Source organism: Sphaeramia orbicularis, unplaced genomic scaffold (genome assembly GCF_902148855.1).
Source record: "Sphaeramia orbicularis unplaced genomic scaffold, fSphaOr1.1, whole genome shotgun sequence".
Lineage (NCBI taxonomy): Eukaryota > Metazoa > Chordata > Actinopteri > Kurtiformes > Apogonidae > Sphaeramia > Sphaeramia orbicularis.
In genome coordinates this window covers 1-64651 of record NW_021941730.1, presented here as the reverse complement: position 1 = coordinate 64651, position 64651 = coordinate 1, and the positions used below count along the sequence as shown (strand labels likewise).

The 64651-nt window shown below is 44.7% G+C and overlaps 1 protein-coding gene across 1 annotated transcript; it reads left to right on the top strand.

Moving 5' to 3' along the window:
- Positions 1-4182: 4182 nt before the first annotated feature.
- On the top strand, positions 4183-43677 carry LOC115416893 (uncharacterized). Its single transcript, XM_030130766.1, is given in 11 exon segments — positions 4183-4332; positions 9034-9159; positions 17633-17745; positions 20267-20383; positions 20543-20703; positions 20972-21041; positions 21248-21365; positions 22563-22624; positions 22955-23125; positions 40521-40616; positions 40618-43677. Coding segments are annotated over 11 exon segments (4227 nt in total). The 5' UTR covers positions 4183-4199.
- Positions 43678-64651: the final 20974 nt, after the last annotated feature.

Genomic DNA, 64651 nt, shown 5'->3' with positions numbered 1-64651 from the left:
TTAACCCTTACAGACCCAAACGTCCACCTTTAACCCTTACAGACCCAAACGTCCACCTTTAACCCTTACAGACCCAAACACACACCTTTAACCCTTACAGACCCAAACGTCCACCTTTAACCCTTACAGACCCAAACGTCCACCTTTAACCCTTACAGACCCAAACACACACCTTTAACCCTTACAGACCCAAACACACACCTTTAACCCTTACAGACCCAAACGTCCACCTTTAACCCTTACAGACCCAAACGTCCTCCTTTAACCCTTACAGACCCAAACACACACCTTTAACCCTTACAGACCCAAACGTCCACCTTTAACCCTTACAGACCCAAACACACACCTTTAACCCTTACAGACCCAAACGTCCACCTTTAACCCTTACAGACCCAAATGTCCACCTTTAACCCTTACAGACCCAAACGTCCACCTTTAACCCTTACAGACCCAAACACACACCTTTAACCCTTACAGACCCAAACGTCCACCTTTAACCCTTACAGACCCAAACGTCCACCTTTAACCCTTACAGACCCAAACACCACCTTTAACCCTTACAGACCCAAACGTCCACCTTTAACCCTTACAGACCCAAACACACACCTTTAACCCTTACAGACCCAAACACACACCTTTAACCCTTACAGACCCAAACGTCCACCTTTAACCCTTAAAGACCCAAACGTCCACCTTTAACCCTTACAGACCCAAACGTCCACCTTTAACCCTTACAGACCCAAACACACACCTTTAACCCTTACAGACCCAAACACACACCTTTAACCCTTACAGACCCAAACGTCCACCTTTAACCCTTACAGACCCAAACACACACCTTTAACCCTTACAGACCCAAACACACACCTTTAACCCTTACAGACCCAAACATCCAGCTTTAACCCTTACAGACCCAAACGTCCACCTTTACCCCTTACAGACCCAAACACACACCTTTAACCCTTACAGACCCAAACGTCCACCTTTAACCCTTACAGACCCAAACACACACCTTTAACCCTTACAGACCCAAACGTCCACCTTTAACCCTTACAGACCCAAATGTCCACCTTTAACCCTTAAAGACCCAAACGTCCACCTTTAACCCTTAAAGACCCAAACGTCCACCTTTAACCCTTACAGACCCAAACACACACCTTTAACCCTTACAGACCCAAACACACACCTTTAACCCTTACAGACCCAAACACACACCTTTAACCCTTACAGACCCAAACACACACCTTTAACCCTTACAGACCCAAATGTCCACCTTTAACCCTTACAGACCCAAATGTCCACCTTTAACCCTTACAGACCCAAACACACACCTTTAACCCTTACAGACCCAAACACACACCTTTAACCCTTACAGACCCAAACGTCCACCTTTAACCCTTACAGACCCAAACACACACCTTTAACCCTTACAGACCCAAACACACACCTTTAACCCTTACAGACCCAAACACACACCTTTAACCCTTAAAGACCCAAACGTCCACCTTTAACCCTTACAGACCCAAACGTCCACCTTTAACCCTTACAGACCCAAACATCCACCTTTAACCCTTACAGACCCAAACACACACCTTTAACCCTTACAGACCCAAACACACACTTTTAACCCTTACAGACCCAAACGTCCACCTTTAACCCTTACAGACCCAAATGTCCACCTATAACCCTTACAGACCCAAACGTCCACCTTTAACCCTTACAGACCCAAACGTCCACCTTTAACCCTTACAGACCCAAACGTCCACCTTTAACCCTTACAGACCCAAACGTCCACCTTTAACCCTTACAGACCCAAACACACACCTTTAACCCTTACAGACCCAAACGTCCACCTTTAACCCTTACAGACCCAAACACACACCTTTAACCCTTACAGACCCAAACGTCCACCTTTAACCCTTACAGACCCAAATGTCCACCTTTAACCCTTAAAGACCCAAACGTCCACCTTTAACCCTTAAAGACCCAAACGTCCACCTTTAACCCTTACAGACCCAAACACACACCTTTAACCCTTACAGACCCAAACACACACCTTTAACCCTTACAGACCCAAACACACACCTTTAACCCTTACAGACCCAAACACACACCTTTAACCCTTACAGACCCAAATGTCCACCTTTAACCCTTACAGACCCAAATGTCCACCTTTAACCCTTACAGACCCAAACACACACCTTTAACCCTTACAGACCCAAACACACACCTTTAACCCTTACAGACCCAAACACACACCTTTAACCCTTACAGACCCAAACACACACCTTTAACCCTTAAAGACCCAAACGTCCACCTTTAACCCTTACAGACCCAAACGTCCACCTTTAACCCTTACAGACCCAAACACACACCTTTAACCCTTACAGACCCAAACCACACCTTTAACCCTTACAGACCCAAACGTCCACCCTTTAACCCTTACAGACCCAAACGTCCTCCTTTAACCCTTACAGACCCCAAACACCCCCTTAACCCTTACAGACCCAAACTGTCCACTCTTAACCCTTACAGACCCAAACACCACACCTTTAACCCTTACAGACCCAAACGTCCACCTTTAACCCTACAGACCCAAAATGTCCACCTTTAACCCCTACAGACCCAAACGTCCACCTTAACCCTTACAGACCCAAACACACACCTTTAACCCTACAGACCCAAACGTCCACCTTTAACCCTTACAGACCCAACGTCCACCTTTAACCCTTACAGACCCAAACACACCTTTAACCCTTACAGACCAAACGTTCCACCTTTAACCCTTACAGACCAAACACACACCTTTAACCCTTACAGACAAAACACACACCTTTAACCCTTACAGACCCAAACGTCCACCTTTAACCCTTAAAGACCAAACGTCCACCTTTAACCCTTACAGACCCAAACGTCCACCTTTAACCCTTACAGACCCAAACACACACCTTTAACCCTTACAGACCCAAACACACACCTTTAACCCTTACAGACCCAAACGTCCACCTTTAACCCTTACAGACCCAAACGTCCACCTTTAACCCTTACAGACCCAAACACACACCTTTAACCCTTACAGACCCAAACACACACCTTTAACCCTTACAGACCCAAACATCCAGCTTTAACCCTTACAGACCCAAACGTCCACCTTTAACCCTTACAGACCCAAACACACACCTTTAACCCTTACAGACCCAAACGTCCACCTTTAACCCTTACAGACCCAAACACACACCTTTAACCCTTACAGACCCAAACGTCCACCTTTAACCCTTACAGACCCAAATGTCCACCTTTAACCCTTAAAGACCCAAACGTCCACCTTTAACCCTTAAAGACCCAAACGTCCACCTTTAACCCTTACAGACCCAAACACACACCTTTAACCCTTACAGACCCAAACACACACCTTTAACCCTTACAGACCCAAACACACACCTTTAACCCTTACAGACCCAAATGTCCACCTTTAACCCTTACAGACCCAAACGTCCACCTTTAACCCTTACAGACCCAAACACACACCTTTAACCCTTACAGACCAAACACACACCTTTAACCCTTACAGACCAAACACACACCTTTAACCCTTACAGACCCAAACGTCCACCTTTAACCCTTACAGACCCAAACACACACCTTTAACCCTTACAGACCCAAACACACACCTTTAACCCTTACAGACCCAAACACACACCTTTAACCCTTACAGACCCAAACGTCCACCTTTAACCCTTACAGACCCAAACACACACTTTAACCCTTACAGACCCAAACGTCCACCTTTAACCCTTACAGACCCAAACGTCCACCTTTAACCCTTACAGACCCAAACGTCCACCTTTAACCCTTACAGACCCAAACGTCCACCTTTAACCCTTACAGACCCAAACGTCCACCTTTAACCCTTACAGACCCAAACGTCCACCTTTAACCCTTACAGACCCAAACGTCCACCTTTAACCCTTACAGACCCAAACGTCCACCTTTAACCCTTACAGACCCAAACGTCCACCTTTAACCCTTACAGACCCAAACATCCACCTTTAACCCTTACAGACCCAAACGTCCACCTTTAACCCTTACAGACCCAAACGTCCACCTTTAACCCTTAAACCCTTAAAGACCTCTTCTGTCCTCTATCTCCATCTCACTGTGGGTTCTGTCGGTTCCAGGTGGTGTCCAGTCGGGCAGACATGGCCATCGGCTCCCTGACCATCAACGAGGAGAGGTCGGAGGTCGTGGAATTCTCCGTCCCGTTCGTGGAAACCGGCATTAGCGTCATGGTTTCACGGAGTAATGGAACTGTGTCACCATCAGCATTTCTGGGTGAGTGTGGGTCCGCTCTGACCTTTGACCTCTGCTCTGACCTTTGACCTTCGCTCTGACCTTTGACTTCGGCTCTGACCTTTGACCTACTTTCTGACCCTTGACCTAGACTCTGACCTTTGACCTCCGCTCTGACCTTTGACTTCCTCAGATTTTTGACCTCCGCTCTGACCTTTGACCTCTGCTCAGAACTTTGACTTCCGCTGACCTTTGACTTCTGCTCAGACCTTTGACCTACACTCAGACTTTGACCTCCGCTCTGACCTTTGACCTCCGCTCTGACCTTTGACCTCCTCTCTTATGTGCTTCTGTCTCCCACTCGTCAGTCTGTGGGTTTTTCATCTCACAGTAACGCTGCCATCCCAGGTTTAATCCAGTCTAATTCAGATGAGCTGCTGCACTGATGCATGCTGGGAAGGTTTTCTGCTTTAAATAAAACATACATTTCCATATCAGCTTCTGCTCAGATAAAGGCTTCACATTTACAAATCTGAACAGAGTAAATCCACTAAGAATAAGGAGGAGGAGGAGGAGGAAGAAAAGGAGGAAGAGGAGGAGGCGAAAGAAGAGGAGGGGGAGGAGGAGGAGGAGAAGGAAGAGGAGGGGGAGGAAGAGGAGGAGGAGGAGAAGGAAGAGGAGGAGGAAGAAAAGGAGGAAGAGGAGGAGGAGGAGAAGGAAGAGGAGGAGGAGGAAGAGGAGGAGGAGGAAGAGGAGGAAGAGGAGGAGGAAGAAAAGGAGGAAGAGGAGGAAGAGGAGGAGAAAGAAGAGGAGGAGGAAGAAAAGGCGGAAGAGGAGGAGAAGAAGAGGAGGGGGAGGAAGAGGAGGAGGAGGAGAAGGAAGAGGACGAGGAAGAAAAGGAGGAAGAGGAGGAGAAAGAAGAGGAGGAGGAGGAGGAAGAGGAGGAGGAGGAGAAGGAAGAGGAGGAGAAGGAAGAGGAGGGGAGGAAGAGGAGCAGAAGGAAGAGGGGGAGGAGGAGAACGAGGAGGAGGAGGAGAAGGAAGAGGAGGGGGAGGAAGAGTAGGAGAAGGAAGAGGAGGAGGAAGAAAAGGAGGAAGAGGAGGAGGAGAAGGAAGAGGACGAGGAAGAAAAGGAGGAAGAGGAGGAGAAAGAAGAGGAGGAGGAGGAGGAAGAGGAGGAGGAGGAGAAGGAAGAGGAGGAGAAGGAAGAGGAGGGGGAGGAAGAGGAGGAGAAGGAAGAGGGGGAGGAGGAGAACGAGGAGGAGGAGGAGAAGGAAGAGGAGGGGGGAGGAGGAGAAGGAAGAGGACGAGGAAGAAAAGGAGGAAGAGGAGGAGAAAGAAGAGGAGGAGGAGGAGGAAGAGGAGGAGGAGGAGAAGGAAGAGGAGGAGAAGGAAGAGGAGGGGGAGGAAGAGGAGGAGAAGGAAGAGGGGGAGGAGGAGAACGAGGAGGGAGGAGGAGAAGGAAGAGGAGGGGGGAGGAGGAGAAGGAAGAGGACGAGGAAGAAAAGGAGGAAGAGGAGGAGAAAGAAGAGGAGGAGGAGGAGGAAAGGAGGAGGAGGAGAAGGAAGAGGAGGAGAAGGAAGAGGAGGGGGAGGAAGAGGAGGAGGAGGAAGAGGAGGAGAAGGAAGAGGAGGGGGAGGAAGAGGAGGAGAAGGAAGAGGGGGAGGAGGAGAACGAGGAAGAGGAGGAGAAGGAAGAGGGGGGAGGAGGAGAACGAGGAGGAGGAGGAGAAGGAAGAGGACGAGGAAGAAAAGGAGGAAGAGGAGGAGAAAGAAGAGGAGGAGGAGGAGGAAGAGGAGGGGGAGGAAGAGGAGGAGAAGGAAGAGGGGGAGGAGGAGAACGAGGAGGAGGAGGAGAAGGAAGAGGACGGGGGCAGGAGAGTAGGAGAAGGAAGAGGAGGAGGAGGAAAAGGAGAAGAGGAGGAGGAGAAGGAAGAGGACGAGGAAGAAAAGGAGGAAGAGGAGGAGAAAGAAGAGGAGGAGGAGGAGGAAGAGGAGGAGGAGGAGAAGGAAGAGGAGGAGAAGAAGAGGAGGGGGAGGAAGAGGAGGAGAAGGAAGAGGGGGAGGAGGAGAACGAGGAGGAGGAGGAGAAGGAAGAGGACGAGGAAGAAAAGGAGGAAGAGGAGGAGAAAGAAGAGGAGGAGGAGGAGAGGAGGAGGAGGAGAAGGAAGAGGAGGGGGAGGAAGAGGAGGAGAAGGAAGAGGGGGAGGAGGAGAAGGAGAAGGAAGAGGGGGAGGAGGAGGACGAGGAGGAGGAGGAGAAGGAAGAGGAGGGGGGAGGAGGAGAAGGAAGAGGACGAGGAAGAAAAGGAGGAAGAGGAGGAGAAAGAAGAGGAGGAGGAGGAGGAAGAGAGGAGGAGGAGGAGAGAGGAAGGAAGAGGAGGGGGAGGAAGAGGAGGAGAAGGAAGAGGGGGAGGAGGAGAACGAGGAGGAGGAGGAGAAGGAAGAGGAGGGGAGGAAGAGGAGGAGAAGGAAGAGGAGGAGGAAGAACAGGAGGAAGAGGAGGAGGAGGAGGAGGGGAAGGTGTTCACCCCTTCAGTGCCGGTGCTCGTACCTGTACGTCCCAGATGGGCTTTAAACCCCCCACACTTAGATGTGCTGATAAACCCAGATGGGCTTCAGCTGCAGATAAACCACTGACTGAGGACAGAAGACCTGTTAGAACTGAGGGAGGACACTGGAACAGCCTCTGCTCCTCCTCCTCCTGCTCCTCCTGCTCCTCCTCTTCCTTCTCAGAAAAGTAAATAAATCCTCCTCCTCCTCTCGGTGTTTATGGAGCAGCTCGTAATTATTTACACACTCAGAGAGTCGATGACAATGAACCAGAGATGGAGACAACTAAAGACGTCCACGTCCAACATGTCCACGTCCAACATGTCCACATCCAACATGTCCACATCCAACATGTCCACGTCCAACATGTCCACATCCAACATGTCCACGTCCAACATGTCCACAGTCAACATGTCCACGTCCAACATGTCCACGTCCAACATGTCCACAGTCAACATGTCCACGTCCAACATGTCCACGTCCAACATGTCCACAGTCAACACGTCCAACATGTCCACGTCCAACATGTCCACAGTCAACACGTCCAACATGTCCATGTCCAACATGTCCACAGTCAACATGTCCAACATGTCCACGTCCAACATGTCCACGTCCAACATGTCCACAGTCAACATGTCCACGTCCAACATGTCCACGTCCAACATGTCCACAGTCAACACGTCCAACATGTCCATGTCCAACATGTCCACGTCAACACGTCCAACATGTCCACGTCCAACATGTCCACAGTCAACATGTCCACGTCCAACATGTCCACGTCCAACATGTCCACATCCAACATGTCCACGTCCAACATGTCCACAGTCAACATGTCCACGTCCAACATGTCCACGTCCAACATGTCCACAGTCAACATGTCCACGTCCAACATGTCCACGTCCAACATGTCCACATCCAACATGTCCACGTCCAACATGTCCACAGTCAACATGTCCACGTCCAACATGTCCACAGTCAACACGTCCAACATGTCCACGTCCAACATGTCCACAGTCAACACGTCCAACATGTCCATGTCCAACATGTCCACAGTCAACACGTCCAACATGTCCAACATGTCCAACATGTCCAACACAACCAACATGTCCAACATGTCCAACACAACCAACATGTCCAACATGTCCAACATGTCCAACATGTCCAACATGTCCACAGTCAACACGTCCAACATGTCCACAGTCAACATGTCCACAGTCAACACGTCCACATCCAACATGTCCACGTCCAACATGTCCACAGTCAACATGTCCACATCCAACACATGGACAATTCACAGACGTCCATAATGTGTGTAATCTAACTACTATACTGTGTGTAATCTAACTACTATACTGTGTGTAATCTAACTACTCTGTTATACCTCGTCATCTGTATCTGAGACCAGTTTAGACTGAATCTGTAATTCTAGTAGAAGGAGGAGAATGGGATTATTTGAATTATTTATTCTAAACTCAGTTTATACGTGTGTATGTGGTTGAATAAATGTTCTAAACTGTTCTAATGAACAGGATCTGACCGTACACTCCACCACACGCCTCAAACCCTGCTTTTATTATTCACTCAACCGGTGATTTTGGCCTGATTGTTGCCTGATTGTTGTCTAATTGTTGCCTGATCAGTGCCTGATCGTTGCCAGACTGTTGCCTGATTGTTGCCTGATTTTGGTCTGATTATTACCTGATTGTTGCCTGACTTTTGCCTGATTGTTGCCTGACTGTTGCCTGATTGCTACCTGATAATTGCCTGATTTTGGTCTGATTGTTGCCTGATTTTGGTCTGATTGTTGCCTGATTGCTGATTGACTGTTGCCTGATTGTTGCGTTATTTTGGTCTGATTGTTGCCTGATTTTGGTCTGATTGTTGCCTTATTGTTGCCTGATTGCTGCCCGACTGTTGCCTGATTGTTGCCTGATTTTGGTCTGATTGTTGCCTGATTTTGGTCTGATTGTTGCCGTACTGTTGAGTGATTGTTGCCTGATTTTGGTGTAATTGTTGCCTGACTGTTGCCTGATTGCTACCTGGTAATTGCCTGATTTTGGTCTGATAGTTGCCTGATATTCACCTGACTGTTGTCTGATTGTTGCCCGATATTCACCTGACTGTTGCCTTACTGTTGCCTGGTTGCTACCTGTTATTCACCTGACCGTTGCCTGGTTGTTTGTTTCTCGGCAGAGCCCTACAGCCCGGCGGTGTGGGTGATGATGTTTGTCATGTGCCTGTCGGTGGTTGCCGTCACTGTCTTCATCTTCGAGTTCTTCAGCCCCGTGGGATACAACCGCAGCCTGCAGAGCGCCAAGAGTAAGAGACCCAGGCTGAGGTGTCACCGTGCCAATCATGCCGCTGCCGCTCGATTCACAACATTATTACCAACTTGTCACTTGTTCACTTATGTAAAGGGCGGGGGGGGCTGATTATGCAGAGCGTCCCACTTTTCCCTCCAAAACAATCAGTGCACTCCCACTGGAGGGTTTATTTGGTTTTAATGAATCCCGCCCTGACAGCGTGCGGCGGCACTCTGTCAGTTCATCAGTTCTTCTGCTGTTTATGAGACGCCACCTTCATTTGACTTCATCGTTTGTAAACCTTCTTCATTACTTTCTAATAAATTGACACCAGTTGAATTACGGTGAATTGAAGCGATGGGGGCCAACCATCAACATGGCCGCCGTTACCATCTGTGGGTGTGGCCTTAAACATCAGCAACTGCTTCAGTTTCAGAAACATGAACAGTCAGGCTTCAGATAAACCTGCTGCTGATGTTCAGGTTTGATCCAAAAATCAGACCAATCACCAGTTTCACATTCACCTGTCAGTCTGTAGGGTTAGCATGTGGAGCAAGTGCTCTATATTTAGGATTAAATGATTAGCATTAGCAGGTGGCTTTGCTATAGGCTAGTTTAGCATTAGCAGGTGGCTTTGCTATAGGCTAGTTTAGCAATGAATGTGAAGAGAATTCAGCAGATTTCCAGGATCGGCTAGAGCGAGGGAATGATTAAACTGATGCACAGAATGCAATGAAACCAGAAGACATGAGTTATATGTAAAAGTGGTACCATGTACTGACAAAAAAAATGTTTAAAATACATACAAAACAAAGGTTTGATCAACCAGTTCTATTATTATGTTCTTTTGTTCGGAAAAAACAACTGTTTATAATTCTGAATTTGGTGCACCTTAAAGAGTTTCAATCTGATGGATCCGTTTTCTGTTCTTCCATACGACAAAACTTTCACATAGGTTTACGATGAGTTCCAATTCAATAAATGAACAAAAAACAGAGTCAGAAGTCCAAAAATCCAGAAAAAAAGCAGTCCGTTGTAGTCAGGAGTGCAAAATTAAATAAGGGAATTGGGCTGAGCAGTGTGTGTGTGTGTGTGTGTGTGTGTGTGTGTGTGTGTGTGTGTGTGTGTGTGTGTGTGTCCTACTATGATGGTAGATCAGATCAGTTCAGTTCAGCAGATCCAGGTCCAGTTCAGCAGATCCAGGTCCAGTTCAGCAGATCCCAGTTCTTTCTCCTAACTCTCCACTGGGTTTCCAATCACAGGAAAAAAAACCTGGCCTGGATAACACAAGGACGACTTTAATTACACTCATTCTTTGATAATGTTAATCAAACCAAACACATTCAAATAAATCACAAATAAATCACAAATCTACAGCTGTATCCAGTTTGACATCAAATTCACTATCCAGAGTAATCAAAAGTGCATTATTTCACTTTAAATATAGAAAACTTAATTAATATTCCTAATGCATGGTCACTTTTGTCCATAGTGAACATTAAACAGGTTTCATCGATTACAATAGTACTTCCGGTTTAGCGGATAGCACTTCCAGTTTAGCGTGCTAATGCTAGCAGCTATGAAGCATGCGCTAATTCTAAGCGCTAACTAGCAACCGCTAACCAGCAAGCACGGTACAGTTAAATACACCCAGTCCATACATTTTACAGACATATACACACGTTAGTTAACATATATCAGCAGCAATCAGAGCAGCGCACTGAAATCCAAAGGACAATAGCAACTGGCTAACGGCAACAGGCTAACAACAACAGCAATAAAACTCACTAATTCAGGAGTTGGGTTCACTTGTCCTTTCTTTTCCCTTTCTCTCGTCCTCATTAGACCTCTGTAACTGTAGCAGAAAACACATGTATACACTGAACTGTCCAACAATAAAAATGTAGCTGGGTATTTACCAGCTCTTACTCCATGTTTGCCGTCCACCCCACAGCTCACTGTACCATCTTCTCTCTCCCTCTCTTACTTCCTTTTTTTGACAATTGAACGATTTATTATGACTTTCATAGCACAAGCACCTGTTTCCTCTATGGAGGGTCTGCACGTGACGTCAGCGCCAGTAGAAGTCCCCGTGGCTCCGCCCACTGAGTGTCAGACAGAGGCAGATGAGTGACAGCGTTGGCTTCAGTCCTGTCTGAACAAAAGAACAATACTGAATCCAAAATGGGGCAGAGCTGTTGTGTTTGATTGTATTTTCAGGTTCTTAAAGCAGTGGGAGCTATCGTTTACAGACACCCAAAGACAAAGAAAACAGAAGCAGATGGATCCACAAATCCAGGAAACCAAACCTAGATCTGTGGATCCTGTTTGGTGTCAGCTAACATTCACTGATGCTGTATTTTTGGGTCCAATCAGACCATGAAATGACCTATTGTTTTGGCTAACGGTCCTTCTTAGTGCAGCTCTTAGTTTCATGATCAGATCTTTCCTGGTTTTTGTCTCATTTTGTGATTGTGAACCTTGTGCTCCTACATGATTAGTAAACTAACTGAAACTGAGGCCAACCTAGTTTTACAAATACGGAGGAACTGGAGAATAAAGCTACGACGGAGTATTAGGACCACAGAAGAAAAGAAAAACACTGGTCACTACCAGAAGAAAGTCAGAAAATATGGAGATAAAACCTGGAATTTTATGAGAATAAAGTCGAATACAAAAAGATTCACAATGTTCTGAGAATAAAGTCGTAGTTATAAAAAAACTCATAATTTAACAAAAATGTCATTGGTTTATGAGATTAAAGTCGTCATATTCTGACAATAAAGCCATAATATGATCAGAATAATGTGTTCATTTAAACCAGGTGGTGTAAATCTGCTAATTTCCCAGAATGCAGTGGTGCCCTGCTGGTCCACAGCAGTAGTATCTGTGTTGGATAAAGGACTGGATCTGAACTAGACTCAGTAAATCTGCTCAGTCCCAGTAGATCATGCATAGATTCACTGGGGTCAGTCCACGCTCGACTGGAAATGACCTTTGGATCAGCTGGTTCTGGGCCCTAGTTTTGGAGCCTTTGGATCAGCTGGTTCTGGTCCCTAGTTTTGGAGCCTTTGGATCAGCTGGTTCTGGTCCCTAGTTTTAGACCCTTTGGATCAGCTGGTTCTGGGCCCTAGTTTTAGACCCTTTGGATCAGCTGGTTCTGGGCCCGAGTTTTGGAGCCTTTGGATCAGCTGGTTCTGGTCCCTAGTTTTAGACCCTTTGGATCAGCTGGTTCTGGGCCCTAGTTTTAGACCCTTTGGATCAGCTGGTTCTGGGCCCTAGTTTTGGAGCCTTTGGATCAGCTGGTTCTGGTCCTAGTTTTAGACCCTTTGGATCAGCTGGTTCTGGGTCCTAGTTTTGGAGCCTTTGGATCAGCTGGTTCTGGGTCCTAGTTTTGGAGCCTTTGGATCAGCTGGTTCTGGGCCCTAGTTTTAGACCCTTTGGATCAGCTGGTTCTGGGCCCTAGTTTTGGAGCCTTTGGATCAGCTGGTTCTGGTCCCTAGTTTTAGACCCTTTGGATCAGCTGGTTCTGGGCCCTAGTTTTGGAGCCTTTGGATCAGCTGGTTCTGGGCCCTAGTTTTGGAGCCTTTGGATCAGCTGGTTCTGGTCCTAGTTTTGGAGCCTTTGGATCAGCTGGTTCTGGGCCCTAGTTTTGGAGCCTTTGGATCAGCTGGTTCTGGGCCCTAGTTTTGGAGCCTTTGGATCAGCTGGTTCTGGTCCTAGTTTTAGACCCTTTGGATCAGCTGGTTCTGGGCCCTAGTTTTAGACCCTTTGGATCAGCTGGTTCTGGGCCCTAGTTTTGGAGCCTTTGGATCAGCTGGTTCTGGGCCCTAGTTTTGGACCCTTTGGATCGGCTGGTTCTGGGCCCTAGTTTTAGACCCTTTGGATCAGCTGGTTCTGGGTCCTAGTTTTAGACCCTTTGGATCAGCTGGTTCTGGGTCCTAGTTTTGGAGCCTTTGGATCAGCTGGTTCTGGGCCCTAGTTTTAGACCCTTTGGATCAGCTGGTTCTGGGTCCTAGTTTTAGACCCTTTGGATCAGCTGGTTCTGGGTCCTAGTGTTGGAGCCTTTGGATCAGCTGGTTCTGGGTCCTAGTTTTGGAGCCTTTGGATCAGCTGGTTCTGGGCCCTAGTTTTAGACCCTTTGGATCAGCTGGTTCTGGGCCCTAGTTTTGGAGCCTTTGGATCAGCTGGTTCTGGGCCCTAGTTTTGGAGCCTTTGGATCAGCTGGTTCTGGGCCCTAGTTTTGGACCCTTTGGATCAGCTGGTTCTGGGTCCTAGTTTTGGACCCTTTGGATCAGCTGGTTCTGGGCCCTAGTTTTGGAGCCTTTGGATCAGCTGGTTCTGGGCCCTAGTTTGGAGCCCTTTGGATCAGCTGGTTCTGGGTCCTAGTTTTAGACCCTTTGGATCAGCTGGTTCTGGGCCCTAGTTTTGGAGCCTTTGGATCAGCTGGTTCTGGGTCCTAGTTTTGGACCCTTTGGATCAGCTGGCTCTGGGCCCTAGTTTTAGACCCTTTGGATCAGCTGGTTCTGGGCCCTAGTTTTAGACCCTTTGGATCAGCTGGTTCTGGGCCCTAGTTTTGGAGCCTTTGGATCAGCTGGTTCTGGGCCCTAGTTTTGGAGCCTTTGGATCAGCTGGTTCTGGGTCCTAGTTTTGGACCCTTTGGATCAGCTGGTTCTGGGCCCTAGTTTTGGACCCTTTGGATCAGCTGGTTCTGGGCCCTAGTTTTAGACCCTTTGGATCAGCTGGTTCTGGGCCCTAGTTTTGGAGCCTTTGGATCAGCTGGTTCTGGGTCCTAGTTTTGGAGCCTTTGGATCAGCTGGTTCTGGGCCCTAGTTTTAGACCCTTTGGATCAGCTGGTTCTGGGTCCTAGTTTTGGAGCCTTTGGATCAGCTGGTTCTGGGCCCTAGTTTTGGAGCCTTTGGATCAGCTGGTTCTGGGCCCTAGTTTTGGAGCCTTTGGATCAGCTGGTTCTGGGTCCTAGTTTTGGAGCCTTTGGATCAGCTGGTTCTGGGCCCTAGTTTTGGAGCCTTTGGATCAGCTGGTTCTGGGCCCTAGTTTTGGAGCCTTTGGATCAGCTGGTTCTGGGCCTAGTTTTAGACCCTTTGGATCAGCTGGTTCTGGGCCCTAGTTTTGGAGCCTTTGGATCAGCTGGTTCTGGGTCCTAGTTTTGGAGCCTTTGGATCAGCTGGTTCTGGGCCCTAGTTTTGGAGCCTTTGGATCAGCTGGTTCTGGGTCCTAGTTTTGGACCCTTTGGATCAGCTGGTTCTGGGCCCTAGTTTTGGAGCCTTTGGATCAGCTGGTTCTGGGCCCTAGTTTTGGAGCCTTTGGATCAGCTGGTTCTGGGTCCTAGTTTTAGAGCCCTTTGGATCAGCTGGTTCTGGGCCCTAGTTTTGGAGCCTTTGGATCAGCTGGTTCTGGGTCCTAGTTTTGGACCCTTTGGATCAGCTGGCTCTGGGCCCTAGTTTTAGACCCTTTGGATCAGCTGGTTCTGGGCCCTAGTTTTGGAGCCTTTGGATCAGCTGGTTCTGGGTCCTAGTTTTGGAGCCTTTGGATCAGCTGGTTCTGGGCCCTAGTTTTGGAGCCTTTGGATCAGCTGGTTCTGGGTCCTAGTTTTGGAGCCTTTGGATCAGCTGGTTCTGGGCCCTAGTTTTAGACCCTTTGGATCAGCTGGTTCTGGGCCCTAGTTTTGGAGCCTTTGGATCAGCTGGTTCTGGGCCCTAGTTTTGGAGCCTTTGGATCAGCTGGTTCTGGGCCCTAGTTTTGGAGCCTTTGGATCAGCTGGTTCTGGGTCCTAGTTTTGGACCCTTTGGATCAGCTGGTTCTGGGCCCTAGTTTTGGAGCCTTTGGATCAGCTGGTTCTGGGCCCTAGTTTTGGAGCCTTTGGATCAGCTGGTTCTGGGTCCTAGTTTTAGACCCTTTGGATCAGCTGGTTCTGGGCCCTAGTTTTGGAGCCTTTGGATCAGCTGGTTCTGGGTCCTAGTTTTGGACCCTTTGGATCAGCTGGCTCTGGGCCCTAGTTTTAGACCCTTTGGATCAGCTGGTTCTGGGCCCTAGTTTTGGAGCCTTTGGATCAGCTGGTTCTGGGTCCTAGTTTTGGAGCCTTTGGATCAGCTGGTTCTGGGCCCTAGTTTTGGAGCCTTTGGATCAGCTGGTTCTGGGTCCCTAGTTTTGGAGCCTCTGGATCAGCTGGTTCTGGGCCCTATTTTTGGACCCTGGTTGTCAGTCCTGATGAAACCATGTATATTAGTTTCAGGTCCAAATAGCGCTGACCCCCTCCCCCCTGGATCAGGTCTGGATCCTCCATTTGGGTCCACATGTCAGTGTTCATGGACCACTCTTTCTTTGGTAGCTGGTACAGATCCATGTTCAGTCCAACTGTCCTGCATTTCATTTCAGATTTCCCATGCTCCTTTGCTCTGGCTGTGTTTACTGCTATACTCCATCATGTTGAGCAGGTTGGTTTAAGACACTCAGTCTGACTGAGAGGGGCGTGGCCTGGGGGGGGGGTATGTGCAGACCCTCTATAGACTTAATGCGCAGTAGCAGCAAGTAGCACTGGACCAAGATGGCCGCCCTGTAGGCACGTCATTCCAATGGGCAGGAGCAGCTGAAGTGGCGTCTACATATATGTTTTGTTTTGTTTTTTTAATAGAACTAATGAAAAAATACAAACTCTCGATGAGGACATAACATAGTAATACAAATAAACATAAAATAAAGTACAACAATCATGGGGATATGTAGGGCAAGAAAAAAAAGAAATTATATATATATATATATATATATATATATATATATATATATATATATATATATATATATATATAAACACAATACTGTAAATAATCAGGCAATTTAAATTAAAGGAGCAGAGATGCAACATAGAAGACTTTTAAATTAAAATAATAGGTAATGATCAATGTTCTGGTTTATTTTCATTGCATTTTTTTTTTTTTTTCAGTTTTCTTAGGGCCAAGACAAACATTTTAGATTCATTTGTAAAACCAGAAAAGGAGGGCTTGCTTTTTTTCCATTTTGCACAGCAGATATGATATTTACCTAATAATAAAATTATATTAATAACATCTGAAACAGATGAGGCCAAATTATACATATAAAAAATAATATGATATAATTAAAAATATGGAATATTATTAAGTTGTAGTGAAATCCAATTTTTTTTATGTCTGACCAAAAACCACGTGATGCAGGACATAAGAAAAATAAGTTTTCTAAGGTTTCATCACTGCCACTGCAGAAGGAGCATTGATCCACCTCAGACTTAAATCTTTTCTTAAGGAACTCTGCTACAGGATAAGTCCTCTCTCTCTTACTTCCTTTACCTGTTGCTCTACTTCCTGTTTATGCCACTGCCCTGCTCTGATTAGCGCTCTAATCTCACGATACCGTGACTGTTTCCAGCCACACAGGTAGTGCAGACACACACAAAACATAAAATAAGTAGATAAACACAATCACACTGACAATACTTCCAGTTCCTACTAGTTGCATTTTTCACTCATTTTGGAAATTATATAATAAACTAGAAAGGTACGCGGAGAGCGCAGACCTCTACCAAGGCAGATCAGTGCCCCCCCCCCACCCCCAATCACCACCAAAATGTAATCATTTGTTCCTTGTGCCAGTATCAACATTTCCTGAAATTTTCATCCAAATCCATCCATAACTTTTTGAGTTATCTTACACACGGACAGACGCCGGCAAAAACCGAACCTCCTTGGCAGAGGTAATAAATAATTTCAAAACTGCTAAGCAGATCTGGGTTGCTATAGTAACAGCCACGTCAGGTGGTCCATTTTTTACTCATATTCTTAAACTGGGCATAAAAAGACAAACACGCCCGCCGTGACCAAAGCGACCGATGGCGTCTTCAGGCGTTGGTCCGTCGACTCTTGCTCCTTGTGTCGTTTCCGTAGTGACCTGGACTCGACCTCATCGTTATCGACTGAAGAGGATCACAAAGAACCGGGTTTGGTTTGTTTTGTTTCTGTCCAAACGTTCTAAAATCAGCCCAAACCAAAAGCCTCATATGAATGAAAGTAGATAATGAAGGAACATGAGGACGAAGGTTGAACAGGTTTAAGGCTGAAGGGGTTTGAAGACCTGCTCTGGACCCTAAAGGAGGTCAAAGGTCACAGAAAAACCACCAGAGGACACGCCCCTGTCTTCATCTGGACCCCAGTGTTTATGAGGTCCAGCTGTAAATGAGATGGTCCAGAGAAAAGGGTCCTTCAGGTCCTGCTGGTCTTTCAGGTCCTTCGGGTCCTTTAGGTCCTCTCCTGCTGGTCCTTCAGGTCCTTTAGTTTCTCAGGGTCCTTCAGTTCCTGCTGGTCCTTCAGGTCCCTCAGTTCCTTCAGGTCCTGCTGGTCCTTTAGGTCCCTCAGGTCCTTCAGGTCCTTCAGTTGAACCTTCAGGGTCTGTTTTACTGTCCTGCTTCTTTATAAACTGTGTCCTTGTGCTTCCGTCAGAGTCCGGGGGGTCAAAGTTCACCATTGGGAAGTCGGTGTGGCTGCTGTGGGCGCTGGTCTTCAACAACTCTGTGCCTGTGGAGAACCCCAGAGGAACCACCAGCAAGATCATGGTAAGATCATGGTACTGACCCAGACCCGGAGCCTGGACCTGCACCGGGTGGATTCCATTAGTGTTTGGACCAATGGGCCAGAACCGGGAAAGCATAGGTGTCAATAAGTCACAAGGGCCATAAACCTGGTCTCACAGGATTTACGGACCCCTACCTAGAATCTGTGAAGGTCCACAGGGGTTATGGAGTACCAACAGGTGTCAGGGACCAGCATCTGCCATGTACGTGGACCACAGAAGACCTGTAGTCCCCCTGCAGTTATCCTTGAATCGGGGGTCCGTGCATGGACCACGGCTCACAACAGACCACTTCTGTGGGCCCATCACGGAATTTTAGGCCATATCCGGGATGCCGTCACAGATTTTGGAGTCTGTGGTCATTGCACAGAGTCCTGTGAGATCAGGCTGGTCATCAACTCATGAATAAATTGTTGAAGTGTCTTTTCTGTGGACAGTTGAGGACGGGGACGAGTACTGGGGTGGGGGGTTGGTTTGAGCAGACTGAAGCAGACAAACGCACCTCTGGACACGTCTGCAGTGCAGCTTTAGCAGTGACCTGTGTCCGTAGTGTCAGTGCTGTAGCCGGTCCTCGTGCTGTAGCCGGTCCTCGTGCTGTAGCCGGTCCTCGTGCTGTAGCCGGTCCTCGTGCTGTAAAGGAGCAGAGCAGCTACATCCAGCCAAACCACACTGCCAGATGAGTTGAATGAGTTCTACGCTCGGTTTGAAGGTCAAAGTTCTGACCAGCAGAGAGGGACGCTGGGCATGAGGAGCACACAGGACTCACCTCTCATGGTGACATCAGCAGATGTGCGCAGGGTTCTGAGTAAAACAAACCCACGAAAAGCAGCAGGCCCAGACAACATCCCAGGCCGTGCACTCAGGGTTTGCTCATCAGTGCTAGCTGATGTACTCGCTGACATATTCGACCTGTCCCTTGCACAAGCCTCTGTACCCACCTGCTGTAAGTACACCACCGTAGTGCCCATACCCAAGAAAAGTCATGTGACCTGCTTAAATGACTATCGCCCCATAGCACTCACTCCAATCACAATGAAGTGCTTTGAAAGGATAGTCATGACCCACATCAAAAAAAGCCTCCCGGACACTGTGGACCCTCTACAGTTTGCATACCGCCAGAACCGGTCCACCGATGACGCAGTCAACACTGCCATTCACACAACCCTTTCACACCTAGAGGGACAGGACACATAAGTCAGAATGTTATTTATAGACTATAGCTCTGCATTCAACACAGTTAGCCCCCACAAACTCACAGACAAGCTCCTCACACTTGGACTGACACCCTCCCTCTGTAACTGGGTGCTGAACTTCTGAACAGACAGACCCCAGTCAGTCAGAGTCCACAACCGCACATCCAGCTCCAGAACAGTAAGCACTGGGATACCACAGGGGTGTGTGCTGGGTCCGCTCCTCTACACGCTCTTCACCTATGACTGTGTGGCCTCCCAGAACAACACCAGCATCATTAAATTTGGGATGACACTACAGTCATCGGCCTGATCACTGGTGGGGTTGAAACATCATACAGAAGAGAGGTGGCAGACCTGGTGACTTGGTATCATGATAACAACCATCATCTCAACACAGACAAGACCAAAGAGATGATTATCGACCTAAGAACAAGGGAAACGGAGCCACACAAACCCCTGTATATTGATGAGACTGAGACTGGGTGAAAACCTTCAAGTTTCTTGGCACCTACATCAGCGAGGACCTCACCTGGTCTCAAAACACCCAACAAATTATCAAGAGGTCCCAACAGAGATTGTATTTCCTGAGAGGACTGAGGAAATTTGGCACGTCAACCAAAATCCTCAGCTGCTTCTACAGATGCACTATCGAGAGTGTCCTCACCGCCTCTATCACAGTCTGGTACGGAAACTACACAGCACAAAACAGGAAGGCACTCCAGCGGGTGATCAAGACTTCACAGTATATTGCTGGGGCGGCCTTCCCCTCACTCAGGACATTTACAAAACCAGAGTCTTACGAAGAACACACAACCTGATCAGAGACAGCACACATCCACAACACTCACTCTTCACGCTCCTACCATCAGGCAGACGTTACAGGAGTTTGAAGTCTAGGACCACAAGGCTGGCAAACAGCTTCTACCCACAGGCCATCAGGCTTCTGAATGAAACACTTAAACATGCCGCACGCAACACAAGCACATACTGTTAGCACTGAACACTTTACTGCTGGTTTTAATTGTTTTGTTTTAATTTTTATAGTTGATTTTTATTGTTGCTATTGTTTCCCCTATTCTTATTCATTTTTAGTGTGTTGTGTTTTTTTAGGGAGATGAACAGAATAAGAATTTCATTGCATAGTATAACTACCTGTTTTTGCTGTGCATATGAAAAAATAAAAAATCTTGAATCTTGAATCTTGTAGCCGGTCCTCGTGCTGTAGCCGGTCCTCGTGCTGTAGCCGGTCCTCGTGCTGTAGCCGGTCCTCATGCTGTAGCCGGTCCTCATGATGTCCCTGTCCCGGTGCAGGTGCTGGTCTGGGCCTTCTTTGCCGTCATCTTCCTGGCCTCCTACACCGCCAACCTGGCCGCCTTCATGATCCAGGAGGAGTACATTGACACCGTGTCCGGCCTGTCAGACAAGAAGGTATGGACCAATGAAAGAGGGCGTTACCAGGGCAACAGGGATCCTATGGGCGGTCCTTCACCTCCTCTGCCTCCTACCTCCTCTACTTCCTCTACCTCCTAGGTCCTCTAACCCTCCTCCTCCTCCCCCCCTCTCTTCTCCTACTCCTCTCTTTTCCAGTTTCAGCAGCCTACAGAGCAGTACCCTCCGTTGCGTTTTGGAACGGTACCCAACGGCAGCACCGAGGAGAACATCCGCTCCAACTATCCCAACATGCACCAGTACATGATCCGCAACAACCAGAAGGGGGTGGAGGAGGCCATCGACAACTTAAAGACGGGGTAAGAGGAGGGGGCAGAGCCTCAGGGTGGGGGCGTCAATGGACATGTGGACAGGGTAAGAGAAGGGGGTGGAGCCTCAGGGTGGGGGCGTCAATGGACATGTGAGGAGGAAGATCTGTCTTGGCGGAGGTCTGTACTCTCCAAGTGCTTTTCTTGTTGTAATGTTCCTTCCTTCCTTCCTCTTTCTTTCTTTCTTTCTTTCTTTCTTCCTCTTTCTTTCTTTCTTTCTTTCTTTCTTTCCTTCTTTCCTTCCTTTCCTTCTCTATAGTAAACTGGATGCCTTCATATATGATGCTGCTGTTTTAAACTACATGGCCAGAAAGGATGAAGGCTGTAAGGTAAGACGACACCTGTCAATCAAACTCCCATCTGGAATCAAGGGCGGCTCTTTCTTAATGTGTTTGTTGCGTGTTCATTTGTTCTTAACGTGTTTGTTTTGTGTTCATTTGTTCTTAACGTGTTTGTTTTGTGTTCATTTGTTCTTAACGTGTTTGTTGCGTGTCCTCTGGTTCTTAACGTGTTTGTTGCGTGTCCGTTCATTCAGGTCATGACCATCGGATCGGGGAAAGTCTTCGCCACCACCGGCTATGGCATCGCCCTCCATAAGAACTCCCGTTGGAAACGCCCCCTGGACCTGGCGCTGCTGCAGTTGGTCGGAGACGGTACGGTGACCGGGGGACGGGACTGAGGGTGGAGTCTATTTGACTGAGGTTTCTGGGTGGAGCTTGAACAGTAAACCCGCTCTGACTGTTTCAGTGTCATGTCCCACAGTCACAGTTTTGTCCGTTTTTTACTATGGTCACTAAAACTAGATAGAAGGGTTTAATATCCCAGAGTTGAATGATGTTTCAGTCACTTTGAGTTTTATTAGGAAGTTTAATCTGAAGTCATATTAAAAGTATGACTGTGCCAAAGCTGGAGCAGATGTAAAACCCAGATAATGAAACAGTGGAGCCAGAGTTCCTGCAGGAAAACTTCCAGTAGATTTAAGGGTCTTAATCATCTAAAGGTTTAACCCTTAAACTCCTGCTCATGTTTCTAAATGAAACATCAGATTCATCCTCATTTATTCAAACATGATCCTGTGTTTGACATGTTTCAGTGTAAATTCTGTATTTTTCTGTATTTAATTCACTGATCAGACAGACGTTCACACAAACTCAGTCAATCCAAAGGTTCTTAAATTAAATCGATCATTTCTATAAGTGAAGATCAAATAAATACAAACACTTTTAAACCGACGTCAGTGACTTCACTTCTGTATATGTTCAATTATGTCATTGTTTACAGTAGACACAAAAACACTTCTAGTACTAGCACTAGTATTAGCGTCACCGTTAGGGTTAGTACTAGTACTAGTGTTAGCGTTAGCATTAGCATTAGGGTTAGCCTAATGCTAACGCTAACACTAACACTAGTACTAGTGTTAGTGTTAGTGTTAGCATTAGCGTTAGCATTAGGGTTAGTGTTAACATTAGTGTTAGGGTTAGTGTTAGCGTTAGGGTAAACACTAACATTAATGCTAATGCCAACCCTTCATCATCACCTTAAGGGGGTCTGGTTCTTCTGTTCCAGACCCACATGGTCCTGGTCTTTGTGGGTCTGCTGTTCTTTCTTCAGTCTTTTCTCTCATTTCACTCGTCTGAGCTGAATTCCATCATCTGTCCCTCCTTCATTTGACACAATCTCCTCCTCCTTCTTTCTCACTGATCTGGTTTCCTCCTCCTTCCTCCTCCTCCTTCCTCCTCCTCCTCCTCCTTCCTCCTCTTCTTCAGTTTTTCTTTTCCTCTTTTCTCTCGTCTCTCTCTTTCCTTCGGTCCTTCAGTCCTCCTCATGTCCGTCCTCCTCTTTTCTTCCAGATGAGATCGACATGTTGGAGCGTCTCTGGTTGTCTGGAATCTGCCACAACGACAAAATCGAGGTTTGACTTTTTTTATTTGCTATGCGCATGTTTTTGGGTTTTTTCTTTTTGTCGTACAAAAATTTAGTACCTGCCTAGTGATGATACCAGGTATTAGTCTTCACCTGCTTAGTGATGATACCAGGTATTAGTCTGCACCTACTTAGTGATGATACCAGGTATTAGTCTGCACCTACTTAGTGATGATTTAAACCCTTTTTTATCGTGGTCCGGTCAGTGTTTATGTGGTCTGATGTGGTCCTGATGGGCCCTGGGACCTTCTGGATCTGGTGTTCTGTTGTCGGTTCCTTTTCTATGTGTTCACTGTACTCCCCCCCCCCCCCCGCCCAGGTGATGAGCAGTAAGCTGGACATCGACAACATGGCAGGGGTCTTCTACATGCTGCTGGTGGCCATGGGCCTGAGTCTGCTGGTGTTTGCATGGGAACACTTGGTCTACTGGAAACTACGGCACTGCATGAAGAGGAGCGGCGGAATGGACTTCCTACTGGCACTGAGCAGGGTGGGTGTGGTTAGACACTGGAGGTTATATTAGGCCATGGGCAAGGATGGTCCCTCATGCACCCCCCCACACACACAATCCTATAAATGTGGTATCATTGGATTCCTTGGGATGTCTAGATTACAAATGTAACTGGTAACAGTAAAAAAACTGGGACTCACTGGGACATATCAACAGTTTTATTGACCTACAGTAAAACAGACAAAATGGCTGAACGGAAAATCTGTAATTTTACCATTTGATGCAAAAACTCATTAAATCCTCATTTTTTTTTAAGATAATTGAACATATAAAGCACAAACTAAAAACTAACTGTATGCCAAATCATTTAGTTTGAAAATAATGCACCTATCCTTATTGTGTCTACAGATATACTAGAGTAAAGTATGGAATAAACATATACTAGAGTAAAGTATGGTATAAACATATACTAGAGTAAAGTATGGTATAAACATATACTAGAGTAAAGTATGGAATAAACATATACTAGAGTAAAGTATGGTATAAACATATACTAGAGTAAAGTATGGTATAAACATATACTAGAGTAAAGTATGGTATAAACATATACTACAGTTAAGTATGGTATAAACAAATACTAGAGTAAAGTATGGTATAAACATATACTACAGTTAAGTATGGTATAAACACATACTAGAGTAAAGTATGGTATAAACATATTCTAGAGTAAAGTATGGTATAAACATATACTAGAGTAAAGTATGGTATAAACATATACTAGAGTACAGTATGGTATAAACATATACTAGAGTAAAGTATGGTATAAACATATACTAGAGTACAGTATGGTATAAACACATACTAGAGTACAGTATGGTATAAACATATACTAGAGTACAGTATGGTATAAACACATACTAGAGTAAAGTATGGTATAAACATATACTAGAGTAAAGGATGACAAACATTTTCAAGAGTAAAGTATGGTATAAACATATACTAGAGTAAAATATGTTATAAACATATTCTAGAGTACAGTATGGTATAAACATATTCTAGAGTAAAGGATGACAAACATTTTCAAGAGTAAAGTATGGTATAAACATATACTAGAGTAAAGTATGTTATAAACATATTCTAGAGTACAGTATGGTATAAACATATTCTAGAGTAAAGTATGGTATAAACATATACTAGAGTAAAGTATGTTATAAACATATTCTAGAGTACAGTATGGTATAAACATATACTAGAGTATAGTATGGTATATACATATACTAGAGTAAAGTATGGTATAAACATATTCTAGAGTACAGTATGGTATAAACATATACTAGAGTATAGTATGGTATATACATATACTAGAGTAAAGTATGGTATAAACATATACTAGAGTACAGTATGGTATAAACATATACTAGAGTAAAGTATGGTATAAACATATACTAGAGTACAGTATGGTATAAACACATACTAGAGTACAGTATGGTATAAACACATACTAGAGTACAGTATGGTATAAACATATACTAGAGTAAAGGATGACAAACATTTTCAAGAGTAAAGTATGGTATAAACATATACTAGAGTAAAATATGTTATAAACATATTCTAGAGTACAGTATGGTATAAACATATTCTAGAGTACAGTATGGTATAAACATATTCTAGAGTAAAGGATGACAAACATTTTCAAGAGTAAAGTATGGTATAAACATATACTAGAGTAAAGTATGTTATAAACATATTCTAGAGTACAGTATGGTATAAACATATTCTAGAGTAAAGTATGGTATAAACATATACTAGAGTAAAGTATGTTATAAACATATTCTAGAGTACAGTATGGTATAAACATATTCTAGAGTAAAGGATGACAAACATTTTCAAGAGTAAAGTATGGTATAAACATATACTAGAGTAAAGTATGTTATAAACATATACTAGAGTACAGTATGGTATAAACATATTCTAGAGTAAAGTATGGTATAAACATATACTAGAGTAAAGTATGTTATAAACATATTCTAGAGTACAGTATGGTATAAACATATACTAGAGTATAGTATGGTATATACATATACTAGAGTAAAGTATGGTATAAACATATTCTAGAGTACAGTATGGTATAAACATATTCTAGAGTAAAGGATGACAAACATTTTCAAGAGTAAAGTATGGTATAAACATATACTAGAGTAAAGTATGTTATAAACATATTCTAGAGTACAGTATGGTATAAACATATTCTAGAGTAAAGTATGGTATAAACATATACTAGAGTAAAGTATGTTATAAACATATTCTAGAGTACAGTATGGTATAAACATATACTAGAGTATAGTATGGTATATACATATACTAGAGTAAAGTATGGTATAAACATATTCTAGAGTACAGTATGGTATAAACATATACTAGAGTACAGTATGGTATAAACATATACTAGAGTAAAGTATGGTATAAACATATACTAGAGTACAGTATGGTATAAACACATACTAGAGTACAGTATGGTATAAACACATACTAGAGTACAGTATGGTATAAACATATACTAGAGTAAAGGATGACAAACATTTTCAAGAGTAAAGTATGGTATAAACATATACTAGAGTAAAATATGTTATAAACATATTCTAGAGTACAGTATGGTATAAACATATTCTAGAGTACAGTATGGTATAAACATATTCTAGAGTAAAGGATGACAAACATTTTCAAGAGTAAAGTATGGTATAAACATATACTAGAGTAAAGTATGTTATAAACATATTCTAGAGTACAGTATGGTATAAACATATTCTAGAGTAAAGTATGGTATAAACATATACTAGAGTAAAGTATGTTATAAACATATTCTAGAGTACAGTATGGTATAAACATATTCTAGAGTAAAGGATGACAAACATTTTCAAGAGTAAAGTATGGTATAAACATATACTAGAGTAAAGTATGTTATAAACATATACTAGAGTACAGTATGGTATAAACATATTCTAGAGTAAAGTATGGTATAAACATATACTAGAGTAAAGTATGTTATAAACATATTCTAGAGTACAGTATGGTATAAACATATACTAGAGTATAGTATGGTATATACATATACTAGAGTAAAGTATGGTATAAACATATTCTAGAGTACAGTATGGTATAAACATATTCTAGAGTAAAGTATGGTATAAACATATACTAGAGTAAAGTATGTTATAAACATATTCTAGAGTACAGTATGGTATAAACATATTCTAGAGTAAAGTATGGTATAAACATATACTAGAGTAAAGTATGTTATAAACATATTCTAGAGTACAGTATGGTATAAACATATACTAGAGTATAGTATGGTATATACATATACTAGAGTAAAGTATGGTATAAACATAAAGTAGAGTACAGTATGGTATAAACATATACTAGAGTACAGTATTGTATAAATATATACTAGAGTACAGTATGGTATAAACATATAGAAGAGTACAGTATGGTATAAACATATATACTAGAGTACAGAATGGTATAAACATATACTAGAGTACAGTATGGTATTAACATATACTAGAGTAAAGTATGGTATAAACATATACTAGAGTACAGTATGGTATAAACATATACTAGAGTAAAGTATGGTATAAACATACTAGAGTACAGTATGGTATAAACATATACTAGAGTAAAGTATGGTATAAACATATACTAGAGTACAGTATGGTATAAACATATACTAGAGTAGAGTATGGTATAAACATATACTAGAGTATAGTTTGGTATAAACATACTAGAGTACAGTATGGCATAAACACATACTAGAGTACAGTATGGTATAAACATATACTAGAGTACAGTATGGTATAAACATATACTAGAGTACAGTATGGTATAAACACATACTAGAGTACAGTATGGTATAAACATATACTAGAGTACAGTATGGTATAAACACATACTAGAGTACAGTATGGTATAAACATATACTAGAGTAAAGTATGGTATAAACATATACTAGAGTACAGTATGGTATAAACACATACTAGAGTACAGTATGGCATAAACACATACTAGAGTACAGTATGGTATAAACACATACTAGAGTACAGTATGGTATAAACATATACTAGAGTACAGTATGGTATAAACACATACTAGAGTACAGTATGGTATAAACATATACTAGAGTACAGTATGGTATAAACACATACTAGAGTACAGTATGGTGTAAACATATACTAGAGTACAGTATGGTGTAAACACATACTAGAGTAAAGTATGGTATAAACATACTAGAGTACAGTATGGTATAAACATATACTAGAGTAAAGTATGGTATAAACATATACTAGAGTAAAGTATGGTATAAACATATACTAGAGTACAGTATGGTATAAACATACTAGAGTACAGTATGGTATAAACATATACTAGAGTACAGTATGGTATAAACACATACTAGAGTACAGTATGGTATAAACATATACTAGAGTACAGTATGGTATAAACACATACTAGAGTACAGTATGGTATAAACATATACTAGAGTACAGTATGGTATAAACACATACTAGAGTAAAGTATGGTATAAACATATACTAGAGTACAGTATGGTATAAACACATACTAGAGTACAGTATGGTATAAACATATACTAGAGTACAGTATGGTATAAACACATACTAGAGTACAGTATGGTGTAAACATATACTAGAGTACAGTATGGTATAAACACATACTAGAGTACAGTATGGTGTAAACATATACTAGAGTACAGTATGGTATAAACACATACTAGAGTAAAGTATGGTATAATCATATACTAGAGTACAGTATGGTATAAACATATACTAGAGTACAGTATGGTATAAACACATACTAGAGTACAGTATGGTATAAACATATACTAGAGTACAGTATGGTATAAACATATACTAGAGTACAGTATGGTATAAACACATACTAGAGTACAGTATGGTATAAACATATACTAGAGTACAGTATGGTATAAACACATACTAGAGTACAGTATGGTATAAACATATACTAGAGTACAGTATGGTATAAACACATACTAGAGTACAGTATGGTATAAACATATACTAGAGTACAGTATGGTATAAACACATACTAGAGTACAGTATGGTATAAACATATACTAGAGTACAGTATGGTATAAACACATACTAGAGTACAGTATGGTGTAAACACATACTAGAGTACAGTATGGTATAAACACATACTAGAGTACAGTATGGTATAAACACATACTAGAGTAAAGTATGGTATAAACATATACTAGAGTACAGTATGGTATAAACATATACTAGAGTACAGTATGGTATAAACATACTAGAGTACAGTATGGTATAAACATATACTAGAGTACAGTATGGTATAAACATATACTAGAGTACAGTATGGCATAAACATATACTAGAGTACAGTATGGTATAAACATACTAGAGTACAGTATGGTATAAACATATACTAGAGTAAAGTATGGTATAAACATATACTAGAGTACAGTATGGTATAAACACATACTAGAGTACAGTATGGTATAAACACATACTAGAGTACAGTATGGTATAAACATACTAGAGTACAGTATGGTATAAACATATACTAGAGTACAGTATGGTATAAACATATACTAGAGTACAGTATGGTATATACATATACTAGAGTACAGTATGGTATAAACACATACTAGAGTAAAGTATGGTATAAACATATACTAGAGTACAGTATGGTATAAACACATACTAGAGTACAGTATGGTATAAACATATACTAGAGTACAGTATGGTATAAACATACTAGAGTACAGTATGGTATAAACATATACTAGAGTAAAGTATGGTATAAACATATACTAGAGTACAGTATGGTATAAACATATACTAGAGTAAAGTATGGTATAAACATATACTAGAGTACAGTATGGTATAAACATATACTAGAGTACAGTATGGTATAAACATACTAGAGTACAGTATGGTACAAACATACTAGAGTACAGTATGGTATAAACACATACTAGAGTACAGTATGGTATAAACATACTAGAGTACAGTATGGTATAAACACATACTAGAGTACAGTATGGTATAAACATATACTAGAGTACAGTATGGTATAAACACATACTAGAGTACAGTATGGTATAAACATATACTAGAGTACAGTATGGTATAAACATATACTAGAGTACAGTATGGTATGAAGACATACTAGAGTACAGTATGGTATAAACATATACTAGAGTAAAGTATGGTATAAACATACTAGAGTACAGTATGGTATAAACATATACTAGAGTACAGTATGGTATAAACACATACTAGAGTACAGTATGGTATAAACATATACTAGAGTAAAGTATGGTATAAACACATACTAGAGTACAGTATGGTATAAACACATACTAGAGCACAGTATGGTATAAACATATACTAGAGTACAGTATGGTATAAACATATACTAGAGTAAAGTATGGTATAAACATATACTAGAGTACAGTATGGTATAAACACATACTAGAGTAAAGTATGGTATAAACACATACTAGAGTATAGTATGGTATAAACATATACTAGAGTACAGTATGGTATAAACACATACTAGAGTACAGTATGGTATAAACATATACTAGAGTACAGTATGGTATAAAGACATACTAGAGTACAGTATGGTATAAACATATACTAGAGTAAAGTATGGTATAAACATATACTAGAGTACAGTATGTTATATACATATACTAGAGTACAGTATGGTATAAACATATACTAGAGTACAGTATGGTATAAACACATACTAGAGTAAAGTATGGTATAAACATATACTAGAGTACAGTATGGTATAAACATATACTAGAGTACAGTATGGTATAAACATATACTAGAGTACAGTATGGTATAAACATACTAGAGTACAGTATGGTACAAACATATACTAGAGTACAGTATGGTATAAACACATACTAGAGTACAGTATGGTATAAACATACTAGAGTACAGTATGGTATAAACACATACTAGAGTACAGTATGGTATAAACATATACTAGAGTACAGTATGGTATAAACACATACTAGAGTACAGTATGGTATAAACATATACTAGAGTACAGTATGGTATAAACATATACTAGAGTACAGTATGGTATGAAGACATACTAGAGTACAGTATGGTATAAACATATACTAGAGTAAAGTATGGTATAAACATACTAGAGTACAGTATGGTATAAACATATACTAGAGTACAGTATGGTATAAACATATACTAGAGTAAAGTATGGTATAAACACATACTAGAGTACAGTATGGTATAAACACATACTAGAGCACAGTATGGTATAAACATATACTAGAGTACAGTATGGTATAAACATATACTAGAGTAAAGTATGGTATAAACATATACTAGAGTACAGTATGGTATAAACACATACTAGAGTATAGTATGGTATAAACATATACTAGAGTACAGTATGGTATAAACACATACTAGAGTACAGTATGGTATAAACATATACTAGAGTACAGTATGGTATAAAGACATACTAGAGTACAGTATGGTATAAACATATACTAGAGTAAAGTATGGTATAAACACATACTAGAGTACAGTATGGTATAAACACATACTAGAGCACAGTATGGTATAAACATATACTAGAGTACAGTATGGTATAAACATATACTAGAGTAAAGTATGGTATAAACATATACTAGAGTACAGTATGGTATAAACACATACTAGAGTATAGTATGGTATAAACATATACTAGAGTACAGTATGGTATAAACACATACTAGAGTACAGTATGGTATAAACATATACTAGAGTACAGTATGGTATAAACACATACTAGAGTACAGTATGGTATAAACATATACTAGAGTACAGTATGTTATATACATATACTAGAGTACAGTATGGTATAAACATATACTAGAGTACAGTATGGTATAAACACATACTAGAGTAAAGTATGGTATAAACATATACTAGAGTACAGTATGGTATAAACATATACTAGAGTACAGTATGGTATAAACATATACTAGAGTACAGTATGGTATATACATATACTAGAGTACAGTATGGTATGGTGTAAACTGTAAACACCTGTATGACATTCATGATCATGACCTCAGTAAAGGTTTGTTCTTCACAGTTCTCCAACATTTAGATCAAATCTTGAAACAACACCACAGCTCAGTGTGTGCGCTTCCACCTCCTGCACAAAGTGATCCAGTTGGACTAATACTGGCACAGATACCATATGTAGAATGAGTTCTGGATAAAATGGACACATGAATCCTGAAGGTTGTATAGTTTTCTGTTCTAGAACTGGACCTGAAAGTCAAAGGTCCGGTGCTTTGGTTGTTAACAGGACAGAACTGTGGGTCTGAACGTTTCTTCTGACAGAATTTTCATCCATGTGAAATGTTGAATGTGTCTGAATGTGTCCACTGACTGATGGAAAACAGCTGAGTGTGGCTCTTCATCTGTGTTTTCCACTGGTATCTTTTATTTGCAGTGAGATTTTATGACTGACCAAGACAAGAAATATTTGTGTGTAAGGACTGAATGTTTGTTTGTCATACTTCAGTCCTTGGTGCTCAGCTCAGATGTTCTCACCATGACACTGACTTTCCTTTTCAGCACAGGGATACAGTCACATTTACTGCAGGTGTTTACGGACATTTGAACATTTGAACACCACCAGCATCGTTAACCACTAGTAGCTCCCAGACATTCATTCATTCGTTCATTCATTTTCTGAACCCGCTTCATCATCACTAGGGTCACGGGGGCGGAGCCTATCCCAGCTACACAGGGGTGAAGGTGGGGTTCACCCTGGACATGTGACCAGTTCATCCCAGACTGAACATACAGAGACAAACACACTGTCACATTCACACCTATGGGGGATTTAGATGAACCCATGAACCTATCAGAGCATGTGTTTGGATGGTGGGAGGAGCCAGATACGGGGAGAACATGCAAACTCCACACAGAAAGGTCCCACCCCCATGGACTAAAGGTCCCACCCCCATGGACTAAAGGTCCCACCACCATGGAGTGGTGTTGGAATGGAACCCAGGACCTTCTGTCTGTGGCTCCAGGTCATTCCTCTGTACCACCTCAGACAACAGCCCTCATTTGTCTGAACTGTGGCTCTTCCTCCCACTGCTCTGGGAGGGGCTTCCAGCCACGCCCCATCCATGCTCCAGCCACACCCCATCCATGCCTGCAAGGTCAAATATCAGCCAGGACTGGACTGGGGTCCCACAGATCCTCCAGGTCAGGACTGGACTGGGGTCCCACAGATCCTCCAGGTCAGGACTGGACTGGGGTCCCACAGATCCTCCAGGTCAGGACTGGACTGGGGTCCCACAGATCCTCCAGGTCAGGACTGGACTTGGGTCCCACAGATCCTCCAGGTCAGGACTGGACTGGGGTCCCACAGATCCTCCAGGTCAGGACTGGACTGGGGTCCCACAGATCCTCCAGGTCAGGACTGGACTTGGGTCCCACAGATCCTCCAGGTCAGGACTGGACTGGGGTCCCACAGATCCTCCAGGTCAGGACTGGACTTGGGTCCCACAGATCCTCCAGGTCAGGACTGGACTTGGGTCCCACAGATCCTCCAGGTCAGGCTGCTGTCCATGCCATGTGAATGCTGCAGCTCTGGGCTGGACCTGCAGGTGTGCTGCCACGGCTGCTTTGGTTTGTGTTGGTACTTCTGTATCAAAGTAGACAGTACCACAGTAGACTCAGTCAGGTACCACTGCAGACTCAGTCAGGTACCACAGTAGACTCAGTCAGGTACCACAGTAGACTCAGTCAGGTACCACAGTAGACTCAGTCAGGTACCACTGCAGACTCAGTCAGGTACCACAGTAGACTCAGTCAGGTACCACTGCAGACTCAGTCAGGTACCACAGTAGACTCAGTCAGGTACCACAGTAGACTCAGTCAGGTACCACAGTAGACTCAGTCAGGTACCACTGCAGACTCAGTCAGGTACCACAGTAGACTCAGTCAGGTACCACTGCAGACTCAGTCAGGTACCACAGTAGACTCAGTCAGGTACCACTGCAGACTCAGTCAGGTACCACAGTAGACTCAGTCAGGTACCACAGTAGACTCAGTCAGGTACCACTGCAGACTCAGTCAGGTACCACAGTAGACTCAGTCAGGTACCACTGCAGACTCAGTCAGGTACCACAGTAGACTCAGTCAGGTACCACAGTAGACTCAGTAAGGTACCACTGCAGACTCAGTCAGGTACCACAGTAGACTCAGTAAGGTACCACTGCAGACTCAGTCAGGTTCCACAGTAGACTCAGTCAGGTACCACTGCAGACTCAGTCAGGTACCACTGCAGACTCAGTCAGGTACCACAGTAGACTCAGTCAGGTACCACTGCAGACTCAGTCAGGTACCACAGTAGCCTCAGTCAGGTACCACTGCAGACTCAGTCAGGTACCACAGTAGACTCAGTCAGGTACCACAGTAGACTCAGTCAGGTACCACTGCAGACTCATACAGGTACCACAGTAGATACCACAGTAGACTCAGTCAGGTACCACAGTAGACTCAGTCAGGTACCACTGCAGACTCAGTCAGGTACCACAGTAGACTCAGTCAGGTACCACAGTAGACTCAGTCAGGTACCACAGTAGACTCAGTCAGGTACCACTGCAGACTCAGTCAGGTACCACAGTAGACTCAGTCAGGTACCACAGTAGACTCAGTCAGGTACCACTGCAGACTCAGTCAGGTACCACAGTAGACTCAGTCAGGTACCACAGTAGACTCAGTCAGGTACCACTGCAGACTCAGTCAGGTACCACAGTAGACTCAGTCAGGTACCACAGTAGACTCAGTAAGGTACCACTGCAGACTCAGTCAGGTACCACAGTAGACTCAGTAAGGTACCACTGCAGACTCAGTCAGGTTCCACAGTAGACTCAGTCAGGTACCACTGCAGACTCAGTCAGGTACCACTGCAGACTCAGTCAGGTACCACAGTAGACTCAGTCAGGTACCACTGCAGACTCAGTCAGGTACCACAGTAGCCTCAGTCAGGTACCACTGCAGACTCAGTCAGGTACCACAGTAGACTCAGTCAGGTACCACAGTAGACTCAGTCAGGTACCACTGCAGACTCATACAGGTACCACAGTAGATACCACAGTAGACTCAGTCAGGTACCACAGTAGACTCAGTCAGGTACCACTGCAGACTCAGTCAGGTACCACAGTAGACTCAGTCAGGTACCACTGCAGACTCAGTCAGGTACCACTGCAGACTCAGTCAGGTACCACAGTAGACTCAGTCAGGTACCACAGTAGACTCAGTCAGGTACCACTGCAGACTCAGTCAGGTACCACAGTAGACTCAGTCAGGTACCACAGTAGACTCAGTCAGGTACCACTGCAGACTCAGTCAGGTACCACAGTAGACTCAGTCAGGTACCACAGTAGACTCAGTCAGGTACCACTGCAGACTCAGTCAGGTACCACAGTAGACTCAGTCAGGTACCACTGCAGACTCAGTCAGGTACCACAGTAGACTCAGTCAGGTACCACTGCAGACTCAGTCAGGTACCACTGCAGACTCAGTCAGGTACCACAGTAGACTCAGTCAGGTACCACAGTAGACTCAGTCAGGTACCACTGCAGACTCAGTCAGGTACCACAGTAGACTCAGTCAGGTACCACAGTAGACTCAGTCAGGTACCACTGCAGACTCAGTCAGGTACCACAGTAGACTCAGTCAGGTACCACAGTAGACTCAGTCAGGTACCACTGCAGACTCAGTCAGGTACCACAGTAGACTCAGTAAGGTACCACTGCAGACTCAGTCAGGTACCACAGTAGACTCAGTAAGGTACCACTGCAGACTCAGTCAGGTTCCACAGTAGACTCAGTCAGGTACCACTGCAGACTCAGTCAGGTACCACTGCAGACTCAGTCAGGTACCACAGTAGACTCAGTCAGGTACCACTGCAGACTCAGTCAGGTACCACTGCAGACTCAGTCAGGTACCACTGCAGACTCAGTCAGGTACCACAGTAGACTCAGTCAGGTACCACTGCAGACTCAGTCAGGTACCACTGCAGACTCAGTCAGGTACCACTGCAGACTCAGTATGGATGTCTGTACTTTAGTCACTACCCACCCCCCCACCCCCCCACAGTCCTGTGTATATTTCCTCACATGAGCACCTTCAGGTCTTATCTGTAGTGTTCGTCTTTCTGAATGAAAACATCAGCTCAGCTTAGACCCCCCTCCCCACACACACACACATACACACACACACGCACACACACACACAACCCCTGGACTGACTTGAGAGTGTACCCCCCCCACCCCCCTTTGGTGTATCTCCAGCTTTAATTTCACAGTGTGCTGCCTCTACAGGCGGTGATAACACTGGGATGGATGATTCATGTGTCCACCACAGCCATTATTACAGCCCCTCCCTCGGGGGGGTGGGGGGCAGATTTACAGGAGAGCCCACACATTCGATCATTAAGATGGGACAGATATCCACTCAGATTATGAATCACATCCAGGAGTGAGGAAGAACGGAGCCCATCTGATTTACACCACTGTTCCAATGAAGTCCCATCAACAGACAGGCTGTAAGTCCACCCTGGACCTGGACCTGGACTTGGACCTGGACTTGGACCTGGACCAGGACCAGGACCAGGACCAGGACCTGGACCTGGACCAGGACCCATTCATCTGACACCAACCACAGCCATTAAAAACAGCACATATTTAGTCCTGAACACAGGGTCCATCTCAGACCGCTTCATCATCAACAACAATAAGAGAGTGTGTTTTCATTCAGACTCCACCCCTAACGAGCGATTATGAGTGTGGGTGGGGCTTAAAGCATCTGTCCATTCTGGTTACGTGGGCGTGGTATAAAGCTTCCGTAGAGTCTGGGTACGTGGGCGTGGCCTAGAGCATCCATACAGTCTGGGAACGTGGGCGTGGCTTAAGCATCCGCACAGTCTGGGAACGTGGGCGTGGCTTAAGCATCCATTCAGTCTGGGAACGTGGGCGTGGCTTAAACCATCCGTACAGTCTGGGAACGTGGATGTGGCTGAAAGCATCCTGGCATAATAAAGAACACAATGTTACAAACACATTATGCAAAAACATGTGTCTGTATGAAAATTAGCTGTGTAAATAAATGTTTCTAAATTAGAGTACACTGTAAAAAAAAACTTGTAAAAAAAACGAAAGCTGAGGCACCAAAAAAAAAATACTGTAAAATAACGGAAAATAACCATCTCATAAAAATACAGTAATTTTCCGTAATTCAAATACAGTTTTTTGCCCTAACTTTACATGAGATTTTGCCTATTTTTTTTGACTGTTTAATGTTTGATAAAGAATATTTTCATGTATTAAAACAATCCAATTCCCTATAAATATATATATAAATAATTTTCAGTGAGACTCAGTTGTCCAATCCACTGATAAAAACTGTATTTGGACAGTTTATCAGTGCTTATACATGTTATACATTCACAAAAATACATTTAATCAACATTTTTGTTGTGTAATTACAGGAGGTTTCACAAGATATTTGTCAATTAACAAACAAGTCTGGTTAAACTGACAGAACTAATACTTCTGTTACAGTTAATTGTCAGTAATTTTATCAGGTTTTATTTATTTATTTATTTATTTTTACAGAATTAAACTTTAAATTAACAGTTTAATCTCATAAATAGAAAAGAAATATTTGTGAAATTATGATACATTTGCAAATGTATTTTAACTGTATTTTTCTGTGGAAAAAGAAAAAATTTATTTTAAAAAATGTAAATTTTTTGGTTATTCACAGTTACAGTCTTTTCCTGTTATTTTACATTTGACATGTGAAATCAGTCTGTTTGTGTCATTTCATTGATATTTTCCTGTATCTGAAAAATACAGGAAAAATCTGTCAAATAAACAGTGAAAATTCTGTTAAATTACAGATTTTTTTTTACAGTGTAGATAAAAGTAGCTGACAGTAGAGAACAGGCTGGTGACCCGTGCACCAGACCGACGCTAGAAACTGCTGAAACAGGCTTTGAGGAACAGTCCACTCAGATCATTATTTGGTGCAAACGGTCGGATCGTGTCTTCATGTCCAAACACATAAAGGGTTTCCATGGCAACAGGGTCAAACATGTACAGAGCGAGTGTTGGGCTCTGCTTCATCTTCTGCTTCAGCCCCGTTTCAGTTCAGTTTGTTCTGGTGGATAATGAGCAGCTCAGTTCCACTGTCCACTGTGGTTTTTCCTCTTAAACGTCTGTCACCACATGTTTCCAGATGTTCCTCATGTTAACACCGTTCTGTTCAGTCCAACACTGTGGAGTTTTCTGAGCTGAAACGTTCGTGTGTTTCAGAGGCTGGACCTGCTCTGATCTGCACTTTTTGGCATAGCGCTGTTAGGGATGGGAATCCATAAGAATTTAACAATTCCAATTCCATTATCGATTTTGCTGATTGATCTGATTCTCTTATCGATTCTCATTGGCTGAGGGAATAAAAGAGTCCAAACAGGTGTGTCTGCATGAACTGTCTGTTCTGTTTCCATCTGCACAGAAAATAGAACATACACAGTATGAACTAATAAGAAGAACAGATGATGCTGGGCCCAGTTCGGGGTGGGGGGGGCAGTGACAGTGAAACTCCAGACTCTTTACTAATTCCTCTATTGCTGCATTTCCACTACGTGGAACCGGTTCCACTCTGCTCGTCTCCTGTTGTTGTGCTCCTCATTTCCTTTCCTCTACCTTCAGAAACTTGTATCTGAGGGGGTACGACGTTTGTGTCCCTCACCGGAACCAGAACTGGACCCAGATGACGGCCTGGTGTTCACTCTGACACTAGATTCACAAGCACCGCTGAGTAGAGAATCAGATGAATCACATGTGGACGAATGTTTGAACAGACTGGAGGGATTCCACCTTTAGAAGAAATGGAAGATCTGACGGAGTTCAACTGGACCTGCTGTGGTCTGTTTGGACCTGGTGTGGTCTGTGTAGACCTGGTGTGGTCTGTTTAGACCTGGTGTGGTCTGTCTGGACCTGGTGTGGTCTGTCTGGACCTGGTGTGGTCTGTGTAGACCTGGTGTGGTCTGTGTAGACCTGGTGTGGTCTGTTTGGACCTGGTGTGGTCTGTTTAGACCTGGTGTGGTCTGTTTGGACCTGGTGTGGTCTGTGTAGACCTGGTGTGGTCTGTGTAGACCTGGTGTGGTCTGTTTAGACCTGGTGTGGTCTGTTTGGACCTGGTGTGGTCTGTGTAGACCTGGTGTGGTCTGTTTAGACCTGGTGTGGTCTGTCTGGACCTGGTGTGGTCTGTGTAGACCTGGTGTGGTCTGTGTAGACCTGGTGTGGTCTGTTTGGACCTGGTGTGGTCTGTCTGGACCTGGTGTGGTCTGTGTAGACCTGGTGTGGTCTGTTTGGACCTGGTGTGGTCTGTGTAGACCTGGTGTGGTCTGTTTAGACCTGGTGTGGTCTGTCTGGACCTGGTGTGGTCTGTGTAGACCTGGTGTGGTCTGTGTAGACCTGGTGTGGTCTGTCTGGACCTGGTGTGGTCTGTGTAGACCTGGTGTGGTCTGTGTAGACCTGGTGTGGTCTGTTTGGACCTGGTGTGGTCTGTCTGGACCTGGTTGTGGTCTGTGTAGACCTGGTGGTGGTCTGTTTGGACCTGGTGTGGTCTGTTTAGACCTGGTGTGGTCTGTTTAGACCTGGTGTGGTCTGTCTGGACCTGGTGTGGTCTGTGTAGACCTGGTGTGGTCTGTGTAGACCTGGTGTGGTCTGTCTGGACCTGGTGTGGTCTGTGTAGACCTGGTGTGGTCTGTTTGGACCTGGTGTGGTCTGTGTAGACCTGGTGTGGTCTGTGTAGACCTGGTGTGGTCTGTTTGGACCTGGTGTGGTCTGTCTGGACCTGGTGTGGTCTGTGTAGACCTGGTGTGGTCTGTTTAGACCTGGTGTGGTCTGTTTGGACCTGGTGTGGTCTGTGTAGACCTGGTGTGGTCTGTTTAGACCTGGTGTGGTCTGTCTGGACCTGGTGTGGTCTGTGTAGACCTGGTGTGGTCTGTGTAGACCTGGTGTGGTCTGTCTGGACCTGGTGTGGTCTGTGTAGACCTGGTGTGGTCTGTGTAGACCTGGTGTGGTCTGTCTGGACCTGGTGTGGTCTGTGTAGACCTGGTGTGGTCTGTGTAGACCTGGTGTGGTCTGTTTGGACCTGGTGTGGTCTGTTTGGACCTGGTGTGGTCTGTGTAGACCTGGTGTGGTCTGTTTGGACCTGGTGTGGTCTGTGTAGACCTGGTGTGGTCTGTTTGGACCTGGTGTGGTCTGTGTAGACCTGGTGTGGTCTGTGTAGACCTGGTGTGGTCTGTGTAGACCTGGTGTGGTCTGTTTAGACCTGGTGTGGTCTGTTTGGACCTGGTGTGGTCTGTGTAGACCTGGTGTGGTCTGTTTGGACCTGGTGTGGTCTGTGTAGACCTGGTGTGGTCTGTTTAGACCTGGTGTGGTCTGTCTGGACCTGGTGTGGTCTGTGTAGACCTGGTGTGGTCTGTGTAGACCTGGTGTGGTCTGTCTGGACCTGGTGTGGTCTGTGTAGACCTGGTGTGGTCTGTGTAGACCTGGTGTGGTCGGTCTGGACCTGGTGTGGTCTGTGTAGACCTGGTGTGGTCTGTGTAGACCTGGTGTGGTCTGTTTGGACCTGGTGTGGTCTGTTTGGACTGGTGTGGTCTGTGTAGACCTGGTGTGGTCTGTTTAGACCTGTGTGGTACTGTTTGGACCTGGTGTGGTCTGTGTAGACCTGGTGTGGTCTGTGTAGACCTGGTGTGGTCTGTTTGGACCTGGTGTGGTCTGTGTAGACCTGGTGTGGTCTGTTTGGACCTGGTGTGGTCTGTCTGGACCTGGTGTGGTCTGTGTAGACCTGGTGTGGTCTGTGTAGACCTGGTGTGGTCTGTTTAGACCTGGTGTGGTCTGTTTGGACCTGGTGTGGTCTGTTTGGACCTGGTGTGGTCTGTGTAGACCTGGTGTGGTCTGTGTAGACCTGGTGTGGTCTGTTTGGACCTGGTGTGGTCTGTCTGGACCTGGTGTGGTCTGTGTAGACCTGGTGTGGTCTGTTTAGACCTGGTGTGGTCTGTTTAGACCTGGTTCTCAAAAAGAACCGGTTCTCGATTCCCATCCCTTGACACAGTAGATGTATGCAGAAACAAGGGGCTGGTTTCCACGGTTGTCAGTTCTGTTGGGTTTTTTTTCTACCTGTCGGTGGAAATGGTTCCTGTCTGGTTCTGGTTCTGTGCTTTTGGACCAGTTCAGTCTGGATTCTCATTACTCACGGCCGCTCTAATTCCCTTCTCTCTCTTTGGTCTCTCCACCCAGGGCATGTACAGTTGCTGCCAATTTGAAGACGAGACGACACCGGGAGGGGGTAAAAGTTCTTTGCCCCAGTACCACACCGTGACCTCCATGCCCAGCGCCCCCCCAGCAGCACCTGGTCACCGCCACGGTCAACAACACCACCGCCATCGCCATGGTGCAGCAGCAGCCCAAGCTCCACCCGCAGCAGCAGCAGCAGCAGGGCCAGACCTACACCACCATGCTCCCTGGATCGCCACCCGCCACGGGCCACTCCGCCGTGGCTCTGGGCCCCTCCAACAGCCCCCTACTGGAGGGGCCCATGCCCTGCTCCACCTTCCTGCCCCGCCACGACCGCAGACTGGCTGTGGTCGATCGCTGGAACCGGCAGAAACCTGAAAAAGTCCTGAGCGGGGGAAGCGGCGGCGGCGGAGTGGGCATCGGGGGCATCGCGGGGGGCATCACCGAGCTCCAGGCCCAGCAGCAGTATCAGCAGAGCCTGGGACAGCACTGGAGCCTGCAGGGGGGGGTCTCTGGCGGAGGAGGGGGCGGAGGCGACGCGGGTCTGGATGAGTATAAGAGATACTACGGACCCATTGATCCAGAGGGGCTGGGTGCTGACTCAGAGCAGCAGACGGGGGGGCCCCAGCAGACTCCCAAAGCCAACCCTCGAGGGTCCAAGACCTCAGCTATGCCACGTCTGCCACCAAAAGCCCCGCCCCCAGGCCCTGCCCACCTCATCTCCAAACCCCCTCCGCTGCTCCCATCCTCTCCGCGACGGCCTCCGTTCTGGCGACGGGGGAGCCTCATTCAGGCACGAAAAAAAGGCTCCGGGGGGCCCCTGTATGAGAATATCCTGCCCCTGGGGAGACGAGGAGGGGGGAGGTACGGCGCTGGTGACGGAGGCGGTAGGAGAGGAAGGCGTCCTCCTCCTCCGCCTCCTTTACCTGTCCCACTGTCCTCCCCAACACACACCCCAACGACGCCCTCCTCCCCCTGCCATTTCTACTCCACCTACTCCAGTGCCTCCTCCTCCTCCTCCTCCACATCATCCTCCTCCTCTTCTTCATCCTCTGTCTCGCTGTCTCGGTCCAACTCCCCGTCCTCCTGCACCAGTGACAGCTCCTACAACTCCTCGCTGAGTTTCAGGTATCGAGCAGGCGACCGGGATTTTACACCGGATGACGACTACGACTCAGATCTACTGACGGAGGAATCCAGCCTCCTCCTGGGGTCACGGAGGAAGATCCGGTCGCGACGCATGTCATCTCGCTCGCTGCCCTGCAGCCCGCCTCCTCCGCCGATCCCTCCCCGAAAGCCACGCCCCCACAGAGAATACGGGCGGGAGAGGACGGGCAGCCAACTGGCCCAGCTGCAGGAGTGGTGGGCATCATGGGGCGACCGAGAACGAGGGAGGAGAGGATCGACAAACCGAGGAGACGGAGGAGGGGTAGGGAGGGAGGAGAAGAGGCATCACAAAGAGAGGGAGCGAGAGAGGAAGAGGAGGAAGAAAGGACGGAAGAAGAAGAAGAGGGAGGAGAGGGAGAGAGAGAGGGAGAGAAAGCGCCGCAAGGCTAAGAAGAAGAGGAAGAAAGATGACAAGATCCGGAAAAGAGAGAGAAAGAGGTCGGAGCAAGAGGGAGGAGATATGGAAAAAAGGGAGGAGCTGAAATCGGGGACACCGGACTACACATCGTACCCTCCCCTGAGGAGGGAGTCATTTCGGAAAAAAAGCGAGAGCTCAATTCGGAGTTACGGGTGGAACATCCCCGAAGATGACGAGAGAAAAGACGAGAAAGACCGAGATGATGGTGACGACAGCAGAGGGAAGGAACGACATCACAGACGGAGGAACAGCAAACACTACCCCGGTAAACCCTCCACCTCCGTCAAGTTCTGGGGAGGGGGGAACCCATCTTCCGACACCATCCCCTCAGCCTTCCTGCCCCTGCTGCCGGTCTCCTCTAAAAGGAGGAAGAGTAAAAGCTCCGACAGGGACGCTGTAGGGGTGGAAGGAGAGAGGAGGCCGTTACTGGGGAGGAACGAGAGGGGAGAGATCCACTCCAAAGAGGGGCTGTCCTTCCATGAATGGGAGTCGGAGGTGGAGGAGGACGACGACTCAGATCAGGACAGAAGGAAGTCGGAGCGAAGCAAGAGGCACGGAGAAGGAAGGACAATGTCCGATGAGGAGCGCGATAAAGTAGTTGGGATTTATTCGGACGACGACGGTTCTTCAGGAGAGTTTGGAAAGTTTGAGAGGTACTGGGAGGACCATGAAGGCCGGGCAGTGGGAGGGATTGGAGGGGGGGGGTGGTTTTTCAGCACCTACCCTTCCAGAGACAAAGCCGGCAGCATCAACAGCAGAGATGACTTGTTCCTGGAACGGGGGGAGCGGTGGGGGACTGCGGAGAGTGGGTGGGGGTCCAGCGGCGGCGGAGACGGCGGCAGTAGAGGAGGTGGCGAAAGAGGTTGGGGGTCTGGATCACACTGGCCCCCACCTCCTCTCACGCCTCCACCTCCTCGACGATACTGGTCTGTGGACAAACTCCACATCCAGGACGAGAAGAAAAGCAAACGCAAGTCGAAAGACAAGGGGAGGGGCCACGCGGCGTGCTCCTCCTGTCAATCACCCCGACACCATCCACACTCCCACTCCTCCAAATGGGCACGTGTGACGTCGCGAAGCCAGGAGGAGCTTTACCACCACTGCCAGAGCTTTGGTGGACCCCTGAAATCCAAACACGACTCCTCATCCTCCTCCAAACCCGATCGCTCGCAGAATCCGTCCAAATCTGGCAGCCAATCGAACCTCAGCATCCAGCAGCGGACGCAGAGGGCGGACAGGGATCGAGGACGGCCGCCGTCCCCGGCTCCTCCCCTCATCCCCAACCTACCACCTCCTCTGCCTGCCCTCCCAGCTCCTCCCTCCGCATCCCACCCTATCCACCCGCCCACCTCCTCCTCCTCTGTGTCGTCTCCCTCCGTGGTGTCGTCCACCCAGGGGGCCCCCCAGGCCCCCTCCTCCATGACCTCGGCAAGTGCCAAACTGCAGTACCAGAGATTACGCTCGGTCCCCCAGCCCCAGAGGTTTCCTCAGTCGCCCCACTTACCCCTAAAGGCCAAAAGCCTCTGCTCCCGACGGGGCTCGGCCCACTTCTCCAGCGTGGAGAGCGAGGTGTGAACTGTCGGATCAGGAGGCCTGTGGGGGCTGACACTCAGCAGGTGATCTGGACCTGAACCTGCCTCACATCAGATGTGGCAGGGCAATTACAACACACACACTGAGCCCTGATCCTAAAGATCTGCACAAACAAACAAACAAGCAAACCAGAAAGCCAAATGAACCCAACAGGAGGTCAAAGGAACACATTAGCAATCGAGTGTTTCCTGTTTCCGCTAATTTCTTTCAGTAGGTGAAAGACTTGAGCAACAGCAACAAGGTGCATTCACTGAACTGAACTGAACGGTCGAGTCGGACGTCGGTGGCAGCCGCGCCGAAGGACAGTGACGTGACTAAAGTTAAAGCCAGACTAGTTTTCTTCAGAGAATTCTTAATGCTTACTGAGGGCTGGGGAACTTTGTCGTACTGTATGCCTGTCGCTCTCAGAAGCCTTTAACACAGAATAGAGCTCTTGATATTTTTCCCTTAAAAACAAATCGCTTACACCGAGTTCCTTTTTCCTTAACAAACTGTTTACACCCCCGCAGAACTGTGACGCCTTCTGAGGCACCTTTGTTTGTGTAAGATCTTCTTGTTTGGAGGAGAGGAGGTTGATCATGTCTCCTATGTTGTCCTTCCAACCCCTGTGGGTCACTCCTTCTGTCCCTCCTCTTACCTTTCCCTCCTCTTTTCTTTCCCCTCTGCTTTGCGTTCTCTCCCTCCTCGTCCTCCTCTTGGTCCTCCTCTCCTCATGTGATTCTTCTGTGAGTCCGTGCTTTTCTGTGTTTGTATTCTTGATAACAGGGTAAGTCAACTGTGACTGATCTTCTACTGGCTTCATGAAAAGCTGAGTGCCAAACTTAGGTCGAGCTCCGCATCCATCTGTAGAACGTTCGCTGCTGTGTTTCCTTTTCATCATCTCGCTGATATGGGCACGTGCAAATACACAAACACACACGAAGCGTACACAAACGTGCACACAGACGCTACGCAAACACACGCGGAGATGCCAAAATGAGTGTTTCATCTCTTCTCTTTGAGCAATACATGGTCCGCCCTCCGTTCACGCCTGGAGTCGACACGTTGAAGCCTTTCTTTTCCTTCTGTGTTGTTGTCGTTCTTGTTGTTGTTCTTGGTGTACCAGTATATCACACATGTATTCAGTCTAATCCGATGTAAACACTGTGCCATACTACTGAGCTCGGGTGCACATGAAATGTTCTCTACTACCTACGACGACCACGGAGGCAGAGTCTGTTCCCTCTCGTTTTCGACTGAATGTAAAGTCAGCCACCAAACATGCGCTGCGACAACTATTACGACACTTGAAGACAGAAATTGTAGCATGTGTGAAGATTAGCATGAAGGCGGGACTCGAGGGTAGTTACCACTGCAGGACGTACGAGGTTTCAGTACAGGAACGTGACAAAAGGTTCCTCTTACCAATGATTTTGTGTTGGTTTTTTTTGTGTTTTTCCTATGAGTTGGTGCCAAAGGTTTGATCTTCAACCAGGAATGTGTGCGTCTGATGCTGCATTCAGATCAAATGCAAACAGAGAACTTTGTCAAACATCAGTATTCACCTTGTAGTACCAGCGTTACAGTAGCTGTGTAGTCCCATAAACAGATGGAACCGCTTCACTTGGACTTCTACAGAGCAGTTTCAGTCAGACCAACACAGTAGGAACTGAATGAACCAGAAACCAAGATGGTGTCCGGACACAGAACCTTCATGAACATCATCTAAAATCTTCTGCAAATCAGAGTTACCCAAAAATCCGAACTGTGCATTAGACCTGCTGTGTGGGTGGAGCCTAATAATTCAGTTTGACATGATGTGTTTTATTTATTATGTCAAATCAGAGACTTTTTAACACGATGATGAGTAAACGAGGTTCCGATCCCAGAGACGGTCTGTGTATGAGGTGCTGGTTATCAGAGTGAAACCAGAGTTCTGCCGGTTTCAAACTGAGGGTCCAACCAAAAACTGGTCTCGGAGCTGTTTTTATTTGGTCTCCAATCAGTAGAATATTAATTCTATGACACATGAACTCATTTCTTTGATAAAATAGATTTATGTTGACCTCAGTGAAACCTCATGGAATACAGAAAAGAGAGAAAAAATATAAAACAAGACAAACACAATAAACACAATGAGATGGAACTGACCTGGAACCAGATGAAGGCGTTGGTTTGGACAGTTGTTAGTTTTTGGAGCTGGACCTATCCTGCCTGTGGTCCACCACCGTGGGCTCTGGTGGTGGTTTGGTGTCTTTGTGCGTCTGTTTGCATTTGGTCTGAACCCAGTAACATTCTACACGGTTCTTGAATGGAGGTGAAGGACATAAAGCTTGTAGGGCATTCAGTTTGAACATGTGTGGGTCCGGTTCTGGTCCTTTGGTCTGGTTCTTAGTTCTTGGTACTTTTAAGAGTCCTTGAGAACTGGGAGCTGTCTTTTCATTTGGAAAATTATTCCAGCTTTTATGGACTTTTTCAGGAGGAAAAGCCTTGATTTATAGAAGAATGAAAGAATGAAAACAACAAACATGGTTTAAAACCCATTTTGTCTGAAATCTGAAGGCGTTTCAGGGACACAGAGGATCAAATGAATCTGAGACTTTCAGAATCAGTTCAACAGATTTCAGGAAAACGTCTGTTAGTGGAGCTGAGTTTGGCTTGAACACCAGGTTCACTGTCACTGGTTTGGATTGAAGTCTGGGATTTCCTGATTTCTTTGTTTCAGTGAAGAAACTTCATTAAGATAAAATCACAACTTTATTCTTATAGTTTGTAGCCTTTTGTACAATTTAATTTTCCAAATGTCTGATCGTTTTCGTCTGAAGTATTTTACCCAGAGTTCCTCATTGTTCGTCCTAGTTTGTGGTTTTTCTTCGTAATGTTTTGTTTTTCGCTGGTCGACCGTGACCGTGTGATGAGAGGAGGGTTCGACCTGTGATGTTGTTCAACGGAGGCTGATGAACTTCCTGTCTGTGTGCTTGGACTTCCTGTCTGTGTGCTTGGACTTCCTGTCTGTGTGCTTGGACTTCCTGTCTGTGTGCTTGGACTTCCTGTCTGTGTGCTTGGACTTTGTGTCCATGAATCCTCTCGTGTAAACGTCTGAAGACCTGAAGCTTCGGAAGCTGTGACCGAGCTGACACCAGCAGCTACGTTTATCGTGTTTAACGCTGGGTTTCGACACCGTTTGTGGTCAAGTTGGTCCCGTGACCTGAGCCATCCCCCCGCCCCCCCGCCCCGGCGCTGTGTCAGCTCATGTCATTTGCCTGGAACTGCATCTGAGCCATAAGAAACAAAAAAGACAATTTATGTTTTTAACATGAACTTCTGTGTAGTTTGTCTGACTTTCTTTAAGAAAAAATAGATATATATATCATAAAGTATATATATATATATATATATAAATACATATATATTTGTGGCGGTGGGTAGCAGTAGAGAAAATTGTTGTTTAGCATCTTGATATTTGGGAATATTGTTTTTCATTTTCATGACAATAATACGATGAATATGTTACCGACACAAATACTGCGTCCTGTTTAGTTTGAGTTTGAAGAACGAATGAAAACGTATGAAACACATCAGCCAATCACAGCCTGACACTTCATCCATCGAACAGGAAACGCGTTCACCTTCGGAGCGACTTGGTCCATTTCCTGTGCCACATATACCCCGCCCCCTTTTCCCTCTCATGGACCCATGGTGTTTAAAAACAGACCAGTATCTGTGGGTGTATTTAGTTCATCTGAAAAAAGAGCATATTTAAATATAACGCTATATTTCCAACTCTAAGATCTGTGTTCTATAAGTTTGTCTGCTGAATTTTACGGTATTATCTTGATGAATATGTCTTTTTGTCCGTTCGTCCGTCTTCGTCCCCCCCCCCCCCCCCCCAGCGGAAACAGAGACCAGTACATAACTGTGTTTTTGCTCGGACCGCCCATCCGCCTCCATTAGCTCTGGACTGTAGCTAATCGCTAAGGTTTAATGTGGTGCGCCAGTGTCTTTGACCGTGTCACTGTAGCGGCGGTGGCGGCGTGGGTTCGTCTCTCCAGAGGGGCCTTTCTTTTTGGGTGGGGCTACAGATAAACCACTAATTAAACCTTTTATGGGAACAGCAGCTTTTCCAACCACACCCTTCACTGGGGTCGGGGTCCGTTGTGGACCCTGGACTTTCTATCGCAGTGTACGGCGACAGTACCTCTTTGACACAGGACGGAGTGAGCGGCACAGGCTTGGTTTAGCGTCTTCTAGTAGCTGAATTAGTCCGCCCCCCCGCACAGCCACCCCTGCCAACCCACCGGTCCAGTATCGATACGGACTGCCATGTCCGGTCAGAGTGTGTTGAACCTGCCGAGCTGCTGTGTGATCAAAAAAAAAGAAACAAAACCACTATTTTACACAAACAACACACTGTTTCTGACAAAGCTGACAAACCGACCACATCAGTCAGGGGCGGGGCTAAATCTGCCACCGCCGTTGGGATCCACTGGAGCCGAAAAAGGCCGAACCAGGGCTTCGTTTAATACCCACACCTGTAAACATGTAGACCGGAGGAGGGGTCCCGAACACACCCCTGGGTCCCGAACACACCCCTGGGTCAACACTGAAACAGCACTGCCTGAGACCACGCCCACCTCCAGGTCAGGGATGTCCAACATATGGCCCACAGGCAAGAACTGGCCCTGCCAAAGGGTCCAATCCCACCCCTCCAAAGGGTCCAGTCCCAGGTGGACTTCACACTGATCGTATCCATTCAGTGCAGATTGACTTTCGTGCTCGAAGCCCTGGTGAGTCCGGTTTTCAGCTGAAGTGGACTCCTCTGGACCCCTTTAGACCCCTTTGAACTCAAGGCCTTGTATTAAAACTGCTGTATCGATTGACTGTACGGACGCCGGTTCCACACTTTACCGTCAGCGCCTCCACCGCCACATGCACACCGACACCAGGGATAGGCCGGTGAGCGCTGGGGTGGGTGTGGTCTGCAGGTGAGCACTGTGGGTGGGTGTGGTCTGGGTGTGGTGTGCAGACGCCGGTGCAGACGCTGACGGTTGTGTGAACTGAAAGCAGAACTCAAAAGATGATTTTAATAAAGAACTTCAACAGAAGTGCGTGCGGTGCCTGGTCTGTTCTGTGTTTGAGTCAGAGGTCACATGACTGTGACTGTGAATGGGATTGGTCGTTCATCTGTGTGCGGAGACACATCAGGACAAACCCCGCCTCCACCCGAAGGTACGATCGGCTCCCTGACAGCGGATTGGTTCATCCAGGTCAGTGTTTGTGTTGTTCCTGTTCTCCAGTCTGGGATGACTGTCGTCATGGAAACAGATCGAACACATCAGATCTGAGTCCGGTTCAGACTGGTTCTGTTCAGACCGGTTCTGTTCAGTCCGGTTCATACCGGTTCTGTTCAGACCGGTTCTGTTCAGTCCGTTTAAGACCGGTTCTGTGCAGTCCGGTTCAGACCGGTTCTGTTCAGACCGGTTCTGTGCAGTCCGGTTCAGACCGGTTCTGTGCAGTCCGGTTCAGTGTGAACGAAGAGACGACGAGAGGACGTTCAAGAAAACACACACAAACGGAGGAGGAGGAGGCATGTCTGTCTGCAGGGGTGGGTGTGGCTTCCACAGGCCGCCGCCCAGCGCCACCTGTGTTCAACCCACTGCACCTCAGACACATTAGAACCGCATCATCACAAACACGCAGGTCTGGGCGACTCCGCCCCCTTCTACTGTTTGACAGGAGGACTGGGCAGACTCCGCCCCTTTCTACTGTTTGACAGCAGGACTGGGCTGACTCCGCCCCCTTCTACTGTTTGACAGGAGGACTGGGCTGGCTCCGCCCCCTCCTGCTGTTTGGCAGGACTATAATTAGACTCCAGTTCATTAGCTCACACACGTCTGTAAACCAGGTTTTACCTCAAACTGGATCCACCCCCTGATGGAGGCAGTTCAACAGGACACCATTTCCCACAAGCCCAATGGATGATGGACCAAAGGGACTAGTGATGATACCAGGTATTAGTCTGTACCTGCATTAGTCTGTACCTGCATATCCAGGGTGAGCTGGATATAAAATACATGTGTCCATCCACACAACCAGTCGTCCAGTTTCATTTTATTATTTTCTGTTTTATTTGATGCTTTTGTTTTGAGTCTTTTCTGTATTATTCCCCATGTGCTTGCAAAGCAATGCACAGGGGACTATTGTTCGTCATATTTAGGGGCTCGGGCATCACCTATTGTTCTTCCACTCGTTTATTTATTTATTTTTAGGGGCTCGGGGCCACAGGCCCGAGCACCTATTGTTGTACCGTTCGCCTCTTTCACATATTATTATTATTAGGGGCTCAGGCATTGACACGAGCACCTCTCCCCCATTGCAAAGCAATGGGAGAGAGGTGCTCGTGGTGGCGAAGCCACGAGCACCTATTGTTCTTCCACTCGTTTATTTTTAGGGGCTCGGGCATCGACACGAGCACCTATTGTTCTTCCGCTCGTTTATTCCCCATGTGCTTGCAATGCAATGCACAGGGGACTATTGTTCGTCGTATTTATTATTAGGGGCTCGGGCATCGACACGAGCACCTCTCCCCCATTGCAAAGCAATGGGAGAGAGGTGCTCGTGGCTTCGCCATTGGACATTCCGATGCACGGATTTCGTAAAAATTGCGAAAAACCAGTCAAATTTCTCCATCCGAAATGAATGGGGCCATTTTCAAGTGGCTACCATTCCCAAACGATTTGTCCTAAAAATATTCTGTCAACGCAGAAATGTTCAGCTTGGCCCAAAGATTATCTGTGTGGTGACGTGGTAACGATATCACTTACGGTTTTCGCACAAATATGCGAAGAAAAACCCCATTCATTTTCAATGGGAGTGACAAAAAACTTGCCTTTTTTCCAACCACTACTACTTCGCCATACTTTCACCTAGAGACTTCATTTAAACTTCAAAACGCAGGCATTTTTGTCCTCTCCGCACGAATGTACTTGCTATGAGCATGAGGTTTACGGTTTTCAATAGGTGAGTCTTCAAAAACCCCCAGGTTGACTCAAAATCCTCATTTTTAGAGTGTGTGGTCCCCATGGTAACGGCAGCTAGAGTGAGAAAGGAGTGAAAAATTCACCTGAAAATTCTCTGAATAAATCGCCCTCCCGGCCAAACGATACATCGCAGGGGAATGATATTTTCCAAAAACGTAGCCATGGTTCCTGGGCTTCATATGAACCCATGTTTGAAGACCTAGCTCTTTTTAAAGTGAAATGGCAGGCACTAGTTTGGAGGTAATTCCCTTCTTTCCCCCATTAACTCTCCATTATAGCAGATTCCTTCTTTTCCTTCTCGGTTGACTGTTTTTAAACTGCCTTAACTCAGTCATTTCTAATAGTACGGAAAAAAAAAACCTACATCTGTGCATTCCCCAGGTCCTTCTGAAGCTCACGGTCATTTTGGTTTTCACCTATCTTTTACGGTTTTCCCATAATTAGCAGTTTCTCGGGACCTGTTCTGAGTGCCTCACTCAGTCTATTCCTGCTGCTCTGTGTGTCTCTCTCTCTCTGTGTGTGTCAGTGCAGCGCCGTTGCTGCGGCAACAGCCCCTCTGCTCTGTGTCCCAGGTGTGTCCAATAAACTGAATCAGTCTGACATGTTTCTCCTCCCATAGCAACCCTGGAGAGTCCATAGCAACGCTGTGCATGTGAGACAGTACTTATACTACTACTACTAATTCTAGTACTACTGCTAATACTACTATGACTACGACTACAACTACTACTACTAGTATTACTTCTACTAATAATAACACTACTACTGATACTATTAATACTACTACTACTTCTACTGCTACTGCTAAAAATCCTACTACCATTACTTCTACTATTACTACTCTTACTAATACCACTACCACTACTACTACTACTAAAAAGACTACTACTACTACTACTACTAAAAATACTACTACCACTAATGATAAAAAATACTACTACTACTAAAAAGACTACTACTACTACTATTAAAATATTACTACTACTTCTAAAAATACTACTACTACCACTATTAAAAATACTGCTACTACTAAAAATACTACTACTACTTCTATTACTCCTACTTCTCCTCCTATAACTGACAGAATAAAGTGATTCAAACTGAGTCTCTCTCTCTCTCACACACACACACACACACACACACGTACACACACACACACACACACACACACAGAGTATAGAACACAGACAGTTGAAGCTCAGGTGTCAGGTGATCAGCATCAGCCAATCAGGTCACACATGACTACAACTAATGGGGAGAGGAAAAAATCAGCCAGAAAAGTCCACTTTTTTCCAGACACTACTACTTCACCATACTTTGACCTACAGATTTCATTTAAACTTTAAAACGCAGGCATTTTTGTCCTCTTTGCATGAATGTACTTGGTATGAGGATGGGGTTTACGGTTTTCAATAGGTGAGTCTTCAAAAACCCCTGGGTTGAGTGAAAATTGTCCAAATTTCCTGAGTTAGAGTGTGTGATGTCATCACGCTAGAGTGTAAGAGCAGTGCAAATTCAACTGAAAATTCTCTGAATAAATCACCCTCCCGGCCAAATGATACATCGCAGGTGAATGATATTTTCCAAAAACGTAGCCAATGTTCCTGGGCTTCATATGAACCCATGTTTGAAGACCTAACTCTTTTTAAAGTGAAATGGCAGGCACTAGTTTGGAGGCTCATCCCTTCTTTCTCCCATTAACTCTCCATTGTAGCGGATTCCTTCTTGTCTTGGTCAGTTGACTGTTTTTAAACTGCCCTAACTCAGTCATTTTTCAAAGTACGGGAAAAAACCTACATCTGTGGTTTCCCCAGGTCTCTCTGACACTCAGGGTCATTTCAGTTTTCTCCTATCTTTTACAGTTTTCCTTTAATTAGCAGTGTCTCGGGACCTGTTCTGCTCCAGTCTCAGCCTATTCCTGCTGCTCTGTGTCAGTTTCATTCTGTGTGTGTCAGTGCAGCGCCGTTGCTGTGGCAACTACTACTGATACAACTACTAAAAATACCACTACTACTTCTATTACTACTACTAACGGTGACGTCTGTCAGATGCCAAACTTTGACACACAGATTGTCCATATAAAGTGAATGGGAGTTCAGAACACAGAATTCCCCTCCGACCATGAAGTCTTTGGTAACGTCGAACCCACATGCCCCCCCGACCCCCGAGCCCCTCTCACGATTTCCGCGTGTGGAAATTGTCTAGTTAATTAGGGGCTCGGGCATCGACACGAGCACCTCTCCCCCATTGCTCTCTCCCATTGCTTTGCAATTCTATTCTATTGTTCTTCCGCGCGTTTATTTTTTTCTTACTTATTCTTCATCTTCCGCCACTTTTTTGTCCGTTAATAGGGCCCGAACCGCTGGACAGACCCCTTGCAAATTATACATTAAAACATGCGGTTTCATCGGGAATAGTGTGCTATGTTATTTTCGTAGAGATTCGTGAATTTTTCACAGAGTTATTTGCAAAAAACATGCGAAAAAAGTCCCATAGAAACGAATGGGGAGAGGAAAAAATCTGCCAGAAAAGTCCACTTTTTTCCAGACACTACTACTTCGCCATACTTTGACCTACAGACTTCATTTAAACTTTAAAACGCAGGCATTTTTGTCCTCTCCGCACGAATGTACTTTGTATGAAGATGGGGTTTACGGTTTTCAATAGGTGAGTCTTCAAAAACCCCTGGGTTGAGTGAAAATTCTCAAAATTTCCTGAGTTAGAGTGGGTGATGTCATCACACTAGAGTGGAAGAGCAGAGAAAATTCAACTGAAAATTCTCTGAATAAATCGCCCTCCCGGCCAAACGATACATCGCAAGTGAATGATATTTTCCAAAAACGTAGCCATGGTTCCTGGGCTTCATATGAACCCATGTTTGAAGACCTAGCTCTTTTTAAAGAGAAATGAAAGGCACTAGTTTGGAGGCTCATCCCTTCTTTCCTCCATTAACTCTCCATTGTAGCGGATTCCTTCTTGTCTTGGTCAGTTGACTGTTTTTACACTGCTCTAACTCAGTCATTTCTCATAGTACGTGAAAAAAACCTACATCTGTGTGTTCCCCAGGTCCTTCTGACGCTCACGGTCATTTTGGTTTTCACCTATCTTGTACGGTTTTCCCATAATTAGCAGTTTTCCGGGACCTGTTCTGAGTGCCTCACTCAGTCTATTCCTGCTGCTCTGTGTGTCTCTCTCTCTCTGTGTGTGTCAGTGCAGCGCCGTTGCTGCGGCAACAGCCCCTCTGCTCTGTGTCCCAGGTGTGTCCAATAAACCCAATCAGTCTGACATGTTTCTGCTCCCATAGCAACCCTGGAGAGTCCATAGCAACGCTGGGTGTGTGAGACAGTACTGATACTACTACTATTACTATTACTACTATGATAACTACTACTACTACTAAAAATACAACCACTACTACTGAAAGTACTACTACTATTACTAAAAATACGACTACTATTACTACTACTACTAATAAAAATACTACTACTACTACAAATACTACTACTACTATGAAAACTACTTCTACTACTACTACTACTAAAAATACTACTACTAGTATTACTAAAAATACTACTACTACTACTACAACTACTACTACCACTACCACTAAAAATACTACTTCTATTACTACTTCTCCTTCTACTTCTCCTCCTTTTACTGATAGAATAAACTGATTCAAACTGATTCTCTCACACACACACACTCACACACACACAAACACACAGAGTATAGAACACAGACAGTTGAAGCTCAGGTGTCAGGTGATCAGCATCAGCCAATCAGGTCACACATGACTACAACTAATGGGGAGAGGAAAAAATCAGCCAGAAAAGTCCACTTTTTTCCAGACACTACTACTTCGCCATACTTTCACCTACAGACTTCATTTAAACTTTAAAACGCAGGCATTTTTGTCCTCTTTGCATGAATGTACTTGGTATGAGGATGGGGTTTACGGTTTTCAATAGGTGAGTCTTCAAAAACCCCTGGGTTGAGTGAAAATTGTCCAAATTTCCTGAGTTAGAGTGTGTGATGTCATCACACTAGAGTGGAAGAGCAGAGAAAATTCAACTGAAAATTCTCTGAATAACTCGCCCTCCCAGACAAACGATACATCGCAGGTGAATGATATTTTCCAGAAACGTAGCCATGGTTCCTGGGCTTCATATGAACCCATGTTTGAAGACCTAACTCTTTTTAAAGTGAAATGACAGGCACTAGTTTGGAGGCTCATCCCTTCTTTCCTCCATTAACTCTCCATTATATCAGATTCCTTCATGTCTTGGTCAGTTGACTGTTTTTAAACTGCTCTAACTCGGTCATTTTTCACAGTATGGGAAAGAACCTACATCTGTATGTTCCCCAGGTCTCTCTGACACTCACGGTCATTTTGGTTTTCACCTATCTTTTACGGTTTTCCTGTAATTAGCAGTTTTTAGGGACCTGTTCTGATCCAGTCTCAGCCTATTCCTGCTGCTCTGTGTGTCAGTTTCATTCTGTGTGTGTGTCAGTGCAGCGCCGTTACTGTGGCAACTACTACTACTACTAAAAATACTACTACTACTTCTATTACTACTACTAATTGTGACGTCTGTCAGCCGCCAGACTTTGACTCAAAGATTGTCCATATAAAGTGAGTGGGAGTTCAGAACAAAGAAATCCCCTCCGACCATGAAGTCTTTGGTAACGTTGAACCCACATGCCCCCCCGACCCCCGAGCCCCTCTCACGATTTCCGCGTGTGGAAATTGTCTAGTTAGGGGCTCGGGCATCGACACGAGCACCTCTCCCCCATTGTTCTTCCGCTCGTTTATTATTTTTCATCATCATCTTCCGGACACTATTTGTCCGTTAATGCGGCCCGAACCGCTGTAAAGACCCCTGCACAATATACATCAAAACGTGCGGTTTCATTGTGACTCGTGTGCTATGTTATTTTCGTAGAGATTCGTGAATTTTTCGCAGAGTTATTTGCGAAAAACACGCGAAAAAAGTCCCATAGAAATGAATGGGGAGATGAAAAAATCTGCCAGAAAAGTCCACTTTTTTCCAGACACTACTACTTCGCCATACTTTGACCTACAGACTTCATTTAAACTTTAAAACGCAGGCATTTTTGTCCTCTCCGCACGAATGTACTTTGTATGAGGATGGGGTTTACGGTTTTCAATAGGTGAGTCTTCAAAAACCCCTGGGTTGAGTGAAAATTCTCAAAATTTCCTGAGTTAGAGTGTGTGATGTCATCACACTAGAGTGTGAGAGCAGTGAAAATTCACCTGAAAATTCTCTGAATAAATCGCCCTCCCGGCAAAACGATACATCGCAGTTGAATGACATTTTCCAAAAACGTAGCCATGATTCCTGGGCTTCATATGAACCTATGTTTGAAGACCTAGCTCTTTTTAAAGAGAAATGACAGGCACTAGTTTGGAGGCTCATCCCTTCTTTCCTCCATTAACTCTCCATTGTAGCGGGTTCCTTCTTGTCTTTGTCAGTTGACTGTTTTTACACTGCTCTAACTCAGTCATTTCTCACAGTACGTGAAAAAAACCTACATCTGTGTGTTCCCCAGGTCCTTCTGGCGCTCACGGTCATTTCGGTTTTCACCTATCTTTTATGGTTTTCCCATAATTAGCAGTTTTCCGGGACCTGTTCTGAGTGACTCACTCAGCCTTTTCCTGCTGCTCTGTGTGTCTCTCTCTCTCTGTGTGTGTCAGTGCAGCGCCGTTGCTGCGGCAACAGCCCCTCTGCTCTGTGTCCCAGGTGTGTCCAATAAACTGAATCAGTCTGACATGTTTCTCCTCCCATAGCAACCCTGGAGAGTCCATAGCAACGCTGGGTGTGTGAGACAGTACTGATACTACTACTATTACTTTTACTACTATGATAACTACTACTACTACTAAAAATACAACCACTACTACTGAAAGTACTACTACTATTACTAAAAATACGACTACTATTACTACTACTACTAATAAAAATACTACTACTACTACAAATAGTACTACTACTATGAAAACTACTTCTACTACTACTACTACTAAAAATACTACTACTAGTATTACTAAAAATACTACTACTACTACTACAACTACTACTACCACTACCACTAAAAATACTACTTCTATTACTACTTCTCCTTCTACTTCTCCTCCTTTTACTGATAGAATAAACTGATTCAAACTGATTCTCTCTCATACACACACACACACACACACACACACACACACACACACACACACAGAGTATAGAACACAGACAGTTGGAGCTCAGGTGTCAGGTGATCAGCATCAGCCAATCAGGTCACACATGACTACAACTAATGGGGAGAGGAAAAAATCAGCCAGAAAAGTCCACTTTTTTCCAGACGCTACTACTTCGCCATACTTTGACCTACAGACTTCATTTAAACTTTAAAACGCAGGCATTTTTGTCCTCTCCGCATGAATGTACTTGGTATGAGGATGGGGTTTACGGTTTTCAATAGGTGAGTCTTCAAAAACCCCTGGGTTGAGTGAAAATTGTCCAAATTTCCTGAGTTAGAGTGTGTGATGTCATCACGCTAGAGTGGAAGAGCAGTGAAAATTCAACTGAAAATTATGTAAATAAATCGCCCTCCCGGCAAAACGATACATCGCAGGTGAATGATATTTTCCAAAAACGTAGCCATAGTTCCTAGGCTTCATATGAACCCATGTTTGAAGACCTAGCTCTTTTTAAAGTGAAATGACAGGCACTAGTTTGGAGGCTCATCCCTTCTTTCTCCCATTAACTGTCCATTGTAGCGGATTCCTTCTTTTCTTGGTCAGTTGACTGTTTTTAAAATGCCCTAACTCAGTCATTTTTCACAGTACAGGAAAAAAACCTACATCTCTATGTTCCCCAGGTCCTTTTGACGCTCACGGTCATTTCAGTTTTCTCCTATCTTCTACGGTTTTCCTGTAATTAGCAGTTTCTCGGGACCTGTTCTGCTCCAGTCTCAGCCTATTCCTGCTGCTCTGTGTCAGTTTCATTCTGTGTGTGTGTCAGTGCAGCGCCGTCGCTGTGGCAACTACTACTGATACAACTACCAAAAATACTACTACTACTAAAAATACTACTACAACTAAAAATACTACTACTACTTCTATTACTACTACTAACGGTGACGTCTGTCAGCTGCCAAACTTTGACACACAGATTGTCCATATAAAGTGAATGGGGGTTCAGAACACACAATTCCCCTCCGACCATGAAGTCTTTGGTAACGTCGAACCGACATGCCCCCCCGACCCCCGAGCCCCTCTCACGATTTCCGCGTGTGGAAATTGTCTAGTTATTATTAGGGGCTCGGGCATCGACACGAGCACCTCTCCCCCATTGCAAAGCAATGGGAGAGAGGTGCTCGTGGCGAAGCCACGAGCACCTATTGTTCTTCCGCGCGTTTATTATTAATATTATTCATCTTCCGGACAAAATTTCGCCGATTAATGCGGCCCGAACCGCTGGAAATAGGCCAACACATGTTATTACAAAAATGTGCGTCCTGCTCGGGAATAGTGTGCTATGTTATAGGCGTGCCATTCCGATGCACGGATTTCGTTAAAATGCGAAAAAACGGTCAAATTTCTCCATCCGAAATGAATGGGGCCATTTTCAAGTGGCTACCATTCCCGAACGATTTGTCCTAAAAATATTCTGTCAACGCAGAAATGTTCGGCTTCGCCCAAAGATTATCTGTGTTTTGACATGGTAACGATATCTCTTACGGTTTTCGCGCAAGTATGCGAAGAAAAACCCCATTCATTTTCAATGGGAGCGACAAAAAAGTTGCCTTTTTTCCGACCGCTACTACTTCGCCATACTTTCACCTAGAGACTTCATTTAAACTTTAAAACGCAGGCATTTTTGTCCTCTCCATGCGAATGTACTTGGTGTGAGGATAGGGTTTACGGTTTTCAATAGGCGAGTCTTCAAAGACCCCCAGGTTGACTCAAAATCCTCATTTCTAGAGTGTGTGGTCCCCATGGTAACGGCAGCTAGAGTGAGAAAGGAGTGAAAAATTCACCTGAAAATTCTCTGAATAAATCGCCCTCCCGGCCAAACGATACATCACAGGCGAATGATATTTTCCAAAAACGTAGCCATAGTTCCTGGGCTTCATATGAACCCATGTTTGAAGACCTAGCTCTTTTTAAAGTGAAATGACAGGCACTAGTTTGGAGGCAAGTCCCTTCTTTCCCCCATTAACTCTCCATTATAGCAGATTCCTTCTTGTCTTGCTCGGTTGACTGTTTTTAAACTGCCCTAACTCAGTCATTTTTCAAAGTACGGAAAAAAATCTACATCTGTGCATTCCCCAGGTCCTTCTGATGCCCACGGTCATTTCGGTTTTCACCTATCTTTTACGGTTTTCCCATAATTAGCAGTTTTCCGGGACCTGTTCTGAGTGCCTCACTCAGTCTATTCCTGCTGCTCTGTGTGTCTCTCTCTCTCTGTGTGTGTCAGTGCAGCTCCGTTGCTGCGGTAACGGCCCCTCTGCTCTGTGTCCCAGGTGTGTCCAATAAACTGAATCAGTCTGACATGTTTCTCCGCCCATAGCAACCCTGGAGAGTCCATAGCAACGCTGTGTGTCTGTTAAAGTACAGATAGTAGTAGTAGACAGTAGTAGTAGTAGCAGTAGTAGCATTTTTAATAGTAGTTGTAATCATAGTATTAACAGCAGTAGTAGTATTAGTAGTAGTATCTGTACTACTACTAATACTACTACTGCTGTTAATACTATGATTACTACTACTATTAAAAATGCTACTACTGCTACTACTACTACTACTAAAAAATATTACTACTACTACTACAATTGCTACTACTACTACTACAACTAAAAATACTACTAATGTTACTACTACTACTACTAGAAATTCTACTACTATTACTACTGCTGCTACTACAACTACTACAAAAAATACTACTACTACTACTACTACTACTACTACTAAAAAATACTATTACTACTATTACAGGTGCTACTACTAAAAATACTACTACTGCAAAAAATACTACTACTATTACTACTACAACTAAAAATACTACTACTACTACTACTGAAAATACTACTACTACTACCACTACTGCTACCAAAAATACTACTATTACTGTTACTTGTACTCCTTCTCCTTCTCCTCCTATTACTGTTAAAACTGATTCAAACTGATTCTCTCTCATGCACAAACACACTCACACACTGACACACACACACAAACACACACTCAAAAACTAACACACACTCACACACTCAAAAACTAACACACACTCACACACACACACACACACACACACAGAGTATAGAACACAGACAGTTGAAGCTCAGGTGTCAGGTGATCAGCATCAGCCAATCAGGTCACACATGACTACAACTAATGGGGAGAGGAAAAAATCAGCCAGAAAAGTCCACTTTTTTCCAGACACTATTACTTCGCCATACTTTGACCTAACAACTTCATTTAAACTTTAAAATGCAGGCATTTTGTCCTCTCCGCAAGAATGTACTCTGCATTAGGATCGGGTTTACGGTTTTCAATAGGTGACTCTTCAAAAACCCCTGGGTTGAGTGAAAATTGTCCAAATTTCCTGAGTTAGAGTGTGTGATGTCATCACGCTAGAGTGGAAGAGCAGAGAAAATTCAACTGAAAATTCTCTGAATAAATCGCCCTCCTGGCCAAATGATACATCGCAGGTGAATGATCTTTTCCAAAAACATAGCCATGGTTCCTGGGCTTCATATGAACCCATGTTTGAAGACCTAGCTCTTTTTAAAGTGAAATGACAGGCACTAGTTTGGAGGCTCATCCCTTCTTTCTCCCATTAACTCTCCATTGTAGCGGATTCCTTCTTGTCTTGGTCAGTTGACTGTTTTTAAACTGCTCTAACTCAGTCATTTCTCATAGTACGTGAAAAAAACCTACATCTGTGTGTTCCCCAGGTCCTTCTGACACTCACGGTCATTTCGGTTTTCAGCTATCTTATACGGTTTTCCCGTAATAAGCAGTTTTGCGGGAGCTGTTTTTTTTCTTTTCAGAGGCTTAAATCTGCTCTTTTTCTCTGTGTGTCTCTGACCTGCACTGAGCGTCTCCACGGCAACGGCGCCACTGCTCTGTGTGTGTCCCAGGTGTGTCCAATAAACTGAATCAGTCTGACATGTTTCTCCTCCCATAGCAACCCTGGAGAGTCCATAGCAACGCTGTGTGTCCTTTAGAGTACTGATACTACTACTAATACTACTACTGCTGTTAATACTATGATTACTACTACTACCACTAGTAAAAATACAACTACAACTAAAAATGCAACTAATACTACTACTACTACTATTAAAAATACTACTACTACTACTACTAAATATACAACTACCACTAAAAATGCTACTAATACTACTACTACTACTATTAAAAATACTACTACTACTACTACTACTACTACTACTACTAAAAATGCTACAACTACTACTGCTACTACAACTACTACAAAAATACTACTACTACTACTGCTACCAAAAATACTACTACTACTACTACTACTAGTACTGCTATTACTATTACTGTTACTTGTACTCCTTCTCCTCCTATTACTGATAGAATAAACTGATTCAAACTGATTCTCTTTCATACACACAGACACACACGCACACCCTCACACACACACACACACACACACACACACACACACACAGAGTATAGAACACAGACAGTTGAAGCTCAGGTGTCAGGTGATCAGCATCAGCCAATCAGGTCACACATGACTACAACTAATGGGGAGAGGAAAAAATCTGCCAGAAAAGTCCACTTTTTTCCAGATACTACTACTTCACCATACTTTGACCGACAGACTTCATTGAAACTTTAAAACGCAGGCCTTTTTGTCCTCTCCGCATGAATGTACTTGTTATGAGGATGGGGTTTACGGTTTTCAATAGGTGAGTCTTCAAAAACCCCTGGGTTGAGTGAAAATTGTCCACATTTCCTGAGTTTGAGTGTGTGATGTCATCACGCTAGAGTGGAAGAGCAGTGCAAATTCAACTGAAAATTCTGTAAATAAATCGCCCTCCCAGCAAAACCATACATCGCAGGTGAATGATATTTTCCAAAAACGTAGCCATAGTTCCTAGGCTTCATATGAACCCATGTTTGAAGACCTAGCTCTTTTTAAAGTGAAATGACAGGCACTAGTTTGGAGGCTCATCCCTTCTTTCTCCCATTGACTCTCCATTGTAGCGGATTCCTTCTTGTCTGGGTCAGCTGACTGTTGTTAAACTGCCCTAACTCAGTCATTTTTCACAGTACAGGAAAAAAACCTACATCTGTATGTTCCCCAGGTCCTTTTGACGCTCACGGTCATTTCAGTTTTCTCCTATCTTTTACGGTTTTCCTTTAATTAGCAGTTTCTTGGGACCTGTTCTGCTCCAGTCTCAGCCTATTCCTGCTGCTCTGCGTCAGTTTCATTCTGTGTGTGTGTCAGTGAAGCGCCGTCGCTGTGGCAACTACTACTGATACAACTACTAAAAATACTACTACTACTAAAAATACTACTACTACTTCTATTACTACTACTAACGGTGACGTCTGTCAGCTGCCAAACTTTGACACACAGATTGTCCATATAAAGTGAATGGGGGTTCAGAACACACAATTCCCCTCCGACCATGAAGTCTTTGGTAACGTCGAACCGACATGCCCCCCCGACCCCCGAGCCCCTCTCACGATTTCCGCGTGTGGAAATTGTCTAGTTATTATTCATCTTCCGCCACTTTTCGCCGATTAATGCGGCCCGAACCGCTGGAAATAGGCCAACACATGTTATTACAAAAATGTGCGTCCTGCTCGGGAATCGTGTGCTATGTTATTGGCGTACCATTCCGATGCACGGATTTCGTTAAAATTGCGAAAAACCAGTCAAATTTCTCCATCCGAAATGAATGGGGCCATTTTCAAGTGGCTACCATTCCCAAACGATTTGTCCTAAAAATATTCTGTCAACGCAGAAATGTTCAGCTTGGCCCAAAGATTATCTGTGTCATCACGTGGTAACGATATCACTTACGGTTTTCGCACAAATATGCGAAGAAAAACCCCATTCATTTTCAATGGGAGTGACAAAAAACTTGCCTTTTTTCCAACCACTACTACTTCGCCATACTTTCACCTAGAGACTTCATTTAAACTTTAAAACGCAGGCATTTTTGTCCTCTCCATGCGAATGTACTTGGTGTGAGGATAGGGTTTACGGTTTTCAATAGGCGAGTCTTCAAAGACCCCCAGGTTGACTCAAAATCCTCATTTCTAGAGTGTGTGGTCCCCATGGTAACGGCAGCTAGAGTGAGAAAGGAGTGAAAAATTCACCTGAAAATTCTCTGAATAAATCGCCCTCCCGGCCAAACGATACATCACAGGCAAATGATATTTTCCAAAAACGTAGCCATGGTTCCTGGGCTTCATAGGAACCCATGTTTGAAGACCTAGCTCTTTTTAAAGTGAAATGACAGGCACTAGTTTGGAGGCAAGTCCCTTCTTTCCCCCATTAACTCTCCATTATAGCAGATTTCTTCTTGTCCTTCTCGGTTGACTGTTTTTAAACTGCCTTAACTCAGTCATTTCTCACAGTACGTGAAAAAAAACTACATCTGTGTGTTCCCCAGGTCCTTCTGACGCTCACGGTCATTTCGGTTTTCACCTATGTTTTACGGTTTTCCCATAATTAGCAGTTTTCCGGGACCTGTTCTGAGTGCCTCACTCAGTCTATTCCTGCTGCTCTGTGTGTCTCTCTCTCTCTGTGTGTGTCAGTGCAGCGCCGTTGCTGCGGCAACAGCCCCTCTGCTCTGTGTCCCAGGTGTGTCCAATAAACCCAATCAGTCTGACATGTTTCTCCTCCCATAGCAACCCTGGAGAGTCCATAGCAACGCTGGGTGTGTGAGACAGTACTGATACGACTACTATTACTTTTTACTACTATGATAACTACTACTACTACTAAAAATACAACCACTACTACTGAAAGTACTACTACTATTACTAAAAATACGAGTACTATTACTACTACTACTAATAAAAATACTACTATTACTACAAATACTACTACTACTATGAAAACTACTTCTACTACTACTACTACTAAAAATACTACTACTAGTATTACTAAAAATACTACTACTACTGCAAATACTACTACAACTACTACTACCACTACTACTAAAAATACTACTTCTATTACTACTTCTCCTTCTACTTCTCCTCCTTTTACTGATAGAATAAACTGATTCAAACTGATTCTCTCTCATACACATACACACACACACACACACACCCTCACACCCTCACACACACGCACACACGCACACACACACACACACACACACACACACACACACACACAGAGTATAGAACACAGACAGTTGAAGCTCAGGTGTCAGGTGATCAGCATCAGCCAATCAGGTCACACATGACTACAACTAATGGGGAGAGGAAAAAATCTGCCAGAAAAGTCCACTTTTTTCTTACCGCTACTACTTCGCCATACTTTGATCTACAGACTTCATTGAAACTTTAAAACGCAGGCATTTTTGTCCTCTCCGCATGAATGTACTTGGTATGAGGATGGTGTTTACGGTTTTTAATAGGTGAGTCTTCAAAAACCCCTGGGTTGAGTGAAAATTGTCCAAATTTCCTGAGTTAGAGTGTGTGATGTCATCACACTAGAGTGGAAGAGCAGTGAAAATTCAACTGAAAATTCTGTAAATAAATCGCCCTCCCGGCAAAACCATACATCGCAGGTGAATGATATTTTCCAAAAACGTAGCCATAGTTCCTGGGCTTCATATGAACCCATGTTTGAAGACCTAGCTCTTTTTAAAGTGAAATGACATGCACTAGTTTGGAGGCTCATCCCTTCTTTCTCCCATTGACT